Raw genomic sequence first — 72089 nt, forward strand, 5'->3', positions numbered from 1 at the left:
ATTTTGCAAAATGCAAAGCAATTTTTTAAAATAAATGTAAATATTAAAAATGTCATTGTCTTAATAAATGATTTTATTATAATATTATAATGTAGTGGTTACATGAAGAAACAGATGAAACTGAGACAAACTAAATCCAGAAGAACTGTGGCCGTGTCTCTAAGACGTGAGACGCGAGAAACCTTCCTGCAAAGATACAGTACTGTGAAGAGTTCTAGGCACTAGTGTACAAATGCTGTAAAGTGAGGATGCTTTCAAAAATAATGTCATAAATAGATTTTATCAATTAACTTCTATTAACTACATCAAATCAATATTTGGTGTGACCACCCTTTGTGTTTAAAACAGCTTTTGTCCCAGAAACACTTGCACATCATTTTTCAGGTAGCTTAGGAGGAAGGTTTCTTCAAGCGTCTTAGAGACACGGCCACAGTTCTTCCGGATTTAGTTTGTCTCAGTTTCATCCGTTTCTTCATGTAATCACAGACGGATTCGATGATGGTGAGATCAGATCTCCGTGTGGAGCACCGGCTGTTGTCAGACTGCTTGTGTATTCAAAAATCTCACTGGATTATTACAATTAATGACAAAATGAATGTTTAGAAATGTGAACTGATGTTTCCTACTGACACACTACAGCAAAAGATATAAATAACTGGCTTAAAACACTTTAAAATAGTGGGTTAAAATACTGACGACTTTTGCACAGTACTGTATGTCTGCAGTTGGAGCAAAGATGTGAACATGAGTTTCATCATCAACGGCTCCAACAACTGCAGGGAAGCCAGAAATCCTCATAAAAGAGGTTTACTTTTGCCGCACGGTTTGACGGTCATTTAAAGTCAATGAACTGACATACAGTAGTGACCAGAAGTGATGTCCAGCATAGGAAGATTGACATCTTCACAAATAAGATTTTGCTAACACTTCACAATAAGGTTCATTAGTTAACATTAATTAACATGAACTAATAATGAACTGCACTTATACAGCATTTATTAATCTTTGTTAATGTTAATTTCAACATTTACTAATACATTATTAAAATCACGAATTGTATTTGTTAACATAGTTAATGCACTGTGAAGTAACATGAACAAACAGTGAACGACAGTATTTTTATGAACTAACATTAACAAAGAAGAACAAACACAGTAATAAATGTGTTGCTCATTGTTAGTTCATGTCAGTTAATACATTATGTAATGTTAACAAATGAACCTTATTGTAAAGTGTTACCGAGATTTTGCAAGCATATTGCGTAGTTGTGTGTGGAGTCAACTGTTTTATTTGTGAAAACGCAATGAAACATGACAAATTGTGCAACATAATTTTTGGCCAGGCTGTCATACAAAGAAATTAACACATGCAAAAACAAGAGAGAACCAATGAAATATTAATAACTGATAATGCTGTAGTCAATGTTTGCTTTTTTGTTGTTCTAAAACCTGTAGTTTTTGCTAATTTTGTCAGATAAATACCTTCACTAAGTGTAGTGTTTTGTTCTTTCCTCATATTTTAAAATATTTAAAAAATATAAAAATATTTTGCTCATGTTTTGATGATTTAAGCAAACTTGTAGGGTCATTTAAAAACTCATCACTTTTGGTCTTTATGAATCACACTTATTCTCAAGTCTGGGAAATAAGAGTAAAATTACGTAATTTTTTCTACTCTGAGTAGCTTTATACAGAACTTTGAATGAACATTCTAAAAAGAACGTTGATCATAACTTTGAGAATTAACCTTGACAGAACATTATTTCTGAAAACGTTCCATGTTATCTGGGTTGTTACAGCCAACCTTGTTATCTTTCTGAAGGCATTTAATGGTATTTATATAAACACAAACATTTTACTTGTCTGACTGAATTAGTCACATTCAAATGAAAAAGTCACGCCTTGCTCCCCCATATAGAGTCATATGACTAAAATTCCCTCTCTTGTAATGCACATTCATTCTTTACATCAATTAAATGGAACTAGAACATACATGCGTGTAAAATGCACAGGCTGGGACTTCCAGTGTTACGTTTCCACATCTCACCTAACTACCGACTATGGGTGTGGCATAACAGGCGTCGAGCTTTACGTCATCTTTCGAACGTAGCGTAAGCGTACAAGGCCGCTCTCGCCCCCTGGCGGACAAGACGAGAGAACGCTCGCTCATAATGGGTTGTGAAAGTGGAAAGTACCTTATGGAAATCCCCTACTGGCTTTTATGTACTGGTATCAATCGGGCTGTCTAAACTAATAGAGCGTAGACTTCGCCGTGTTTTGGACGCGTTTCATGCGAGCAGTGAAATCCAGTGGATCTCTTAAAGCGCCATGGACGATTAAAGTGGACTGAGTGAAGTAGCAGCAGAGCCAGAGCATCTTATGGGCTTTGTTGGTGGATCCCGACATATTGAACAGGTAAGAGTTGTCCGATTCATCGCTGCCCGTTCCCTCGCCTCTCTAATGTCGCGTCCAGACTCTATCCTAAAGCAAGCGAGGTTGATTTCTCCCATATTGTCTCAAGCTCAAACGGTAAGGCTGTCTTGCACGGACGGACACAGTCTTGAACGCCACGGATTTGACAGCCATTGTTTGCGAAGACGTCAGTTATCAGCGATTAAGAACATTAAACGGAGAAAACGTTCTATTGTTGCCATGGGGACATATCGCTTCCTTTCGAGTGTTACAGTGTTGCATTGTCTAAGGGCTTCTGTCAAGTCAATTACGTAATTCGAGCGTCAGCAACTGATGTTACAATATTTTCGCATCGCTCTCTATTGTCCCCGTTGTGCTTTGTGTTTAATAAAACTGTGGACGCCGCTTTGTCGCTTTTCCCCACGACAACAACGTTGCGAATATTTCGCGAGAGGTATTTAAGGGAGCACTGTCTGAATAAGTTGTCCCTAAAGAACCTCGGCAGCTGAGACAAATAAATAGTGCCCTTGCAGTCAATGGCATTTTAAAGCCGCCAGGTTCCAGTCAGCGTGTCTGAACCCAGCTATTATCGCCTGTTCTGGTAGTTTTGGAAAATTCATTGTGGGGGTGGACTAATAAAGATCTTCGCCTTTCACTCATCTGACCTCAAGAGCCCTTTACCATGAGACTGGAATACACCAGCAGCTTTCAGGGGCCACCATCACTCTTTCAGTTCTTCACCTTTAGGGTGGAGGGAAATGAGGGGAAATTCTTATTTGTAGCACATGGTTGTGGGCTGAGCGCTCCTGACAATGGTGTTTTTGTTTCATGTCTTCTCTCGCAGAGATAGATTGGTTCCCCACTCCAGATCGCCATGTCCCAGGGCCAGAACTTCCTGCCCAAGTTCCTGTTCGTGAGTAACCTCCTGAAGGCCGTGAAAATCAGAGAGAGGGTGCCCAATGATGTGGTCAAGCCTTCGGCCAGCAGCGGCCTGATCCATCACCTGCGTAGCATGCATCGCTACACCCTGGAGATGATCCGCATGAGCCAGTTCCCGCAGGCCTTCCGCGAGGTCATCCAGGCGGCCATCTTGGACCGGGCCATGCAGAGCTCGCTGGAGCAGGAGAAGAGGTTGAACTGGTGCCGTGAGGTCAAGAAGCTGGTGCCACTGAGAACGAACGGTAAATATGCAATGCTTTTATCGGCTAAACATCGCAGCTAACTTTGAGTGCTAGCGGTGTGTCGCGTTTCCTTCAAATTAAACCATTTTAAGCCATTTGTATTGGCTTATATTGACTAGATAAAGTTTGAAGTTGGCTTGAGAAAGCCTGACCAGAAAGTTCGAAGTAGTTTTAAAAGCTTGAATTTTGAAGGTTTTCGGCTGGTAATAGTTTTAAGTAGTTTTAAAAGCAAGCCAGCTAAGACAGATAGAATGGTGTCTTGCGTTTCCTTCAAATGAAACGGCGACATTTTTAAAAGTTTCTTTAAACCATTTTGTATTGGTTTATATTAATTAACTAGATAATAAAGTTTGTCTAAACAAACTTTAAAGTTGGCTTGAGAAAGCCTGATAGATAGATAGATAGATAGATAGTACATAAAATGGCCGCTTAAAATGAGACTAATGGGCTTCTGGCAGTTTAAATTTGAATTTTGACAGTTGGGGTTTGAACTGGATTTTTCCGTGTTTTAATTGTAATTATTTAGGAAACCCTCGACCAGTTGATCAACACGCCCCTTTAATTCTTAAAAATAAAATAAAATAAAATAAATTGCATAAATTATTCTTGAACTGACCAAAGTATTTAAAGGGACAAGGTTACATTAAAAACTTACATTTTAACATTAGACATTAAAGTTTTTATATTAAATACCTTATTGTTTTACATAGAATTGTTCTATAGTCTATACATATTTAATGTAATTACATCAGAAGTAAATGTAATTAAATTACAGAAAAGTTCTGAGTAATCCCTTTACTTTTTCAAGGGAAAAGTAATTAAATTACAGTAATTATTACTTAGTAATGCATGTTATTAGCTAGTAACAGGCTGATCTACAAATAATCATTTACTACTTTGCCATTTTTTTTGGCTGATAATCATGTCTGCTTGGTCAGTTAAAAAAAGTGATACTACTTTTTATTCAGTTCCTCACAGTGTTTTTATGTACATTTTAATTGCTAAAACTTCTAGACATTGCCATAAAAAGCCATATCGTTAGACCACTTGAAAAAAAAAAAAAAACAGTGCTTCACGGCAGACGGGAAAATCCTGCACTGTCTGTCACACTGATGTTTTTCCCCCTTAATTCTACAGCACAATTTGATTAAAGGGGCCGTGCCGTGATGCTGGGCTCACAGCGAGCTCTTTATGACTCTGACGTTGCTCTTGCTAACTCAGGGTCAGGTCGCGCTGCTCTTCTCTTATGAGTAATGTTGCAGGGGAAACTTCTCTGTACTTGCCATTGTTGCTCCATTGTACAGTCACTAGTTACTGTAACTGAAATTAGGTAAATGCAGATTACACACATCTCATTTTCTCTTTACATTTATCTGAAATGGTCAACAATCTACTGTTGCTTGTTTGGTAGTTTCATTATTTTATGCTGTTGTGTTAGTATGTTGTTTTTGTCATGTCTAGTTCCTGGTAGTGGATAGTTTCTTCTCCTTGTATTCTGGTAAATTTCTTGCTTTTTTTGCTGGACAGCACAGATTTTTCCTCATAATGAAATGGGAATTTCCTGTCTTAAATCACACTGAATTATGAAAGCGTTAGACTGGAGCACGTTTAAAACGAGTTGCGCTGATATGACCCGTAACAGAATATAGAGGGGAACTGGAATCAATGTAACGCTCAAATGTAATAACGTAATACACAATGGCCATCTCAGATCCGCTCACAGGGATCGGGTTTCCTTCAAAATTTGTATCTGTCTTAATTTCCTGTCCTGATTTTAAAAAAGGTGTATTTGTATTTTACTGATTTATAAAGTGCCTCTTTAGGATTTCAAGGTTAGTCAAATAGTTTGATCAATAGTCTGATGTCACTATTGAAGCAGAGGATATGTCTAAAGTTGCAGGATGTGTTTTATACATTTACATTTAAAGCTGCACGATTCACGTATACAACTAAACAAAATAACATGTAATTTATTAGAGGTTCTGACAAAATATTAATTGCTGGAAAAGAATGTTTAATTAATTTGAATAAATTATTTAAAGAATGGTTTTGAATGAATTCAATGACTCATTAATAAATACTTGTTTCATTACTGGATGAATCAGTGCTTTTGATCGAAACTTTTGAATGAATGATTCAATGACAAATACATTTTTTTTTTTTTAACAGTCACTTGTCGCCAACTAGTGGCGTAAGATGTAATTGATACAACCGTTATTTGAAGCGCCAAGTTAGTTTGGTCTATTTTGATCGCTATCATAGACATCAGTGTTTATATCCTAACTTTAAACTTTTATTTCAGTACACAGCAAAATCCCCAGAGTTAAATCAACTCTGCTCAGATTACATATGGCCCCTCTCTATATAGTGTTAAAGTAACACTGAAGCAGAGTTAAAGTTAATGAGATAATCAAGTGATTAATTAAGTTATGTTTGAGCGTTAGTGATGAACACCTGCTGTTAACAAGCAGAATCACTGAAGAGAAACACAATAACTACAAATGACTTCCAGCCACAGCCTTAGATGAAATCAACTGAAGACAAAAGACATTAAATCTCTCAAGATCTGATTAAACAATTCCACAAACAGCATTCTCATTAACTTCAGTGCTTCAGTATTATTTTAACTCTATGTAGAGGGGGGCCATATGTTCTCTGAGCAGAGTTGACTTAACTCTGGGGATTTTGCTGTGTACTTCTGTGATAATGTGAATATTTGTAACACAGAAATAACTACTGTGTGGTTTGAAACTTCTCTCTCTGGATCAACACGGCAGCACGAACGCAGATTTGAATGTTCCGGTATGATTTTGTCAAAGGTTTAATGGACACGGGCGAATCGTGAAAAAAATAAGATAGCGTGGGTGTCTGAATCGAGATCGCCATCTTTTTACGATTAATCGTGCAGCTCTATTTACATTTATGCATTTATCGAAAGCAACTTACATTGCATTCAAGGGATTCATTTTTTTTTTAAATAATTGTTGTTGTTATTATTATTATTAGTTTTTGTATTCCCAGGGAATTGAACCCATGACCTTTGCACCATTACTCTACTGTTGAGCTACAGGAATAAATTGTATTAATAATTACCATTAGTGTGTACAACAATATTTAGTGTGTATATATATATATATAATATAAAGCGATACTAAATTTCTCTACCGATAATTCAGAGTGATATCTGCTGATACCAATAGTTTGGGGGTTCTGCCTTTTATACCTTCTTTTAAATTAATGTTAATTTCATTATAATTAATAATTATATTTTAAATTATTATATTTTGAAAGAAATGCAAATAAAAACATTCCATTTCATCAACTTGTTTCAGAGTAAATGGTATCAGTTATAAACTTAAACACAATACTTAAACAATACATAAACACAATTTAAATTAATATTATCACACATCAACTAAATTTTGAAGATTAAATTAATATTTCTTAACTTTCTGAATGTTATTAATTCATATAAGTACTATTAATATTGAACATCAAACTGGTTTCTTAGCATTTTCTTTCCACAAAGCCCAAATGCAGTGCATTTTCCTGCCCTCTTTTGATTGACAGGATATATCGGCCCTGACTATCGGCTGTTTTTAAATTATCGGCCAATAGTGTGAAAATTTGTGTTTATCGGCTGATACCGATTATTGACCGATATATCGGTGCATATATTAGTATTTCTTTATTTTCTATTAAACCCCTTTACATTTATGCAACATATGAGTATTGAATGGACTAATTGACATGAATAATGACTGCTGACAAGGCAAAATTGCAACGCTTTAGGTTAAATAGTTAGTGTGTACAATAATTCCAAAAACAAGGGTTAAATTGTCCATGCTCTCCTTGCTATAGTGCATCTGATTGTATCGTATGACAGTAAAATCAGAGAACTGGACAATGTTATCATATTTACACAATGCTTAATCACTAGGCTAAACTTTTCTGCTGTGACCATTATTGCTGAACGTGTTGAAAAGGATGTGGTTGTATAGCAGGTGTTGTTTGTATCCACGTTTTGTGTGTTCCTTTTCTGTTCTTTATTGTATTGGGGAAGCTGCTTTGAAACTGTAACTTCCCAAGTGACAAGTTTTACATAATTTACAGTGAAGTTTTTAAAAAGTCAGACTAAAAAAGATGGTAATCTACACTGCAAACTATTAACAAAAAGTAGCTAACTACTTTAAGAGTATTATCTTTATAAATATGTAACTCGAATCAAACTTGAACAGAACAAAATGTAATCAAAAACATAGTGATGAGCAGAAACATTAAATTTAATATAAAATAAATGTGCAAGGACAAATTAGTGAATCTTCTATGATATGAAGTCCAAATGAATTGCTTCAGAGAGAACATTGAGCTTGATCTGCAGTAAATTTGCATTCTCAAGCAATGTGACAAAAAAACGCAACTCGTTGGAAATTTGTTACTGGAAAAAATACTTATTTTGAAAAGTGCTTCTGGAAAATGTGGTTAAGTTAGGTATTCTTATAAGTTAGCATCACTACTTTTAGGTAGTTGGAGTTTGCAAGCTCTTTGGACTTGTAATGTTATCAATTCACATTCAGATCCATTTGTTTATGAGAGTATGATTTAGAGGTACAGCCTTTCTTTACCTAGAGTTGACGGTCCTACAGAAACTTACTCTTGTGTAACAAAAAGAAAACCGTCTATTATGCACTGTACAAATAGTTTCCATATACAAACCATAGACCAGTTAAAACCTCCCTCTACTTAGGAACATTTTGTCTTTGTGTTGATAGCAGGTTTAAAGAACAGGAACTAGATCATATGTTCAGACTTCCCTTATCAGCCCTAGAGATGGCATAGGCACGGGCGCAGGCATTCCTGTTCAACTTCGCTCCTCCTCTCTGGAAAGTCCAGATGCTTTATATCATGGCTCTGGTGTCAAGAGGAGTCAAGGGAAAGAAAAAGTTGAAGTGAAGCCCTTACGGCGCTTAATCAGAGAATCACATACTAGGGAAATTCCTCACAGTTGTGCGCAGGCTGTTTCACACAAGCACACATGCAAATGCGTACGAATGCATTTGCGCACACATGTTGCACAACATCAGAAAGAACACAGAATCTAGGCCATGGGTATAGCACTGCAGTGCATGCGCTTTTTACTTACAGGTTGTTTTCCCTTTGAACTGCAATGGTTAGAGTAAAGTTACTGATTTACAAAGGTATTTTGAGATTTGTAAATAATTCCCTATAGGTAGCCTGACATGTCCAAATTGCTGTTGGGGTGTTATGAGGAGTTGATATAAATGCTTTTGCAGAGATATGGTCACATGTCCTGTTTTAAAAATGCACGCATTTGGATGAAACGGATATCTTTAAACAGCTTTAACACCTCTGTGGAAATCCCCTGAATTGCTTTTATCTCATCCTTAATCTTGCTTCTTGACAAATACAGCTGAACTAACCTTTAGGTGTAAAAGATATTGCTGTCAATGTATGCAACAACAAAGCAAAGATTGTATAGTTTTCATTTTCTCAGAATTATTTCTTGTTGCTATGCATGTCAACAGGTTGCTAAGGCTCTCTCTGTTATGACAATGTAGATGATTGCGAAAGTCCAAACAGGAACTGCAAGTTTCGCAGCCTTTTTGTGAATGCATGAATAACTCCTTTATGAACTTATATGACCTGAGGTTTTTTTTTTTCCAAAGTAAAGTCAAATATCAAAGTCTATCTGCAAACGTAATGATGCAAGGTATCCTTCAGGACATCCAATGTATAATGGCAGACCTGCATGCCGCAGATAATAATATAATAATGTATAATAGATAATAATAAATAATGTCCTGAAGGCGCCACAAGTCCCAAGCCCTTGTGACTATCCTGAGGTTTCCTGTGTTTGTGTGTTTTCATTCAGGTGATGGGAACTGCCTGCTTCATGCAGCCTCTCAGTACCTGCTGGGGGTTCAGGACACGGACCTGGTGCTCCGGAAGGCTCTTTATGCAGTGCTGAAAGAAACAGACACTAGTAACTTTAGAACACGCTTTCAAACAGAGCTGCTGCACTCTCAGGAGTTCACCCAGACTGGCCTGCGATACAGCACTTTGGTAAGCACTTCCATCTTCACAGCGAACATGCAAAAATGTCCTTTGTGTGGCATAAACAGCCAGTCAAAAGATCTAAACGTTGTCCTTTTGATATGAGAACTCATGGATATTTGCTATTTGTTTTGTCGCTCAGAACTGGGAGGAGGAATGGGTTAAGATTGTAGAAATGGCTTCTCCAGTGTCCAGCAGTAATGGCCTGCAGTTTGACTCTTTAGAGGATATTCACATCTTTGTGCTTTCAAATATTCTACGGAGGCCAATTATTGTTATTGCAGGTATGTATCCATATACAGCAGCATTTCAGTAGAATTGCACAAACACTTATTCATTGGAGCGATAAAACGCTTCATTCTTTGGACACAAGTGCACCAACATGACCATAATATATAACCGATTTGTTTTATTCCTCAACAGACCAAGTACTTAGAAGTATGAAGTCTGGTTCCTCCTTTTCACCCCTCAATGTGGGGGGCATATACCTGCCTTTGCATTGGCCTCCAGGAGAATGCTACAAATATCCCATAGTGCTTGGCTATGACTCCCAGCACTTTGCACCCCTGATCACAATCAAGGACAGTGGCCCGGGTACGTCACTAGATATTGCACTACTCTTAAATGTGCTCTTACAAGTTGGCACAGTGTATTTGAATATTTGATCTTTGTGACCCATTCAGAGATCCGTGCGGTGCCGTTGATAAACCCGGGACGGGGAGGGTTTGAAGAGCTTCGAGTGCACTTTCTGACAGAGAAGGAGCAGCAACAGAAGGAGAAGTTGCTGAAAGACTACCTAATGCTTATAGAAATCCCTGTCATTGGCCTGGGCTACGATCCCACACAGATTATCACTGCAGCCAGGTATGAACTAAATACACTCTTTGTTGAAGTCTTGCTGGTTAAGTTAGTTAAGAGGCCTGGTTAAAACACCAGAGTCTAAAATACAACAAGTAAGACAAGTAGAATTGGTTGTAATATTTACTTGGGATAAATATGTAGGCATTTCTTCAGTGTAACCTAAAAAGTTGTGGCGGATTGCCGTTTACCTTTTTAAATCTTGAATCCTTTCTTCATCAGACTGGATGAAGGCAACCTACCTGAGGATATGAATCTGATGGAGGACTACCTACAACTGGTCAACCATGAATATAAGCGCTGGCAAGAGGATAAGGAGTCTTTATGGGCACCCCAATCCCAGCGTCCCCCTCCCTTCTCAGTCTCCCAACTCTCCCTTATTGAGATCCGCTGTGCCACACCCCGCTGTACCTTCTACGTCTCAGTGGACACTCAGCCCCACTGTCACGAGTGCTTCGAAAAGCGGCAGGCGGGTCGGAAGCCCGAGGCCATTTCCAGCACAAACCAAACCTCATCCTCGGACCCAGAGAGCCGAGGGAGGCTGGAGCGCTCTGTCCTGCCTAGCCCGCGTTCTGCGCCCCCTACGGCCCCCAGTCTAAGCCTTTACAGTGAGACTCATGCCATGAAGTGCAAGACACCCGGTTGCTTGTTCACACTTAGTGTGGAGCACGACGGGCTGTGTGAACGCTGCTTTACGGCGAGGCAAAACCGGTCCACCGCCAATGGGCCAACGCAAGGCCCCTCTCACGGCTGGCGCCACGGTCAGTGGGTGCCAGGCGGCCGGGAACGAGAGAAGGAGAGGGAACGAGAACGAGAAAGGGACACCGAGAGGTGTGTTATGTGTCGACAGGAGGTCTTTAGGATATTTAATGGCCTTTGCCCACCCTGCATGCAGAGGACTGCTGTTTCCGAGAGGGGGGATGCCCAGCAGCAGGAGCCTAGAACAGAGGCCTCACTGTGGGCACTACATAGGGAGACAGAGCGCACTGGCACCACCGGCCACACCTGGCAGACACCTGCTGCCCGACAATGTAAACGATCCGGCTGCCAATTCTTCGGAACACCAGAGAAGCTGGGATTCTGCACTATATGTTATCTAGACTACCAGACCAATCACCGTAAGTGCAACTATTCTGAATCCACACAAAGTTCTTGTAGTACCTCTCTAATGAACAAGAAATATCTCGCAACTACAACCAATTATACAATTATACAATCTCCACTTCCTGTTCGGTACAGGAAGCAATTCATAGGCATTGTAAAGTCGACCCCTGGAGCAAATATGTGATGTTTTGGCTGTTTTTGTTTGTACAGAGGCCACTCCTGCTATTGTCCAGCCCAGGCACACATCCGAGGCAGGTTTTCAGAACTGTCCGCGGTGCCGGGGTCAGGGCTGCGGTGCCGAGGGAAAGGCCATGCTGGAGGGTTACTGCAACAAGTGCTTTGTGAAGGAACAGAGTGCTAGACTCAACCAAGCTGCTAGCAGGGGCTCTCATTCCCCACCTCTTGTCACGGTAAGTGTCCTTATTTGCTGTCGTTTGTTGTTGCTGTGGGGTTAGGGTTAGTGTTGAAGAACCGATAAGACAACAAGCTCTGTTGTTTCTGTCCAGCGGGCCTCGAAACCACGTCCACCTCCGATGCTCACCCAGGCACAGTGTCGGCGTAGTGGATGTAAGAACCTCTCCCCTGGTTGCACGGACCTCTGCCCGGACTGCCTCAGCCGCGGCCAGCGAGAGGGTCGGCGTGCCCAGGCGCCCAAAGAGAAAAGCAAACAGCGCTGCAAGACGCAGGGCTGCGATCACTACGCCAATCAAGAGAAACAAGGCTACTGTAACGAATGTGACCACTTCAAGCAGATTTACCGAGGCTGATGTTAAGAAGGCCCCAGTTCATCGCGCATGCTGGTGAACGCTCTTACACAAGGACCTTTTTGCCCAGAATCCCCCACCTGTCTTGGGCAGGGCCTAAAGAGCCCGGTGGTGCTGTAGAATTGGTGATTACCTCTCAAATGAAGTTTTGGTCATTTGTATCATGTGTATAGGACTGATGTGAGATGCTAGCATACAGAAACTAATGATACACAATGACGTCTAGTCACACACCTGTGGCGTCTGCTGTTTATATTGAACAGGGTAATTAATTGCAAACTTTCTTGAAAAACTGAGGAGAGCATGTATAAGAATCAATCAGTTTAGCAACAAATTTGACCAAAGTTAATTTACCGAAAGATATGTTGCATCGCCACTGTGGACCGCAGAAAGCCGACAGGCCTTTTGGAAGTACAGGAATAAGACGTACAGGGTATGCAGAGACCACCGAAGGACAGCATTTGATAGATTATTCATAAAATGTAGGTTAAGTGCCAATGAGAGCTCGCTAAGCAGAGCTCGAATTTCATTTCCTGCTGCACCATTTGATGTCTGCGAGCAGTACGGATCTGTTGCCTTTGAGAATGTTTTTGTTTACCATTGATCACTTTTTCGCAAGTCCTTCTTGCTCTTGAAACTATTTCACTTTTGCTTGCCTTGCTAAACTTCATATGACTTGGTCTGTTCTATTGAATGGATATGTTCATTTTTCTGTGGCTGAAAAATTCCTTAAGTGCAATGAAAACCCGATACTTGACACCCCCCCGATGTCTAGAGCAGGTGACAATAGATTAAGCTGAAGGGAATGGCCGTGCCAAAAAAAAAAAAAGAGCTTACAAATTTTTGACGACATGTCTTAAATCCCCGTCCAGATAAAAAGCCAGGCGACAACAAATAAGTCCAAACATAAACACGCCCAGGTAGGAAACGCCCGCTCCTAGATCTGTGAACTCCCTGTCCAGCCACATTCTTTTGGTTGCACTACTCTTCTTTAAACACACAATGCCTCAGTGTATTCTTTGCATATTAGTATGCACAAACTGACATTATCTATTTGAATATTTCCGAAATATCTGCAAAGACGTACAGAGAAAAGATAGTTAGCTCCTGTGGCATCGTTTATAAAGAAATAACTGTCTGTGTTAAACATTCCCATCTTTGAAGTCCAATATTGTGCAAGCACATTTAGCTTTGTCTACTTGAGAATTAGATTCATGTGGGCCTATACAGAAATGTGCTTTGGATAAATGATACACAGAAAAATCTGCAGTCGAATCATAAATTTAAAGAGTGTCTACTCTTCAACTACTGGATCTGTTCAGTCAGTTCAGATCATCACAAACTTGCACAATACTTAATAAGCTGCTCTGGAATTAGGAACGGTACTTCTGACTTACAGTACATAGTGACATTCCAGTTATAGACCTAGAGGAATATAGATGATGAGATAGAAATTTTGTGCAACCTTTCATATAGATTATCGTATGAAAAGCCTTGTTTTTTGGTTTGTTTGGTATTTATTCACAGCAAATATTATCTGTAATGTGTTTCAAGAATTATTTATATGTGGTCCTGGAATAAATTATTTTTAATAGAAAAACATAAACCAGTTTCCTGTGTCTGTTTACATTTTTTTGGAGCTTGAAATACATGTTAAAACAAGAAGCACTAGAAAGTGCTTATAAAACAGTGCATCAGTTAGTGATGCACAAGTATATTACGTATTAATAAAGTAACAATAGTTTTGGTACTGGTAACAAAACAACGTTACCATGCCAATGGCTTCCACTAAACAACTAGTTAGTTAACTGTGGTTGGATGAATTCCTGATGACCGCTAGAGCCGGCACTATGTACAAGTGCATAATCGCAGTGCCAGACGGACAGGTTGTAAGAATACACCAACAAAGTCACATAATGACATGTGTTGAGCTGTGAGGATTACTAACCAAAGAAAAATAACTTTGGCAACTATCCGGAAATCATAGAGCCACGTTACACAACTAGTGTCCTCTTTCATACCTCCACGTTCACCTGAAAAAGTAGTCAAGGCTGCTCCAGAAACACTGCAGAATTGACCTTGTGAAACCAGCCAAAGTGAATCCCAGGTGGCAGCAGTGCAGATATCGGCCAAGAAAACCACTTAGAAGGCAGCCCAAATCACTAAAATGGTCTAATAGAGTGACAATTGAGATCTCTATATAAGGGCTGCTGTTAACATCCAAAGTATAGGATCAACTCCATGGTCCCTACACCACAAAGGGAAGGGTTTCTTAGGCTATGTCTACATTAACCTGGATATATTTGAAAACAGCAAAGTTTCTCATCCACACTGAAACATCAGAAAACGCTAAATCCACCTTATTAAAACCTCATAAAAGCTCACTGAGATGATACAGACGGAACAGACATAATAAAGTTCTCATGCTCTTCTGGCAAGATCATTTTATTTAGCAAAACCTGCACCATTCACAGATGCTTATAGACCATTCACAGGTCACACTCACTCAACATTATATGTTTGGTCTAAAAAAACAACTGCTCTCATGTTTTGCTGCGGCCCAGACAGATGTGGCCCAGATCCAGCCCACATCTGGTCCGTGTGTAATCCACATGTACCAGATATGGGCTGGATCTGGGTCACATCTGTTTGGGCTGCGGCAAAACATGAGAGCAGTTGCATTTTAGACCAAACATATAATGTTGAGTAAGTGCGACCTGGACACTATGTTGCTGTCAGGGAGGACAGCAATTGTGAGTAAATTTTCTGTCACCTTTGCAGGACTGTGATATGAAGAGCATGCAAAGTAACATTTTAGCAACTGTGTGAAAATGAATAGCACATATCTATTGGTTCAATATGCGTCACATGACTAAACATGCGTAATCATTTTCAAATCTCCAAAACGGAGAGAAAAAGATGCATTTTCAAAGGAAAACCTATTAGTGTGGACAAGGCCTAACAGGAGACATAGACTTGCGAAAGTTTGGGAGGAGCACTTTCAAATGATCTATCCAATTATCACGTCATTCCAACCAGCTGACAGTAATCAGTAATTAACATGTCTACCCAATCTGCATAAGTGGAGGACATCATAAATACACAGTCAACTCACCTATGATGCCTCGACAGTTTTCAGCATCCCTCCACCACCCCGTCTCCTCACACTTGCCTGGTTATCTTCCTAACCAGAATATGGGGGGAGTACTCTGGGTTCGGGCCAAATACCGAGCTCGGAGCCTCTCTCCGGACAGCACGCCAAATATGCATGCAATTAAGTAAATTGTATGCGTATTTGGTGTAGAAATCTGACTTATTTGTAAGTGTGAACTTGTGAATTGAACAATATGAACCCAGAGGTACCACTCTCAACAAGTCATGGTTGACATCAGGTAAGAATCCTTCCTGAAGGTCAGAACATAAGTTTCTTTGAGCCAATTTTATGGTTCAGGTGGAAAATCGTCAAGGTGTGACAGACCTAACAAGCTCATGGTAGTCTTCTAGGACTATCAAGACATAGTGTAGCACTGGGTAAACCGCTCATAGCTCCAGTAGATTGATACAAAATGATCTACGGACTGTATCAGTGATGTACCTTAACAGGCTGTTAATTTCATGTTGCTCCCAACCCTGTTCCTGGAGGCACACCAACAGTGCACATTTTAGATGTTTCTATTATCTGACCCACTCATTTCAGGTCTTAGATTCTCTACTAATGAGCTGATAGGTACTTAAAGGACAGGCATATTATGCTTTTTTTTATCTTACCTTACGTGTAATGTAGCTGTTTGTGCATGTATACGATAACGAAAGTTATAAAACACAAAGTCCATGATAAGGGAGTGAATGTGTCCAGCAGAAAACGTTTGCCTGAAATGCCTCATTTGTAGTCCAGCGCAAGAAGTGCAACATTTCTGACATGCACTCTAAGTGGTTGAACAATTAGACTGGGCCAGCTGACCAATCAGAGCAGACTGTTTTTCGGAAAGTTGCGCTTTAAAGAGACAGGAACTAAAACAGATTGTTTCAGGCAGAGTGTGAAGAGTTGCTGCAGCACAGTATGAGAAAACATGTTTTCTGAACGTTGTAGTCATATGTTTACATCACATTTACAAAGAATGATAATTTCTACAAATTTTCCACCAAAAATACGACCTGAAGAGCTTTAGCACTCTCTCCAGTGACAGTCCCAACAGTTATATTTTCAGTCTGAGAAACAGAGGAAAAACTGGAGTTGCTTTATTTTATGAAATATGTGGAGCTAAATATGGATATCAGACAGTCCATTAAAAGACGAGACGTGCTGACAGATAAAATAAATACATGATTGTGATAGCCTACGTATATGATTTGTCTGATTTCTTCAAGCCGTTGTATTTACCATGTTTACTATGGTAATAGCGCGCATAGTCTTGGTGATCAGAATCCACATCGGATCACAAACAGAAGTTATTTCAAACACTTGCTGCTGTCTGAGAGTGAGTTGAGCTAAAATGTTTTAAAAGTCTTTAATGCTGATGTTAGCTGGTAACCTATGTAATCATCCATGGCGCCCCCGTCTCCACACACAGATAAACTCCGCCTTTGTTCGTAACCACTCCCTCAAGCCCGAGCTTGCCCGCTTTGGACCAAGGTATTTGGCGGGCCGAAAAACCCTGGCCGTTGGCCCCGAGGAAGCCCCGAAGAGGCGCGATCAAGCCCCGGAAGTGACAGTGGAAACGCGACTGGCCCTGGCACGCACTAGCACACCCGCTTTAGGCCCGACAGTGGAAACGTGGCTAATGTGTTGATGTAATTCCTGAAACAGGAAGACAGGGCAGGACAGCTCCTCCCCTTTTTTAAAATAGCCAATAGCATTTCATTTATATCACAGTTCGGCCAGAGCCGTTGAGCTTGGTAAAGCCTCAGTTTCCTTTTAATGTCTAACCATTTATCCTCCTAATCTCCTCCATATCACTTTATAGCATTCTGTGTAGAATTCAAATGGGTCCGATAAGTTTTGTGGTCTGCTCCGACTCACGGATATCCGCTCTGTGCTCTCGTGTCTCTGGACCGAAGCAGACTGTGCTCGTACTGCGGCAGTTCACGTGACACTAAAGCAAAACCAGACTTCATTTGCGTCAATGGAAAGCATTTACACTGTCTTAATTGTTCCCTGTCCCCTATATAGTGCACTATGTGCCATTCACCATGTAGACAATAGTAAATGTGTGAACAAGTGACAAACTTCAGCGTCTATTTATAATGTAGGGGGCGGGACTTCAGATTCTAGAGAGCATTTGATTGGATAGAAGATTTGATTGGAAACTGAAGTCTGCGGGGATGTCATGAAAATCCATGATCCATTTTAGCAGAAGTGAGAGACTGTAAGTTTTGAAAGCTTATATCTCCTAAATGCGAATTTTGTCATTGTTTTTGAACAAAGCAGCTTATTCATAACCTCAAGGCTAACATATTCATACTAAAACTAAAAAACTTTGGAATACACCTTTCTCCAGGAACAGGGTTGGGAAACACTGGTACTATTGGATAGAGCCATAAATGTATAAATACTATAACAGGTCTCATCTATAATAAAGCTAAAAAAAAAGTCCACTAGTCCGTAGCGCCGCCTCTTACCATCAAGAGGAATGAAACAGAAACATATGCTGATTTCCAAACCATTCTGATGCCAAGTGAAAGCATGGCTGAAACATTCTGTTGTTTGATAAAATTATTTTCAGTCGCCATTTTGTAGTTACTTCAATCAACATTCCATATTGAGTTTTTAAAAAAAAATCATATTATATATTAATACCTCCACATTAATGTTGTATATTATACACCTCTGACAGACTGTTATCATTTTTGACTGACTCTAAATATAGAGGCTGGTAAAACCTTGCATAAACCCAAGGTGAATTTTGTGCCATTAGTACCAAACTATTCCGTCACAGGAAGTTTTGTGGTTGTGAGTTACAACATCGCTATCTTTGTCTCATTTTTTTTTTTTTTTTGACTGCTTCAAACTTTGTGGCTCTTTCTAATAATGTGATTCTGAAAGTCAACTCGCAGCCATTTCAGTGGCCTACACTCAAATTGCTCGAGAAGTAGGCAACCCCCAAACCCCCTCAAGAGCTCTAGTGACTCACAGCTGGAAGGAAAGAGTGTATCGAAGCCTGTGTCAGAGAGGGAGGGGATATTTGGTGTGGGGAAGAGGTGACATTTCAGTGATGCGGGGGAAGGGACCGCTGCAGTGTGGGCGGAAAGTTAACGCACAACCTGTAGTGTGGCTCTCTGAAAATAGCAATGCTATGCAAAGTGACACGCTCGGCATAAAATGTGCAGCCTACACAACACTGACTCTCTGTCACAACTTGAGCGTTTCTATTATAGTGCAGTTCCAGTGCAACAAATGTTTCGGTCAGAAGAACATAAAATATTGAGCTGCATTCGACAACAGAAGTCAGTAGCTTGTCCTTGTCCTGAAACCAGGGTTGTTATGGATAACTAAAACAAAACTAACACCATAAAAACATTCGTTACTTAACATAAAATGAAAAAAAAGAAAGAAAGTATTTTATTTTAGATAGTTGCCAAGGCAAAGTTTCTCATTTTCATTTCATTTAACATGATGTACTAAAATAACTAAAATAAAATTTTAAAATAGAATATAAATAGAGCTGCACAATTAATCATTAAAAGATCACAATCTGGATTCAAACACCCACGTGACCCACTCATTCCTAAACGAACATTCAGATCTGCGTTGGCACTGCTGAGCCAGAGAGTTGTCATGTATAGGTATGAAACACACAGTATCGTTATTTCTGTGTTAGAAATATACATATGATCACAGAAGTACTGGGATAAAAGTTTATAGTTTGGCTATAAACACTGATGTCTACGGTATAGTGATCAAAATAGAGCAAATCACCTTTTGAAAGTAACATGGCGCTTCAAATAATGATTTGAATGAATTGACTGTTAAAATTTAAAAAAAGATTTGTTCAAAAACACTGATTCATCCCGTTATAAAGTGTTTATGAGTGAGTCATTGAATCATTCATTCAAACTGACATTTTAAAAATAATTAATTTGGATTAATATATTAATCCAAATTAATTATTTTTAAAACTTCAGTTTGAAATGTAGTTGTGCTTGGAGTAATTGTTTTATTTGTGATGAAACATGCCAAATTGTGCAACATTATTTTTGGCCAGACTGCCAAAAAAGAAATTATAAACACTATTATAAAAATTATGAAAACAAGAAAGAACCAACTAAATATTTATAACTGATTATTTTGTAGCTTTTTTTCTGTGAGCTTTTTTTTTCTATGCATTTTTTCATATTAAAATAACGCCTACATCTGTAGTTTGCCTTTTTTGCCAAATAAATTTCTCAGATAAATACCTGAACCCAGTTTAGTGTTTTGTTATCCCCTCATATTTAAAATATTTCAAAAATATAGCATATTTTCCTCACATTTTGATGGTTTAATCAAACTTGTAGGATCATTAAAAACAAACATCCCCTCCAGACATTATTTTTGGCCACTGTACAACAAACATATATTCAATATTAATCATTCCATAACTGTTGAATGATCTCAAGTGTATTTGAGTGAGTGATAAAGAAACTGAACGAAGAAAATGCCAGGAAAGGCAAAAAGGGAAAATAAAACAAAACCAGGATGACGGTGAATCCTACAGTACATATTTTCTTAGCTTCTCAACTAATTAGCAGTTGCTGCTGTTGTCTGGTGGAATAGAGAGGGAATTCCAAGTCTGTTCATTTATAGTGGTGTGTTTGACTAGATCCCATGAGTCATTTTTGTACAACAGGAAAAGTTCCAAGATGATCTGTCATCTCGGGTGCATTCCAGAAAAGTTTCCTGAAGGCCGTAGCTTATGACCAGCAAAATGACAGAAAACCTACAACCGCACCTGTCATTTTGTTATTGTTGTTATGAGCATTTTCAACACGTTATTTTATTACTCCACATTAAACAGTACATTAATAGTAATAATAGTAACTAATATACTAATTGTAACTGATATACACACACACACACGCACATACACACACATATTACACATTACATATGCCTGTGATTAATTGTGATCGCTCATTTTGACAGCACTATTATATAATTCATCTGTCTCTTTCGAGTAAGCATGTCAAAAAGTCTTGTAGTGTGATGTCAAATTCAGGGAACAAAACTGAAAGTTTCTCACGTGTTTAGCAACCAAGAGGCTGATACTGGGAATAGGTGTAATTTGCATGGTCACGTCATGTTGTGAGCTCTTTAATGCCTTAGTTCATGCGCTGACTCATTCTCTACCAGCGATCTATAGGATGGATCCCGTAAATTTCATCATCACGCAGTTGTGATTTCAGCAGCCCCACAGAGCTGGTGTTCAGGGGTTGCCCCCAGCAAAACTACAGGCTTGAGTTGGAGTGAAGTCAGTTAAAGCATTAAGCTGAAGTGGGGGTGTGGACTCAAAGAAGCTATAGGAAACATTCAAGGGGAAATCACTTTTCAGGTGTTTTTTTTTCTCTTTCTTTCTTTTTGTAACTTTTCAGTAAGTTACTGTTTTGACTCATGATTCAAAAACCCACTCACCCCCATCACACTAAAGAGCTAGACAATGTTCAAAAGGCAACAATGGTAAAATGCTTTGATTTCATAACACAGACGTGGATGGAATTACCTGGATGACAAAATTCTAAACATTCTGAACATTTGCAGCTGTTTCATTGCATGGAACTGACAGATATTCTGGCATGTGGCTCACTAGAACCTACTGACCTTCTATAACTCAAAACACAAACCTATTTTACTTGAATCAACATGTTAACTTTCATGTTCTGTTTGGGAGGTCTCAATACCCTTCAGGAGGTCAGAAGATCAAAAACATGTTTTGATATGATGTTTTTATTTTAATGATGCATCATTAGTCGGTAATTAATGCCTACTTGGGGGTTTGATTAGGTCACAGGAGCATATTAAAGTTTGAAAGTAAAACTAGATAAAAAAAAAAAATAAAAATAGTTTGTCTAAATAAACTTTGAAGTTGGCTTGAGAAAGCCTGACCAGAAAGTTTGAAGTAGTTTTAAAAGTTTGAAATTTCAGTTTGTAATAGTTTTAAGTTTTAGTTTAGTAGTTTTAAAAGCTATAGCTAAGATAGATAGACAGACAGACAGACAGATGATAGATAGATAGATAGATAGATAGATAGATAGATAGATAGATAGATAGATAGATAGGAAGCTTAAATGAGTCTCAATGGCTTAGAAATAGTACATAAAATGGCTGCTTAAAATGAGTCTAATGGGCTTTTGGGAGTTTATATTTCAGTTTTGACAGCTGGAGTTTGAACAATCTTGGCTCGTTTGAACATTCCGTCTATGTAAGTCTATGGGATTTTTCCGAGTTTTAATCGTCATTTTTAGGAAAAACATAAGTCGGATCAGTTAGGAAAGATGTAGTACACAAAGTCAAAGGTCTGACCTGAGTTTGGTAGTTCTAGCTTCAAAGCTCTAGGAGGAGTTACACTCTAAAAAATGCTGGGTTAAAAACAACCCAGTGGTTGGGTTAAATGTTTGCCCAACTTGCTGGGCAGTTTTATTTAACTCAACAATTGTTTAAAAATGACTATATGGCTGGATTTAAAATCCAAAAAATTAAAAATCAGATACATAATTACTAGAGGCAACAATAATAATCAAAAGGTGAACATTTATTAATAAGCTATTTAATAAATGTTTATTGTTTAATTATTATTCATTTCATAAACATAAAAACATTGTTAATTTATTAAACATATTAATAAATGTTAATTTCCAACACATTTTGGGTTCATTTTAAGTGAGCAATATAGTCATTTTTAAACAATAGTTGAGTTAAATAAAACTACCCAGCAGGTTGGGCAAACATTTAACCCAATCACTGGGTTTGTCTCTTTTCAACCCAACTTGGGTTAAGCCAGCATTTTTTAGAGTGTAGAGTCAGATGAATAATAACTAAAAGTTTAAATAGCATTTCAATAACTTGACTTTCTCAAGCCAACTTAATGACTTATAAAATTGATTTTTTTACATAAATAAATTATGAATGACATATCTCAAGCTCACTTTATTGATTTAGCCTATCTAAAATCTTTTAAAAATCCTGTTTCTCTGTGTCTCATGGCCGTGGAGAGACAGGATGTGGCGCTGCGACTCATTGCTGAAGGTTTTTTCTTCCTTTATCACAGTGTGAAGACGAGCTGAGATACAGTCCAACCAGAGCGTGACACTGATTTGCACACAATTTGTCATCACATTTGTCACATCTGTGTGTCTGCAAGATAAGTGGTCATTTAATTCATTTTCCATTGATTCTTATCTTTATATTTACTTTAAAAACAAGACTAAAACACATATGCCAATTTAATTTTACTACCAATTTATTGATCATGATAAAGCACTTTTGTGACAGGCACAAAATCACCTCTGAGCTCACAGCAGCAGTTTGCATAAGTAAAGGGAAAATAAAAGTCCTTTCTGCTAGTCAACAGGTATAAAGAGATGGTATGACATCATCCATGGGCAATAAACCAGACACAAAGAGAGACCTGCTGCAGATGTTTGTGCAGGATATGCTGCCATCTATTGGTATGATAATGCTAGTCGAGGCCAGGGCCTGTGTGTATAATACAGCTTAGTAAATGTTTTTAAGTGTCTAAAGATTCTAACACTTCCATTATTTTTCCTTTTATTCTTAGAATTAGGAATAAGTCTCATGCATGAATGTTCATGCATTGTTTCAAGACATGATCTCAGGTCGTAAACGTAGAGAGACCGGAAGACTGATTGTGCTGGAATCAAATGACATTGGAGTTGTTGACATTTCGTAGCTGTTTTCTTCTTCTTCACGTGTGGTACTTTTCATAGCCTCTTTCTGCAGGTGGCATCATTATTCCAGCAGGTGGCGTCGAGTGACTGTTTTTATAAATGAATCAGGATCATTTTCACATGTGGTTATTCTCTCTAATAAAATAAGCTTTTTTGATTATAGCACCCTCACCCGACCCTCTCTCCATATTAATAACACCTGCTAAAATCCTTTTAGTTGCACCATATGAGTAGATCTAGCTTATAAGATTAAAATCTAACACATATAATGAAGGGCATACATTTCATTGTTATTCTATAGGTCTATTATAGACTTTAAGTAGCCCCGCCCCTTTTCAGCGTTGCGCTTGTTGTCTTTTGACTTCCGGTTTGTATTTCCACAGCGATCTTACGTAGGCTATTTATGAATAACTGTTTGTTTTAAAATCTTCCCGGTCTACTGACATTTGTTAAGACATCTGCTTTAAACATTACAATGCTCATGATAACTTTTGTTAACTCTACAATAAGTAAATATCATGGTTTATTCTTCCAAGTCAATAAAGAATCACATTTCTCAAATACAGCATAATCCTCTTGCTCAGCGATGTCTTCTTAGCAACTTATTTGTAGAGATACTATACTTGTGAGCCAATTTATGCTATATCACACACAATTATGAAACGGTCAAAAGCTTTGTGTTCTCCCACCGTTCGTCTGAACTTACAGCACCAGCAGTTTCAGAACCGGAAGTGAGAGGCGGGGCTTAAACAGTCATAGTTGCGCTACCCATACACGAAACTTTTGTTAAATATAAGCTGTTTTCACATGGATTTTGATCGGATTGATGTCTACACTATTTAACAACAATACTTTTAAATAAAGTCACTTTAATGTTCATATATGCATAAGATATCATGATGTACAATGCGGATTTTTAATTACCATGTTAATGAATTAGCCTACAAAAAACTATTTTTTGTTAGTTCATACGGCATGAACTAATTTGTATAAACTGAGAACAAATACTTTTCACCATATAATTTTGAAAATATATTAATAAATGTGTGTGATAATATTATTTCCTTCTGCATTTTCATGTTGTGAACTTATATATACTTATATATAGAACTTTATATATATATATATATATATATATATATATATATATATATATATATGTATGTATGTATGTATGTAGAGCCTTTACTTATATATTTATAGTGTTTATCTGCTAAAAATATTGAATCTGTTCACGTCTTTCACATTTTATCATTAAAGCTTTTTTGCATTTTTCAAAAGATATTATTCATGTTAATATTAAATGAATATTAATTAATAAAACATATTCATTTTTTTTCAGGGATAAAAAGACTGGTCTTTCTACAGAAATGCCATTAAATGGGCTTATAAGTCAACATTTTTGTGTTTTAAGATGATTATTTGTTGTTTGCATGTTTTTATTTTCATTATGAGCCGTTTTAAACCTATTATTTTAGAAATATTTTTTAAATATCCTATTAGTTTTCATACAGAGAAACACGCTTCACTTGTTCAAGGCTTTGTATTAAATGGTTATTTTTATTTGACATTAAATACGTTACATAATCCAAGTATTATTTCTAACAGCATGAACAAGAAGGAAATAATACGATCAAATATACAGTCAAATGGGAAATACTTTGTTACACATTTATTAATAGTATGTTTAAAATAATTTAAAAAAAAAAAAAAAAACTTGTATAGTTGTAGTATCGCTTAAGTAACAATAAACTACAGTGTTTGTATCCATTAACATTAAATCTATAAAACGGTTAGTTCCTGTCCTTGATTCTGACCGCTTCACCCAACGGTTCTGTGTATCACTACACAACACCCTTAGCAACCACTCTTAGCAACGTAAACTGTATGTTCTGAATTGATATTGTTCATTGAAGCTTACTGTATTATGTAGAAGAGTATTGTGAGAAAGAGATCGAGTGAGCGAGTTTATTACCTGCATTCAGATTTAACATTTTCCTTCAGGTCAAGGAGAAACAATCAAACAAAAAAATCTTGATTCTCATTTTATCCAGAATCGTGCAACTCTAACACAAATTAAAATAACACATGCACGTTCATCTTCCCCGCTGCTGCAGCAATTTTTTTAAAATGTTATGTATTTAGCCCTATATGTTTCGTCTGTTTTTATATTGTTTGTCAACACACATTACATATTATGTATCTGCATCCACTAATCTTCCATCCATACTGACTAGTGCTGGCTATTTGACAATTCATAATCATTTATAATTATTTTGAGCAATAGGATTATATAAAATATATAATAAATTAAATTATGTAAGTGGCCTATATAAAATTACAAAATAAACATTCATCAATCAGTACTTTTTTACCTAAGTACATTAAAAATCAAGTACTTTTGTACTTTCAAAAGGAGCAGTAAATACTTTCACTTGAGTAATATTTTATGATACGTATCTGTACTTTTACTCAAGTACTTGATTTGGGTACTTCGTCCACCACTGTCCCATGCAAGTTTTTCTTTGCACAACTGCTGCATTAGAATCTTTGATGGCAATATTACAGGTTCAAGATAGATGGAGCTTGTGACTGACAGGATTCCTCTTCTGGTTACAGGTTTTTCTTTCAAACTAATCTTGAATTTGAACACATCTGAATTGACACACCATAACAGCCCTAATGCTCTCTCTGCAGGAAGTGCATCTTTGCTAAAATCCAAGTCTCTTACATCTGCAATTCTTTCACTTTCCGGAACAGAGTCCAACAATGCATGACTGTTGCTTGCCCATTTTGTAAGATGAAATCCTCCACTCGCACAAAGTTTTGTGAGATCGTTGTGCAAGACAACTGCTTGAGCAGGGCTTGAGTTCTTGAGAACTGTGTTGACCGCTTCAACTTGTTACGATTTTCTTCTGCTGTTTTCCTAAGGGCGAAATTAGCTACAATTGGAGATGACTTTGCTCCAAAGAGATGGACAACCATCTTGTACTCATCCAAGTTCTGATTTACATCTCCATCTGGCCACCATGGAAAGCGGATCGTGTCACTGTCTTTTTCAGGAGCTCTCACCTGGTAGTACATAGCTTCAGTATCTGCAATCATGGCAACTGGCTCTTGTCTGAAGCGAGTGAGGACTCCAATGAGTGAATTTGTCATGTCTGGACCCGGTAGGAGCTCACTATTCAGAGACATTGCTTGGAAACTGGCAGCACAGTCAAACACCACTCTCAGTTTCTTCTTCTGAGGATGGTATACCCCGTGGTGAGGTATATATCAAACTTGACCATCTTGACGACTTAAGTGTGATGTAGGCACCTTGACTGTGGAACCTTTGGTTAGCATGTCAGTCATGAAGTTTGTGTACTCTTCACTGAAGGAGTGATTTTCCTGGAATTTCTTTTTGAGATTTAGTGCTCACTGGACAGCAGCATTTCGATTGTTAGGCATTTGGACAACTGTTTCCTGATAGGAAGGTCAATGTAATAGTGACCATTGTATTGTACATATCTTCTTATCTTGTATTTGTTACGAGTCCCGGGCGTGGACACGTAAACAGATTACAAAACCCCTGAATTATCAGAAGAAGTAAACACAAGAAAAGATCAGTGGCTTTCCTCAAACGCAGCTTGTAGCGTCTCTTTATTAACATCATATCATTTTGACTTTATAATTATCAATGTCACAAAATACACACTATTCACACATCTGTTGTCTTAACTGTTATATTAGTATCTTTTAAAATGAAACTGTTTTACTGTACAAAATGATCACCGTCACTCTCATAACACATATACACTACTCTAAGTCTGAACAAATATACAAATACACACTTCTGAGTCATTTTTATATTGGTAAATTAGCGCATACTGAAATAAAATGTATTATTTACATGTGAATTGACTACAATCACAACAATCAACCGTTTTAACCTGTAACTTTCACATTTAACACAAACAAGTTATTAGTTTTAAACACATAGGAAATGTGAACTGACATGTCTTATAATGGCAATGGCACATATTTTCATTTTTTTTAATGAATATATACCTGAATTATCAGGAGAAGTAAACACAAGAAAAGATCAGGGGCTTTCCTCAAACGCAGCTTGTAGCGTCTGAAGTAAACACAACGCGCATCACCATAGCAACCCACAACGGACTCACTCTAGTGGCAACAGTTGTATTTTCTTTTAAAACTTCAGTCTTAAGTGGTGATAATTAATGACTCGTGTACAATAAACTCTTTGTCAAATAAATAAAGAAAGAAATACATAAATAATTAAATAAATGTATAAATAAATAAATATTAATACCAAAAGACACATTACCTTGTGATTACACATGGGTGTATCACATATTCACCACACGAAGTCCATAGTTTCCTTTATCATGGTTTATTCTTCCAAGTCAATAAAGAATCACATTTCTTTATTAACAAAAACAATTATTGTACCAAATTTAGGCTACATGATAAAAATGTGAAAATATAAATTCTGAAACATGAAATATGGCTCTTACACTTTGACAGCAATGCCATAGAAATATACAGAGCTACCGCAAAAACGGAAGTTCAAAGACAAAATTCTAAAGATGGCTGCGCGCACGTTTCTCATGACAACAGTTCACTTGTTCAAAGCACATTAAATGATATTCAGTGATATTTAATAAATTCATGGTCCTTGTGTTGTTGTCTTGATTTAAACACTTCAACATGATGAAATCTGATTCCACACAGAACTGAAGATTTTCTTCCTGATGTCTGAGTGAAACAGCTTCTCGAACAAGAACAAATGTAAGGCGGGACTTGATTTTGTTCATGGAGAATTGACTGGATGGTTGAATGGCTGTGGTTTGCTATTGGTGGATCTCATGTGAGTGACAGGTTGCCCCGCCCTCACACCAGTAAACACATCATCAAGAGATGTTGCTGCAAGATCTGTAACATCATTCAAGATTACGAGGCACATTAATTTAAACAAATTTAAACAGCATGGGCACCCTGACTGGTCTGTGTCTATGCAGCTCCATACGCAAAAAACTGTGATGCACTGTGTATTCTGACACCTTTCTATCAGAACCAGCATTAACTTCTTGAGCAGTTTGAGCTACAGTAGCTCGTCTGTTGGATCGGACCACACGGGCCAGCCTTCGCTCCCCACGTGCATCAATGAGCCTCGGCCGCCCATGACCCTGTCGCCGGTTCACCACTGTTCCTTCCTTGGAGCACTTTTGGTAGATACTGACCACTGCAGACCGGGAACACCCCACAAGAGCTGCAGTTTTGGAGATGCTCTGACCCAGTCGTCTAGCCATCACAATTTGGTCCTCGTCAAACTCGCTCAAATCCTTACACTTGCCCATTTTTCCTGCTTCTAACACATCAACTTTGAGGACAAAATGTTCACTTGCTGCCTAATATATCCCACCCACTAACAGGTGCCGTGATGAAGAGAGAATCAGTGTTATTCACTTCACCTGTCAGTGCTCAAAATGTTATGACTGATTGGTGTATATCTATATATATCCAAATGAATAGATATTGAATCAACACTGAAACTGAATCGCAAGCTCACAACCCGTTCTCACTCTCGAGGCGTCAAAAACTGAAGCATGGTCAAGCGCCCCAGCGTCACTTGGGATACGCCAAAGGTGCCCCTCGGTGCCCCTCTATGGACGAACTGGGAACTCCATTGCTTTCAATAGGAAACCTTTAGCGTCAAAAACAGACGCGAATTTGAAATCACGCTGAAGAAGTCTAATGCAGAACACATCGTGATATTTGGCATCAGTTCACGTGTGCCAGATGTTGGTCAGTAGTCGTAAATACGCTGTTCTAATGTTTGCTTTCTAAATGAAAGCACCTTACTAAACTAGGTTAAACACTGATTAAACACTGTCACGTGACGTGCTATAGACCTTCAATCAGTTAATCATATTCATATCAGGTTCAAAGTAGTACAAGTGTAGTTTCAAAATGGTATTTGTAGTAGAAGCACGGTAAAAACAACCCTTACCATGCTTTTACCACAGTATTACTAGTTTTAATGTGATATTTGTTGTCAATACAGAGTAACCACAACACTTACCATGCTTTTAATGCCTAATAATGTAAAATCCAAAAATTGCAAGGTCAGTCAGTACTTTTTTCCTATATATAATCCTATATATTATAAATAATGATATTTTCTTTTCTCTTGCTTCAGCTGAAAAGACCAAAAGGGCCTTTCAGAAATAAACGGAGGAGACAGAAAGCTGCAAAAGCAAATAAAAATTAAATTAACTTAAAATTAAATTAAATTAAAATTAAAGTCAATTCCTGTACATATTTATCGTGATATTTGTAAATCAGCTGTGCACCTTCTTGGACAGTCGGATGTCCCACACACTGTCAGAAAGTTTATATTAATTCCATTGAATTCTTTAAAATTATTACAAATTGGGCCCAAAATGTTCCAGTGATACTTGATGTGAGTCGCTGCGAATCTTGCCGTGATCAGCCCTTTCCAGGGAAAGTTTCTAGATATTTAAATCCGTATTTACTCATCAAATGCTCTCCTGAATGGTATGGTAAATTAACTTATTTATAACTGTCTCAATTTGTATGTTTTAAGAACAATAGTAATTGCACATAGAGTAAGTAGCGACTTTCTTGTTTTACTGTGCAGAGAAGGAAGGCCAGTCCTTTTATCAAAGCAAGCTCATCGAAGTCCTTTGTTTAGGGTGAGGCAGGAACATGGCCATCTCGTGCCCAAAGAAGACAGAAGTCCATTGGTATGTCTTGTATTGAGGTAATGCTGTAATATGTAATACAGAATTTGATGCTGATCTCTCAAAGGACTAAGTTCTTAAAAAGTTCTTAAAAACGGCACCTTCTGTTTTTCTTAGATAAAAGCAGACGTGTGCTAAACATTTAGTTAATAAAAACACGTTACATTGTTTTGTAAATGCTGGGGTTCTGGGAAGCTTTGGAAGATGATGAGTTGTGGCATATAATAGGAATGAAATAGTAAATGTTCTTTGAATTATGTGTAATATCTTGTGAGTTCTTATACTGCACAGACCAAAAACATTGTATTTGTGTTTTAAGACGGATAGCAAGAGAAGTCACTAACAGATGATTCTAGAGGGAAAAGACTAATGTGCAGCCACGGAGGAATACAAGAGGCACAAACTATGCATGGCCATGGCTGCTTCATGAGTATGGTAAGTCCTGTGCCTATTCTTAATTCTTGCCATAAAGTTTGTATTGCAGTATTTTAACAATTTTACATTAAACAGGTTATCACTTGGTTTTTGACCAAATTATGCTCTTGAAACAAGTGACAGAAGAGCATGTTGTCTTGTAAGAAATCAAGCATCACTGGCAAAGGCTCAAAAGAGAGCATGTCTTTCTAAAAGATCTTTTAAAACGGGTTGCTGTTGATATGGGTCAAACAGTTTTAGTTCAGTACTTAGCTTACAGTCTGTGCTGCTTTATATATATATAATATATAATACTTCAATGTGTATATTATGTACTGCTGCTTTGTAAATTTAAATCAGGAACAGGCAACTCTAGCTCTTTGGCTGTCTCCTTTTTGAGGTGGAGAGTTTACCTCCTACCTTAATCGAGCACACCTGAAAATTTTAACCAAAGTCTTCAGGTTTACTTATAGACTATTATAGGCAGGAGGGTTTGAGGTTGGAGCTGAATCTGCAGGACAGTGGACGCTGAGGGCCAGAGTAGCCCACCACTGCTTTAAATCATGCAGAACATAAGCTGACCTGGCTGTCCATTAAACTACTTAACTTGAATTGTTTGTGTTTTTTTGTTTTTGTTTTACTTTTAGACCAGGACTGGAGAACGCCTGACAATGGGATGTTAAGACTTCTTCCTCTGGTTGAGAAAAAGTACCCTACAATCAGTTGAGTTGTAGGGTACTGAACAAACTGTTTAGAAGAAGAACATTAAAATGAAAATGAACATGTACAGGGAAGAGCAAGAAACCACTTTAGCTGTGATAATGAATCTTTATTTTAAACACAATATCAAATCTGTTTTCTATATCATAGTTGACTGGATTGGATTATTCTGTGGCGCTCATTTGTGTGGCTTCAGCAACTGTGAATGGATTAATATGACGTTAACGTATTTTTCAAGACAGATTTTTATTTATCTTCAGTCTCATTTGTCTTTATGCTACTTTCACTGTTATGCTGTATCTTCCAATGAAGTGTAATAAAGTATGGTGAATACGGTGTGAACGTAGTGTTTGGTACAGTAAATAAAATTTAGGCTCTTCAAACTACATATAAATAATTACCATGATTTTTTTACTTAGGACATAAATATTTTTGATCTGATTAATGATATTTGGGACAACAATGCACCAAAATTTGCATATACTTTCATGTTGTGACAAGTATGCCAGTTTCCAGAGAAATAAAGGGAAGGAATGTGAATTAGGAGAGGCTGCAGTGGGCTATATCGCTACAAACACTTCAAGCAGAACTGAAGATGATCCATGTTGATCATTCTGGTACTTCTGCTGCATTCAAAATGACAGCATGGACATTACTAATGTCAGCCATGTGAGGAGCAAGAAGAGGGGTGAAGATGAAATTTTGGCACTGTTTCTTTGTTATTTTACTGAATGGTGCATTATACTTGTGTAACAGTAATAGTAAAGTGTACATTTATAAATAGTTTTTTGTTTACTGCCAACACTGGAAATTGGTTAATGGCAAGTTGTTGCGGGTTCATCCATTATATTTATTGGAGTTCATACAAAAAAAAGCAAAGAAATAATCAACTATTATTCAATCAATCAATTATTATTATTATTATTATTATTGTATTACAACATTTCGTTAAATATTTCCATATTTCATCAGGTGGTCTCACAATACCCATCAAAACCTATATAAGCATGATGTTAGAATAGAAAAGGGGGGAAAAGAAAAAAAATACTCCAATATTTAAATGTGATTCAACAAAGTTTGTGATCCATGACAGGGAGAATACGTCTATGTAGATTTTACTGCCCTTCCATCCCCGAGGGGACCAGTAATGGCCCCTGGAAGAGCAAAAAAAATGCACATTTCAAATGGCTGTAACTCAAAGTCTGGTTAGTGTATCAAAGAGAAAATCATCAGGACAACTGCTTATGCTATGTGTTGGGCACAGTTTTCAGACATACATGAAAAGCTGGCATAAAGGTTTTTTAAAAGTGCTCACAGTAAAAAATCAAATTTCAGCCTGTCCCTCATATATGTCATAAATGTTTGCACAATAAACATATTTAGATATTTAGCTGTCCATTAAAGATCTTATTTATTTAACATTTATCATTTCCTTACTAAACGTTTTAAACTACATTACCCATATGTCTCTGTCATTCTATCAATGGAACGGGAAACATGGCGCTGTAGTTCATTGAAATGTGCAGAGATGCTTAGGGTTAGGGTTGGGATCTCGGTAAAGGAGTAATTTCTCACAACATAGAAACACTGTATAGTTAACCTAATGTATGAGTAACGTAATATTCACACTAAAACATACTTTGTAAGATAAAGCGCCGTTTTATATGAGTTAAAGGATAGACCAATCACAGCGAGTTCTGCGATAAAGTCACAGCCAATGACAACCCAGCTGAACAGAGGCGTCACACTTACTTGTCCATTTATGGTAAATGACGACAGCTATCCTCCGGTTCCGGTGTTGTGTAATATTCAGTTCCTGTGAAAGACTGTTCCAGTGGGTGGAGTATATGTGAATATTCATGATAGTTCCCCTGTTGTGGGCGTGGCCTTGAGACAACGCGCAGACGAATGGAACTGAAAATATTACTGCTCAAATCTCAACTCGTTTAATGGATTATTTCGAAACGGTAATGAAGTTTCAATGTTAAGCATTAACTGCAACAGCTGATATTTTCAAAACTATGAATATATTGTGTAATATGATAAATCATCTGTGCTGTTTTGCCTGTTTGACTAGACATTTGGATTTAGGCAGGACACGGCAGAGCAAACAATGAGCGAATAACCTATCCTAATCTGGGATAGTACAGTTTATTACATGTGCCCATTAAAATGTTTATAAGCTAGCCTGTTATGAGTCATCCTTAATTTCTTGTTTATTTCGCCAGTGTTTCTGTTAACTACATAAACTACATACCTGAGGAGAATGTTTTATTAATCTTGCAGTCATCATAAACATTGCAATTTGTACTTTATTATATAATACAGTTCATAAACCTTGATGGCCTCTGATGGCCCAGTCTTTCTTATATAGGCCAGCAGTTACCTCAAGAATATTATTCTATTATTTTTCAGAAGCTTCATTTTGCTTCTCTGATACATATCATCATCATGTAAAGTTACTGTCTGTTTCAGACTGGATGTGAGTGCTCAAGTCCCTGTAGCTCTGGCAGTGTGTGATCTGGACACACACCGAGGCTGTTCTCATTGAGGGCCAAGACCCTGTTTTGATAATCTCAGACATTCTCAGACTTAACTTTGCTTTGTTAGAGTTGATGAAAAGCATAGAACTGTAAAAACAATCCAAATAAAACACTAAAAAAGATGACAAATTTAATTTGTTTACATGCATGTCACCATTAACCAACATCAGAGCACAGTGAACATGAAAGTGTTGTTGTTGAATTATTGAAATATTAACTTTATTAATCTCAAGGGGACTTCAAGTAAATATTTTAGGTCAACAGAGAAAAACGTTTGGGAATCCCTGCCCTACAATGTTGAAGATCAGAAATGGTATAATTGTGATACTTGTAAAATGAGAAGAAATATTTTTGAATAATATTTTCAAATCTTAAACACGATTAACACATCATTATGGATTATTAAGTTTTGGATGATTTCACTTACCATTATAAAACACATGACATGAAAGTAGGTTGTTTTTCAGTGCAACGTATGGTCAAAGAACAGACACAATGTATGCTTTATATAAATATAAGTGTGTGTGTGTAAGAAATTTTTAGTAATATAATATTTATTAGTAGTAGTTAATTCTCTAAACGGTATTTTACTCTTAACTAAAGACAACCTGTTTTTGTTAATGAACATGTGCTCTTTTGAGGGTCCATGTTAAAGGGATCGTTCATTAAAAATAATAATTCTGATGCCCTCATCTTATTTCAAAGTTGTATGACAATTTTTTTTTTTGTGGGACATATTTTAAAAAACGTATCAGTGTATTTTTCATACAATGGAAGTCAATGGGCACCAAAATCAGTTCTACTGGTTCCTAATGTTCTTCAGAATATCTTCTTCACAGGAGAAAATAAAACATACTGGTTTCGAACGGGTGAGTAAATGATGCCAAAATTTTCATTTTTGGATGGACTATACCTTTAATCTATTATAATCGATTAGTACTTGGAGACTAGTGATTCCCAAATAGGTGTGGAATGATTTTGATGTTGCTTCGTTAAAGCTTTAAAAAAAATAATAAAAAAATTGTGACAGATACAAGTAAATGTGCAATTGTGTTACTCTAATTAGGCTACAATTTTACATAATATCCAGTAAAAATGTGCAGTTTGGTGTTGATAAAGGAAGTTTGAGGCTTACTGACATGGCTGTGGAGGCTGGGAAACACTGGCTATAAAATAAATTAAGAATTACACAAATACTTACAGCAGGCTAGCTTATATACATTTTATTAGGGCACAGATATTTATTTCAGGCATTGTTGTTAACACTCTGTCACCGAATTACAAAAAGGTATTGTACAGGCTACTAACCAACATTTTCAAATTAAAACCTCACAAATGAAAAAAAAAAAAGATAAAGACATCAAATAGTAAACTGTATTAGCCTAGACGAGCATGGGTTATTCGCTGATTGTTTGCTCTGCTGTGTCTGTAATCAATCATGCAAAACAGCACAGATGATTTATCATATTATTACACAATATATTCATAGTTTTGAAAATGTCAGCTGTTGCAGTTAATGCTTAACATTGAATCTTCATTACCGTTTCGAAATAATCCATTAAACGAGTTGCAATTTGAGCAGTAATATTTTCAGTTCCATTCGTCTGCGCGTTGTCACAACAGGGAAATATCATGAATATTCACATATACTCCACCCACTGGAACAGTTTTTCACAGGAACCGAATATTACACAACACCATATATAAGTAATCTAATTAAATATAATAAAACTCACATTTTAAAACGAAAGACTCCTTTGTGTAGTTAAACTTATGCATAAATATATTTGAAAGAGATACTTTTTTTTCTAAGCAATGACCTACTTCAGCAGGGGTAGTTTTTCAGTATTTTAACTAAAAAAAAAAAATTGCTTCTACTAAAGTGCTTCTAACATTTACAGCAGATGTATAGTATATTAAAGGTATACATTAAATTACTTATTTATACTATTCTCCACCATTTGAACTCTTGGAAAGAAATAAATGTAACAAAAGCATAATGAATACACACAATTTTGTAATCATATTCCAATATTTAATGTCAAACTGTTAAAAGACAAATGTAGTCCCCAAACTACTGCACAACAGTATAAAAATCAGTTAATTACGAGAAAATCTATCCAGTTACAGAGGCAATCTATTATAGTGAAACATAACTTTAAAAAATCGCTATGATGAAGTATTATTTTTACAAACCAAGAGATGAGATAAAACTTTATGTGAAATATGTTTCTTCCCTTTAAAGAATAGGGGGAAAAAATAACATTTTACGTTCTCAACTTTAATACAATATCTTTGTGATTATTGTTCACTTTTACTATAAATAAATAAAAGGCAAATTAAAATAGTTAATGATTATTATAAATGTTAAGTATTTTCAGGGGAAAAAAATGCTTCTATAAAATACATTCATGGGTATATTACATTTACATTATCCAGGTAGTGATATAATGATACCATAACCATAGATGTAGTTGTGGTGGACATTTACTATAGTGACTATAGTTTAATGAAGCAAAATGCAAGACATTTTTAAGTCCATCTAAATGTAAAGGTAACAAACTCACAGAATAATGTCTAGTATGTCAATGTGTCATTTCTGTAATACTCTATCAGCACCAAACAGAATTACATAAATATTGATTGTTTTCAAAAGGTTTTCCTGAACACTCTCACTAACTTCAATTGTTCAGACAAACACCCGCTATAAACACATGCAGAAATATATATTTGACTATCGCATCATGAAGCTGCTGCATGACTAGAACTAGTGGATGGCAATGAATATGTCCTTTACCAAAACTCCTGATGAGCACTGGTGCTTCTTTGATAAAGGCATTCGGCAGACATCAAGTACAGTTTATGAAGCTGAAAAGAGAAAACAAAATGCTTTAACAATACGGAAAAAGATAAATTACTATTTTCAATATTGGTTCTGCACGTTTCAACGAGATCATAAGGAGGAGTCCACGTGAAGACTTTAAAAAACTCTGACAGAGCGAAGGGTGCACCTCCCGGGACAGATCCTAAGCATGCCCGAACAACAACACCTAAACACAGTTATGAAGTGGACACCACCAGGAGAATGCAGGGGACAGGGAAGACCAAGGAAGACGTGAAGACAGATGTTTCACGAAGACCTGAAGAATGTCGGTGTCCCATGGGACGACGTGGAGAACATGGCCTCATGGATACTTTGGAGGAAACTTGTTGCCAAATGTGCCCAGCACAGGACTTGATGATGATGTTGTCAGTTTATACATAACTGTAGGATTTCCTTCTGTAAAGAGTGTTGCATAATTAAATGTTAAATGCATTTATGTAATAAGTTCACTGATATGTGGGCATTTCCATGATTAAAAGTATGTCTTTAAAAGCAAACTATATTCATATAAATTTGTTTAAAAATAAAGTTTCACATGCAAGCAGGACATTATCAGCATTGTAACTGATCTGATTATGACAAAATAATCAAATATCTGATGTCATGTGACAAGTCAAATGATCATTTCCACTCTTGCAAACAGAGGTAGGTTATGAGGTGCGGAGAGACATCAAGTATCACTGGAACATTTTGGGCCCAATTTGTAATAATTTTAAAGAATTCAATGGAATTAATATACTTATAATATATAATATTATATAATATAATATTATAATATTATATTATATATAATATAATATATAAAATATAATATATAATTACTTTCTGACATCTGACTATCCAAGAAGGTGCACAACTGATTTACAAATATCACGATAAATATGTACAGGAATTAACTTTAATTGACTTTGAGATTATTTAACAAATGCTTGATAAAATGTTTGATAAAGGGTTAAAACCAACACATACATATCATTGTAAATATTTGCTTTTGCAGCTTTCTGTCTCCTCCGTTTATTTCCGAAAGGCCCTTTTGGTCTTTTCAGCTGAAACAAGAGAAAAGAAAATATCATTATTTATAATATATAGGATTATATATAGGAAAAGAGTACTGACTGACCTTGCAATTTTTGGATTTTACATTATTAGGCATTGAAAGCATACCGTGAAAGCACTTACCGTGTTGTGGTTACTCTGTATTGACAACAAATATCACATTAAAACTAGTAATACTGTGGTAAAAGCATGGTAAGGGTTGTTTTTACCGTGCTTCTACTACAAATACCATTTTGAAACTACACTTGTACTACTTTGTACCTGATATGAATATGATTAACTGACTGAAGGTCTATAGCACGTCACGTGACAGTGTTTAATCACCCTAGTTTAGTAAGGTGCTTTCATTTAGAAAGCAATGAAAAGCAAACATTAGAACAGCGTATTTACGACTACTGACCAACATCTGGCACACGTGAACTGATGCCAAATATCGCGATGTGTTCTGAATTAGACTTCTTCAGCGTGATTTCATACCAATAAAATTCGCGTCATTTTTTGGCGCTAAAGGTTTCCTATTGAAAGCAATGGAGTTCCCAGTTCGTCCATAGAGTGACGCCGAGGGGCACCTTTGGCTATTCCAAGTGACGCTGGGGCGCTTTATGGAGCTAGGATTATGACAATACTATTTAAATTTGAATTGTGTAAATTTGAATTATAGACAAGTGTAATTTAATAAAATTGAATATTTTGAATACATAGCATGCTAATCACTTTCACACCAAATATACTTTAAAATAAACAATAGAGAAACTTAGACAAATGTTTCAAGTGCTGAAAAAGCCAACCTAACATTAAATACAGCTCATAAATGTTTAAGCACAGACTCGCCTCAGAAAAACAACTGCAGCTCTGTAATTGGCCGAAATGCTCCGTTCGACTTTTCTGAGAGCCTCTACTCTTCCCTGCGGATGGCCTCTGAACTACTTCCTGTACGATCTGAATTTCTGCGCTTTGAATTTACAATATTGAATTTGATGTTCTGAATTTCTTCTCCATCTTGAAAACTTGAAGCTGTATTTTTAAAAACTGGATATTTGCAGTCTAAAATTTCAGAATGAAAAATTTGCTGTTTGAAAATACATGTCTATAAAATTCTGCCATGAAAACATTTCAGTTGTGTTCAATTTCAAATCTTTAATATTCAAGTTTTAAAAAATCAAATTCAGAACTATGTAAAATGCCACATAATATTCAATTCTCTTAAATTACACTTGTCTATAATTCAAATTTACACAATTCAAATTCAAATAGTATTGTCATAATTTTAGCTCCATAGCGCTTGACCATGCTTCAGTTTTTGATGCCTCGGGAGTGAGAACGGGTTGAAGCTCAAGAATCTAATCATGAAATTTGTGTTAACAAGCCCCCCATTCCCCCCCAAGCTGAACTCAAAAGTTGTCAGACTTGTGTTAGAGTACTTTAAATCCTGTGAGGAATGTGAACAGGAGGCATGCATGATGTCAGTTTTTTTCCTCCTGTCCTCAGTTCACCTGTTCTCAGTTTACTTCAGTACTCAATGTACCAGATGTTGTGACTGTTTAGAGAGATGACAGTGAACATGTGTAACTAACAGAGCAGGTGTGTCTCTAGGCGTGTGTCGCTCATCACCGATGACTCATCTTCAGCAGAAAAACACTCCTCTATTGTGTGCCTGCATCACATACAATTCACTTGTATTTACACTTTGGTTTTGATATACAGTTCAGCTGGAAACTGTGCTTTGTACAAAGGGGAAAAAAATGAAAATAAAGGAAATTAAAATTTCTGTCATTAATTACTCAATTGCATCATTTGTTTTGAATCAGTGGTTCAGAGCACCAAAATCACATGATTTCGGTAAACGAGGCTTTGTTACGTCATAAGTGTTTTAAAACGTCAATAGTTCACGTGACTTTGGCAGTTTGATACATGCTCCAAACCACTGATTTGAAACAAATGATTCGTTAAGCTTTGAAGCTTCATGAAGCAGTGTTTTGAAATCGCCCATCACTAGATATTGTTGATTAAAGTCGTTATTTTGTTTTTTTGGCACACAAAAAGTATTCTTGTCGCTTTATAACATTAAGGTTGAACCACTGTAGTCACATGAACTGTTTTAAATATGTTTTTAGTACCTTTATGGGCATCTGAAAAAGGGAGTGTTTTTGCTGGTGATGCAGGCCTCACTGAACCATCGAATTTTATGAAAAATATTCATTTGTGTTCTGAAGATGAATGAAGGTCTTACGGGTGTGGAACGACATGAGGGTGAGTAATTAATGACAGAAATTTTATTTTTGGGTGAACTAACCCTTTAAAGTTGTGAAAAATGTAAAAGGTACTTCTATTGTCACCTACTATGAGTCAGTTTTTGGCGTCTTGTGAATGTTTTTTTTTTTTTCTCTCTTTTTTCCTCCCTTTATCTTTGTAGCTTCTGTCTTTGTAAAACAATAAATAAATAAACGAATATAGCAACTATGGATTCAATTACACCAAAGGTGTAACCATGACCAGATTTGTCTGCTCATCGTATCCCAGTGGCCCAAATGACCCTATCCCAAATATCAAAACTCAAAGTATGCCTCTCCCATACCTAAAATACATATTTTACACTGTTACCGTTATGCGTTATACACAATTTCAACCTTAAAATCACATATTTTGTCATGTCAGAGCTGCTGTTCAAAGCTAAGAATAGTTGCTAGTACAAGAGCTTGGAACTGAACAGTATCATCAGCCAGTCAACTTGGTCATGATGTAATTTCCCTGTGGATCCAAGTGATTTATTGCTTATCATTTAGTTTCAGATTACTGGCTCAAAACTTCTTGGCAGCAGATCTGACTCATGGCAAGATAAACATGGTGATTTCAATCAAGGAGGTCTAGAATGAGCGGTCTGTTAGCAATCGTCTCAATAGCAGTTGCTTGGCTGGTGAATTCGATGACTCACATAGATCTGTCTAGACCTCCTTGAGTTCATTGGCCAACTAGTTCAAAACGATGCCGAATAATCAGAAATGCCTAAACATTTTCTGTGCTTGGCCCCTTTAGTATTGGCAGAACTAACTTTACTTTCTTTTTCTTCTTCTTCAAAAAACACTACTTCTGATTGGTCTCTTAATAATTAAACTCCCTTTTATTGAAGATTAGTTTACAAATCATATCACAAAGAACCACAAATGACAAAGTGAAAAATTACAATCTAGTAAAACGCTTCAAAAAACCTACAATGTTGCATAGCTTACAAGCAAAGTAAATTTTAATTTCTTTTCTTTTCTACATACACACCAAGCTGACTCATTTGAACTCATCAATTCATGAATGCATCAAGATCTATTAAGATTGCAACGCTAAGGTCAAAGCAAAGAAAAACATCAGGTTACTAGGCCATTTGCTGCATTCATTTTGCATTTTTATCCACTTGCTCACCTATTTTGCTATAAAAATAACAGTAACACTTTACAGTAAGGTTTCATTTGCTAACATTAGTTAATTACTTTAGTTAAACTAAGAATGAACAATACTTATTAATCTTAGTCAATGTTAATTTCAACATTCACTTATACATTAAAATCAAAAGTTGTATTTGTTAACATTAGTTAACGCACTGTAAACTAACATGAACAATAAAAGACTGTATTTTTATTAACATTAACAAAGTTTAATACTGTAACAAATGTGTTGCTCATTGTTAGTTCATGCTAGTTAATACATTAACTAATGTTAACAAATGAGACCTTATTGTAAAGGTTTACCAAAATAACTTTGTGAAACCCTTCGTTCACGTTCACTTTGGCCAAAACACAAAACACAAAACACACAATCTTAGCTGACAGTAAGAGCACTTAAGGGAAGTGTGCAATCAAGTACGCCATTTTGATAAACAAGAACAGGCCGACATGGAATGACACATTAATATACAAGTACAGTTACATCGTAAAAATGTTTACTTAATGTTGCTATGTAGAGATGTTCAGGAAATATACAAATACAAAACTCAGTCACACTTTAAATTGCAGTGTTCATGTTACAGTGTAAATTCATAAGAAAGCAAACTACTTTCAATTATTTTCTGAGCTGTATTAATGTAATTACATGTAATATGTGATGGACAATGTAAGTCTAAAATGTAAAGACAAAAGGTTTGAAGAGTGCTTTGTGGAGTCTGTGATGACTGACATTAAAAAAAAGCATCAAATCCCAATCAGTTTGTGAATGAAAAATGAAATTAAAATAAAAGTAAATCATTAACCACAAAGGTTAGAGAAATGACCACAGTTTGGCTGCACATCACAGCCTCATCAAAGTCAGTACGGTCCTATGGTTGCTTTGGGAAAATGACAATGCTTCTGGAGATCTGTGAGCATAGATCTTTAGTCTTGGGTGGCTTAACTTGGTCCTTTATGAGAGGTGGGATATTTGGGGCTTTCAAGCAGAGGTGTAGATGTATTTGGTCTTGGCCAGCCCGGAAAGCTCATCTTCGTAGCGAGGAAGGCAGCAGAAGAGGATGCCGCAGCCCAGCATCAGGATGGTTGCGCCCCAGCCGAAGCCGTACGCCCACGTGTAGTCGTAATAACCTTCATAGATCAGCTCGTTGAACTTGACCGGGTAGATGATCAGAGCGATTATCTGCACGATTACTGTAACGAGAGAAAGCGAAGTCACTCAGTGGCACAACAGATTCACATTCAGATGAACTGCACAATTTACAACACAATTTTTATTCAGTTCCAGTTACCCTAAAAGTATTTGGACACTTAAGTCACACATGTTTAAATGCCATTATTTTACAAAATAGTAAGGCAGGTGGCATGTATTTGACAGAAAGTACAAGCACACTTTTAGGCTTCAAATGATAAAACAATAGACGCCCAATTCAAAATGAACAAAACATTCAGCCTCAGATGTCACGCCCATGCATAAGACATCCCATCCCATCTGAATTCTCCAGGATTTCCGGGTGTTCTTTGGCAGTCTGCCTTGAAACAAAGCTGTCGTGACGCCAAATCCCCTCACGGAAGAAAAATGCCGTTGTGTTTTTAACTGTGACAATGAGCGCTTATCAAGATCAACTAAACACTGGGTTTTCAAAAGTATGTGAAGTTTGTGGTACCATTGTTGCAATAAACTTGCACAACGTTCTTGAATTAATAATATATTATGCCCTGTTTACACCTGGTATTAAGATGCGTTTTGGTCGATCAGATAACAAGTGGACGACGCTAAATAGAGGTGTAAATGGGGTCTAAAAAGTTTTGAGCTTGTCCACTTTCGACCACATCCAGAGGTAGTTGAAAACGGATTGCTTTCATAGTGTAAATGCTCATGTGGTTGAATGTGTTCGAACAGCCACAAAAGACCTACTCGCCGTCTACTGACCTAATGCGTAAGCATTATGGGAAGAGCGCTAGCCAGATGGGATTTAAACCAAGTTTTGTTTGAAGACGAAAATGTACCAAGCACAATGTTCTCTCACCATTCCGGATTTCTAGTGGACAAAAGAGACCGGTTAAAACACCAGGTGTAAACGGGAATGTGTCTCCCTCATCCATTTGTGATCTGATCAAAACATATCTTAGTACCAGGTGGAAACAGGGCCTTAGACGCACACCGGTCTATAATTGTAGGGACATTTTCATGCCCCTAAACATGACGCGGTACAAAACGAACTGTGATTGGTTGCTTTTTATGTTGGTCAGATGTCCTCTTGGCCAGTCCTTGGCCAATGAAAGCTGTGAGACTAAGGCTGCATCCGAAATCGCATACTTCCCTACTATATAGTAGGCAAAAAATGGTATGTGACAAAAGGACTATGTTCAAATTCACAGTACTCATAAAAGAATAGGCAAAAAGTCCTTGGATGACCTACTACTCATGGCGAGATTCTGAAGTGCACATACGAAGGACACTTTACTATCCCATGAGACCACAGGAGAGGACTTGTGAAAGGCAGTGAAGCAACGTACTGACGCTGGTAGTTCACGTGATAATGACAACATAGCGAATGTAGTACATCTAGATTACATACCATATAGAATGTACATTTTTAGCGATTGTGAAGTAATTTCTTATTCAAAATAAGTACCTACTCAAGAGAGTATGCGATTTTGGACACAACCTAAACATTAACAAAAGACCACAGTTAATTTGATGAACTACACCTGTGGTTCCTCTGTTACGACTTGAGGGAAACTGTTACGACCCCAAATGTAAAATCAAGGGGTATTGGGTGTATATGTGGGGGCTCGTCCGGGATCTTAATACCATATTCCTGATCTGTTGGATTGTGGTTGCTGCATTAATTTGATTTATCAGGTGTGGTAGGTAGTGTGTGTATAAGTTACCTACTGGTAACTTATACATGTGAATTTGTGAAAATGGTGACGTCATGTGCATAGTGTTTCTTTACAAAGTGACATCGCCATCTACTGGAGACTTTTAAGAATCTACATCTGGGGGCAGTCGTGGCCTAATGGATAGAGAGTCGGACTTGTAACCCAAAGGTCATGGGTTCGAGTCTCAGGTCCAGCAGGGATTGTCGGTGAGGGGAGTGAATGTCCCCCCGGTGAGGGGAGTGAATGTCCAGCACTCTCTCAATACCACGTCTGAGGTGAGACCCTTGAGCAAGGCACCGTACCCCCAACTGCTCCCTGGCCGCAGCATTGGCTGCCCACTGCTCTGTGTGTTCACTGCTGTGTGTGTGCACTTGGATGGGTTAAATGCAGAGCACAAATTCCGAGTATAGGTCACCATACTTGGCCACATGTCACTTCACTTCACTTCACTTCACTACTTCACTACTGGCAGCAAAACACAGCGTTTTTGTTTTCGCAGACCCATGTGAACAGGGATCGTTCACATGGGTTCACTTCACTTCACTTCACTTCACTTCACTACTTCACTACTGGCAGCAAAACACAGCGTTTTTGTTTTCGCAGACCCATGTGAACAGGGATCGTTTTTAGTACACAAATCTTGCCTAACTCTACTGTTTGACCTACAGGAAAAAATTTCCAAAGCTTAGAGTGTGAAGTTAGTTCTAGCAGTACAGTTTAATGATTTGCATTTAATGCTATTCTTAAAAGTCTTCAAATACTTATCTTTTATCTGTCATTTCAGTTTTATCACTTCAAACCTAACAAACCTATTTGTGTTAAATGTTGAGCTTGTACATGAAAACAATTTTGCCATGTGCTCTGATATGTTCTTATCTTATGCAATGACATTCACTCATTTTAATGTGGATTACGTTTTTAGGGCAACTACGTACACAAAAGTTCCTGAAAAGTTTGGCTAAACGTTCTAAATGTTCCAACAGGTTCTTGATGAACTGCACCTAATATAAACTTGGCAGCAATCTGTTTCTGTCCACAAAAAATTTTTAATCAGTAGCTTAAACCCATCATGCCCTACGGGAGGGACGGGTGTGACTGAGAGAGTTGCAGAGACATGTGAGTGAAGCCAAGCCCTGTTTGGGTGTGTGAGAACTTTCACACAGGGCTGTGTCTGACGTTTCAAGCAACAATGCTGTACTAATCTAATCTAAAACAGAGTTCACACAGAGGCTGAGTTTTCATTTTCATAATGAAACTGAATGTGAGATGTTAGTTTAGTATCACTGAGATACTATTATACATTTTTATCAGTATTTTGAATTAGCTTTTATTTTTATATTTTCATTTTTGTTAAATTTTTAATAATTTTTTTTGTGGTGTGTTTTTGTCATTTGTATTAGTTTCTGTTTTTTTAATGTCTATATAGTTTTTATTCATTTTATTCTAGTTTTAGTTCTACTACAGTTATACTTAAAGTACTTAGTATTTTAATTCTATTTTTTATACTTAGTTATACTTAAACTACATGAAAATGAGAAATGTTGTCTAGGTAGCTAGCTGAAATAAAAAAAAAAAAGGTAATTTTTTTAAAATTTTATTTTAGTAAACGTTTATTTTATTTAAAAGGTTTTTTTTTTTTTTTATGGTTTTAGTTAACTATAATAACCCTGATTTTTATAACAAAACATTTATGATGAAACATTCTGTTTTTCCAAGTCAACAATAAGCACCTAATTGTAAGACGTCAGAACACAAAACATTAATAAGGGTTGTGACGAATAAGTGACGGAGAGCAAACCTCTCCTTTCCCAAAATCAGCTCTTCACTTTCATCTGAACACGAGTGACGAGGATGGGGGAGGATGAGAGCGAGCTTTGTGATCGCAACACACTGACACTCGATCCCATAGCAACAGCAAAACAAAAGCTGCGCATTAGAGTAGTGGTGTATATCTTTCAACTTCTTTCTTGTCTCAACTTGTTTGGGATGATTTCTGCTCTGAATTGTTTTAAATTCTGTATTAAAAGATCAGTTTACTTCAGAATTAAAATTTCCTGTTAATTTACTCACCCCCATGCCATCCAAGATGTTTATGTCTTTCTTTCTTCAGTGGAAAAGAAATTAAGGTTTTTGAGGAAAACATTCCAGGATTTTTCTCCATATAGTGGACTTCACTGGGGTTCAACGGGTTGAAGGTCCAAATGTCAGTTTCAGTGCAGCTTCAAAGAACTCTTCACGATCCCAGACGAGGAATAAGAGTCTTATCTAGAGAAACGATCGGACATTTTCTAAAAAAAAATAAAAATGTATATACTTTTTAACCACAAATGCTCGTCTTGCACTGCTCTGCGATGTGCCATGCATTACGTAATCATGTTGGAAAGGTCACGCATTGCGTAGGCGGAAGTACCGCAGTAGGGTGAAAAACTCCATCTCATTTTCTCCTCCAACTTCAAAATCATCCGACATCGTTGTTTTACCTTTTTTTGTAAAGGCCATTTGACTTAGTCTTTGCGCGTTCACTTTGTAGACACTGGATCGGTACTTCCACCTACGTCACGTGTGACCTTTCCAACGTGATTACATAATGTGTGGAGCATCGCAGAGAAGTGCAAGATGAGCATTTGTGGTTAAAAAGTATATATATATATTTTTTTTTTAGAAAATAGACTAGACTAATTGTTTTGCTAGATAAGACCCTTATTCCTCGTCTGGGATCGTGTAGAGTCCTTTGAAACTGCACTGAAACTGACATTTGGACCTTTTAACCCATTGAATCCTTTAATGTTTTCCTCAAAAACCTTAATTTCTTTTCAACTGAAGAAAGAAAGACATAAACATCTTGGATGATATGGGGGTAAGTAAATTATTAGGAAATTTTAATTCTGAAGTGAACTAATCCTGAACTAATCCTTTAATGACCTGAAGTAACCTCAGTATAGCAGAATAGCGGTTACACTTTATTTCAGAGGTCCACTTTAGAAATTCTACTAACTATTAGTAACTTTGCAACTACATGTCAACTAACTCTCATTAGTAGACTGTTAGAATTAGTGAAATAAGTTGACATGAACTTGTAAAGTTACTTATAGTCTGTAGAATGTCTGTTAGGAGCATCAAAATAAAGTGTTAGCAGATATTAAGCAGACAGTTTACTAATACTCTAATGACTGCTAGTTGACATGTGGTTGCAAAGTTATTTATAGTCAAGAAAATGTCTAAGTGGACCATCGAAATAAAGTGTTACAGACATGACTGTGGTCCAGGGTTACTATAGTTAACTAAAACTAAAACCATAAAAACATTCTCATTACAACAAAATAAAACAAAATGTTAAAAAGGCTACTTTTCTAATTTTCATTTAGTTAAACTTGATGCACTAAAAAAAACTAAAACAGAAATAAAAATTAATAAAAACTACATAGATGTATTAAAAACTAACAAAAATGACAATTAAATAATTTAAAATGAAAATGGAAAATATTAAAATAAAAACTTCTAAATATTAATAAAAACTATAATGGTACTAAAAAAAAAACACAGCTGCGGTCGCACATTTCATACCGTCACACCGCCCATCCCTACTTCCACGTATTATCTAGAAACCATTAGATTCATTACAGATAAGTGATGGAAATTATCTTACTGTGGAACTTCCACAGAAAGGCTTTGATTCAAAACCGACATGAACTGGAAAAGTAAACTTTTTGGCCAATATAAATGTGTACACTGCCCTTTTTCCTTGATTTGCAACAAACTAAAGAGCAAAGAAGGTCTCTTACCAGCCAAAATAAGCAGGCCTCCAATCAAAGGCAGCATAGGGATGCTGAGGGTACAGCAGAGAGCCACGAATGAGATGATGAAGGCGATGATGAGGATGATGAGGCCTATGATCATCAGAGCAGCGACTGCCTGAGCCCATGCTGGAGGGACAACGAAGAACAAGACTTTTATATCACATGCTGCTTATAGGTTTCATTACGGTCACATTAATGCATTCAAAAACACAATACAAAACCTATAATGACCCCTAGCAGGCTGGGAGCTGCTTTTAACATTTTTGAAAACTACTTATACAAACTAAGGCACAGTTAATGCACCTATCTAAACAACTAAACAAAAGGAGAAACTGCTGTGCATCTCATCACTTTCACTAATTTGAATCAACATGAGGAACTTAGATCAAACACATGAGGCGAATTTCAGTGATAAGGTCTAATATGGATGGTTACACATTAACAGCAATGCTTAACTAGTTTCAGTCAGTCATTAATCAGTTTCACTGCTGCTCTGAGGACTTGTAGAGACAGTGCTTGGCTTCCTAATGCTCAATAGAGGAATGTGTTTTTGCTCCATGAAGTCTGTGAAAACAGTCACACCCAGAGACTGCTGGGGGAGGAGGAAGGGTGTGGACGGGTTTGACAAAACTATGATTGATGCAACTAGTATTATTTGGTGTGATTCACCACTCAGACAAAAGTGATCTTTGGCATTTATGAACAAAACTGATTATGATCAACTTTATGGTCACAATCCTCAGATTACATTAATATATTTTTCATGACACTTCCTTTGTGAAGTGCTAACCTAAGAAGTGGATTAGCACATCACAGCATGTAGAAAATTCTCCATCTATGAATAATTTAGATGCACTGTTGTTCATAAAGAGGGTTGCAGCATGCTATTCCTGCATTAAAATACTCCGTAAACAGTAATGAAAGATCTTTACTGACAGGCCTTAGTTTAGATATGTTCTACTGGCAAAATAAAAAAATCAGCTGAGGTAAAGGTAGACACACAACAAAAATGGCAGGTTTTGCCTGGAGGTTAAAGTGTTTGCAAAGCTGTCAACGTTCTCGTCTGATTTATTCAACTGGTTCAACTAGCTCTGTATGTGGCTCCATTTGCAAACTTAGTGAAACTGACACCAATTATTTCCATTTCCCCAGAGAATAAAAGTGATATAAATGTTATTAAAACTTCTTTTATGGGCTGATGAAAGTGTAACAATTTCTGATCAACTTAATGACTTATAACAAATCTAACACATACACACATATATATATATATATATATATATATATGTGTGTGTGTGTGTGTGTGTGTGTGTTCTAAAAACGTTTTGCATACTTTATCATTAAGTTATGAAAACGTTATTTCTGAATGTTCTCTGAACATTCCAAATGTCCAGTTTTTTTTTTTGCTTTTGCTTTAGTTAAGCGAACGTTAAGGGAACATTCCATTTTATCATTCTGCAATTATGTGAACGTTACTTTTGATTGTTCTCTGAATGTTCTGAAACAAATAGTAACATTTAAAAAAATGTCAGAAGAACGTCCAACTAAAACATTTAAAAAAAAATTGTTCTACGAACGATATATAAATAATGTTTTTGTGCTAACGTTTTGAGAACATAATTAGAGATCAAACATGAACTTTCTAATATTGTTCATAACTTTGAGAGAACCTTGCCAGAACGTTAGCCAAAGTTCCGAGAACGGTCCCTGATAGCTAGAAACAAGTCAAGGGGTTGTTTGTTTGACTCAGTAAGTCATGCAACATTATTATGTAACAGTTACACATATCAGAGTGTAGTCTACTCTACTGTACATAGTCATCATATAGTTGATCTCTATATATTATAATACAATAGGCGTGACAAATAAATGTTTCTCTGTTTTGTGGCATAATAAATTAGTTTAAAGGCATAATAATTGTTAAAAATGAATTCAAGATTGTTTTTCCACCTGATTTTGGTGAACGCTTTCATTTGAGCTGTACTTCAATGTCTAAAACACTGGATTAAACATAGATTCAGGACTTGAACTCAATACTTACGGAACTCCATGAGAGATTTACAGTCCCACTGGTCGTTGCGGCCTCGACACTGTTTCCACATACTGGCGTAGTGCGTTTTGGCGTTCTCGTCCTCGACCCATCCGGACTGCGCCGCGATGGCGATAATGTCGAAAATGATCGCAAACAGCAGAAGGAGAGGCAGGATCCACCTGCATCTTGGATACGCGATTCCGCAACGAAACATTTTGGATAGTTGCGCTGTTTCGTGTCTCCTAACCGAGTGTGAAGAAGCTCTCTGGATAATTTCGTTCCACTCTTTATCTGAAAGTTTCCCGGAGCTCCACCCTACAGTGAAACCTGATCTGGTGAGGCTCGACCTGTTTGAATAGATCCACTCAGGCAGGGCTGGGCCTGACACACACACTTCATCAGCCATGTTGTCTTTTTAACATCGTATAAGTTCACTTTTAATTGACAATAAAGTTTTACAGTACCTTAAAAGTTATGCATTTATTATTAAATGACATCTGTGTAGAGTTTCTGTGAATTCTGTGGAAAGGTTAACTGTATTTATATAAACTGATCATTCTCAGTTCAATTCCCCTTTACTTTGTCTTTTAACTATTTATAACATCAACAAATAATTTGGGCTAAAATAAATCCTAAATAACATCTATTTACACGTGATGCGTCCCTGCATTTTACCACAGGTTGGCCTATTTGTTGCCACAATGTAAAAATTAATTGTTTTATTTGTATTTTTACAGTAATTTGATGTGCTAGACGAAAAATGGCCTAACCTGCATTTATTTTACAGTAAACCTCTTTTAAAAGCAGTATTTTATTCACTCTAAAAATGCTGAGGTTGAAAATGGACAAACCCAGCGATTGGGTTGTTTTAACCCAATTTAACCCAGTTTAGTTTCATTTAACTCAACTATTGTTTAAAAATTACTCTATCGCTTGGTTAAAATTAACCCAAAATATGTTGGAAATGAACATTTATAATAAGTTTAATGAATAATGATTAAACAATAAACATTTATTAAATTGCTTATTAATAAATGTTCACCTTTTAGTTATTAGCTCTAGTAATTATGTGTCTGATTTTTAATTTCCAACCTATTTTGGGTTCATTTTAAGTCAGCCATATAGTAATATTTAAACAATAGTTGGGTTAAATAAAACTACCCAGCAGGTTGGGCAAACATTTAACCCAACCGCTAGGTTTGTCAATTTTCAACCCAACTTGGGTTGTTTTTTAAGAAAGCAATGCTGTGCAGACCTTAAATACTCTTGCATGCAGATTCTTAAGATATTAAGGTGAAGTTTCTTCCCATGCTTTCTGGGATGATTTTCCAGGGTTTTTCCTCACAAACGGTTTCCCATCAGCTCAGGTCTAACATCACTTCACATGTTCTTCTATTGAAAATCAATACTCTGAACAGATATTGTTTTCATTTCATCATGATTTATGCGATCCTTTTGGATATCAGAAAGCCAGGTTTTTCCTAATATCACTCATCATTAGAACAGAACACATTTTACACATAGAGAAAAGGTTGAGATTGGTCCAGAATTCATTCAGACTTTAAAGCTCTTGATTCTTCTTTGTTCTTGTAATGGTGGCATTTGTTAAAGCTGTGAATCACACGATGGCTCCTCATTATCATGCCAATGTATATCGTTTTCTATACTTTTATACAACCTATACAATCAATACTTCCTTTGAAATGTATCAGCCTAGAAACTTTACAATAAAATGTGATGCATTCCTGTAAGGGTGGTCGTGATGAGTAGTTCAAAAAGCCTTCTAATTTATGTCAGTGTCGGTTTTAGATTATTGACGTTCTACGCATTGTACACTGGTAAAATACTATAGAATTTAAATGGGTTGCAAATTTTATCTTTGAGCAAATCTTCTCACACCTTTGGCGTGTGCTGGTGATTCACACGCCACTCATGCAAAATTAAACAGGCTTCAGTCATGCTGCTTTGATAGTTGCGTTTCGGATGAGAATCTAAACGATTATTATTAAATCTCTGAACAAGTGATATGTGTAAAAAAAAATAATTCCACATATGTTTCCATTAAACATGGTGTAAATCAGTGCTGGCAAACCGATAAATCGCAATTAAACACACACACACACACACACACACACACACACACACACACACATACACACACACACACATAAACTTTTATATTAGATGCAATTAATCGTGATTAATCGATTTGACAGCACTAGTATATAAATATGAATTTATGTCCACTTCTCTCTCTGTACAGTTTGCTTTTGTCTCACAAGATATATCTTTGCTGTAAACGTAATAGTTACTTTGAAAATTAATCATTTGCAATATAACTGTGTTTTATCGATTATAAAAGCATCAGTTTCTTTCAAAACGTAATGTTGAAGTGATTCTTAAACAGTACTGTATGTTTGTGTAAACTGCGGTTTGGCCGTTCCTGATGGCAGTGAGATGATGTTGTTGCTGTTAAATCAGCCTCAGGCGATTGATGGTGGAGTCAGGGGTCGTGAGAGAAAGTCATAAATTATGAATGTATACACTGTATACTAGTTATTTTTTGTGGAGGTTACATCGATAAACAAGCATATGCATGTTTTTGTGAGACAGAAAGTGTCCTTCAAAACTATTTTGTCCTTTTAAAATAAGAATTTAATATAAAAGTACTCTGTACTTTAATTATTTTGAGACAGATGCTAACTGCACATTTATTTAAAGTGCTGGACATTTGTGTGACCCCTGTCATTCATGAGTCTGGGGATTTTCACACCTTACATTATTCATCAGTTTATGTCTGCAGTTTGATTCTGAAATAAAGATGTTTAATATTAACCTTTAAAAAACAATGTAATAATATGTTTCACTTACTATGAATAATTAACATAGAAAGACACCAATATGTTTTTTCAACTTCTTAAGATTCTGCAATTAAATTATCAATATTCAGTAAACCTCTTTAAATCTTATACATGACAAATTATAATATAGAGTCTATATTATAATTTGTCATGTATAAGATATAAATTCTGTATTGATATTTGACTGTTTGTATCCTGCACTCCTAAAAATACAGGTTCTTTATTGGCATCGATGGTTCCATGAAGAACCTTTAACAGAATCTTTCCAAAAGTTCTTTAACGTGGCAAAAGATTCTTTAGATTATAAAGATGCTCTTTATACTAAGAAAAAAAAGGTTCATTTAGAAGTACTAAGATGGTTGTATGACATTGCTGTAAAAAAAAAAAAAAAAAACTTTTGGAACCTTTAATTTAACTTTAAAGGGGTTGATTATGATTTCACTTTTTTAACATTAGTTAGTGTGTAATGTTGCTGTTTGAGCATAAACAACATCTGCAAAGTTACGACACTCAAAGTTCAATGCAAAGGGAGATATTTTCTTTTACAGCAATCGCTTTTTAAGGACAACAACAAACGGCTGGTAGTGACTACAACAAGCTTCTTCTTCCATCACAAACCCCAAAATTTACATAAACCCCACCCCTGAGAACATGCAACAAAGGGGGTGAGGCCATGTTGGGCTGCTTTAGAGAAGAGGAAGAGTTGTTGTAGTGGAGTGTTGTTATCATGCTGTCATTTTACGCCAGACTGCTTCACAAACAAGGGTAAATTCAACACTGGATTTGCACAAAAGATTAACATGACGGCACATGCTAGTCGATGAGTTGAATCAACTCCACAGCAACTACATAAATTTATCCACTAACAGTTCAGAAACGTCCAGTTTCATTCTAAAAGTTGTAACTTCTTCCTGAGTCTCTCCATCAGTGTCCGACTCCGGTTTGAACAATGTAAGGCTGAACACCGTTACTGACAATCCTCATTTTGGCTGCGTGAGATTCTCCAGCTTTGTTGTTTTTGAGCAACCGAAGCGTGAGCTGTTAAAGCTCCACCCTCTTCTGGAAAGGGGGGCGGGAGCAGCAGCTCATTTGCATTTAAAGGGACACACAAAAACAGCATGTTTTTGCTCACACCCAAATAGGGGCAAATTTGACAAGCTATAATAAATGATCTGTGGGGTATTTTGAGCTGAAACTTCACAGACACATTCTGGGGACACCAGAGACTCATATTACATCTTGTGAAAGGGGCATTATAGGTCCCATTTAATTTAACAGTTGTATTTATTGCAAGACTGCAGGTCTTTCTAAAGGCCCGTTCACAGCAAGAACGATAACTATAACAATAACTATATTAGCATCCACACCAGCGAACAGTATTGTTTGCCGTCTGCAGCTTTAAATGATCAAACTCTTTAAAGAAGGATGAATTCTGATTGCCTGTCAATGTTTTTTTTTTTTTTTTCATCAGTTGGAAAAAAAACGTTCTGAAAATGATTCTAATGATATCATTCCTGTGTCGTTATTGTTATTTGTGGTGTGGGCTCTCCTATTTTTTTATATTTAGAATGATTTTTAGGACTATATCTTTGTCATTATCATTATAGTAGGCTAGTTAGCGTTCAGCTCTTCCCAAAATATATAGTCTTTGTAAAAACAGGTGCACTGTGAACGAACAAACATGACTACAATCTTGTGCATGCTTTCTATTCTGAGACATCTACTATTGTCAAATAATCTAGTGAATTTTGCAGTCTTTGCATGAATCAAAGGGCGTAATCATTAAGTCCTGAAACTGCATAATCACAATAATTCAAGGGAAATCATGTCCACCCTTTTCATACACCCATGAAGAAACAACAGTGCTGTCTGATTCCCGTGCTCACGATTTCACGTGAATCAGAGATGAGCAGTTAATGAGGCGCATCGGTGGGTGTGTTTTTTGTTAATGCCAGCTGATGAGGCAGGCTCTAGACATAAGCTAATTTACAGACTGAATTTTTGAGTGACTCAAGAAACATTACTATTTCAGCAAGGCAGGTGGAGAACATAGCCTCACACTCCCTGGATGGACAGGTTTTTTAAAACACAGGGTGCCTGCGGGCAGGGCCGACCCAAGCACGGGGCGGGGCGCAGTGAGAGTTAGAGGAAGCGGCCTGCAGGTGTCTGTCACACCCAACGCTGAACTACACTGCAAGTTCACAGGGTGCAATTTGCGAAATATGGTTGTTTTCATCAGTATTTAATGCACGTTTCAGCACAATCATTAGGCAACGACTAACGAATGACATAAAGCCTTCTTTATCTTACAACAAAAAAGAGATCACATTTTCTGCGTGTTGATTTATTCCATGATCATGTGGGATGGTATCTTCGATTATAATTGCTTCTGCTTGTGTTCTCCGTTGTGGTTTTGAATAAATGTGTCTGTTAAGTGTAAGTTCCTCTGAAACATTGGCCCTGTCCCAAATGGCACACTTCTATGCACTTTCGGTCTTGTGGACCTACAATGGCTGCCGCGTGCGCATGTCCGTTAAATCCACGAGACCATAGAGTGTCCCATTTGTCAATTTTAGGCTTCAGAAGGGTGCTCGCGAACGGCCACTTTGCGGCCGATATGCGCCCTCGATGCGCACTTTTGCTCCGCGGCAGACTTCTTCCCGACAGTCAAAGCGACGTTACGTCACGAAAGTGCGGACTCGTAGGAGGGCCGTGAGTGTTTAGCGTGCCAGTTGGGATAGGGCCATTCTCTTGACATGATACCACAACAGTACTGAGCCATGGTGATAAAATATATATATATAAAATGAGGGGAAAAAATATACTATTTCAATGGTTTTTGCATGCTCTCGCAAATATATTTTATTCCCCGAGTAACTTCAAACTCAAAAGTTTTGCGAGCGAACGCAAAGTTTCTCAGGGGAACGAAAAACATTTTTGAGAAAACGCAAAAGCATTGACATTTCCATGCTTACAAAGGAGATCTATTCACTCTGGATAATATAAATAAAGAGTTTATGAATAAAAATCCTTCAAAATTATTTGGATTACGAGTTGTTGTTGTTGTTTTAATGATTGTGATGTTAAATCAAGTTATTATTATGTAGCTACTTATGCAACAGAACAGGCTGGAGTGACTTTCTATGTTTATTACATGTCTCACAAGTTCACATAAATATAATCATTAACCAACAAATGAGCCTAAATAATTACAGATACATTAATTTATTAAATGTAGAAAATTAGAAATAGGCCTATACCAACACCCTTTTGAAAAGTAGGCTACTCCTTTGTGTCTCTAGGGTGCATATTAGTACCTATGGTAGATATTAGTACCTTCTGAAAGGCTACCACCCTGTGACAGCTTTTGTACCTTTCTTTTTGAGAGCGATAAAATTATATAAAATTATATTTAGTTGCAATTTTTAATTTTGTTGTAATACACTGTAGAACCAAACAGTGAAATTAATTAAATGAAATGAGTTCATTTCACTCAAATAATAATGAAAGTTCATTGTACTTAATAGAAAAAAGTTGTGTGAACTCAAAATTTGATTGTAGTAAGCTGTAATTAATATGATTGGGTTGCAGCAGATTTCTAATTCCCACAGCGATTTACAGCGGTTCTGTTATGTTAGTTTTGTAGGGTTGTGGTGAAGAGTAGAGCATGTGGTTAGGCAGAGGATGGGCTACAAAACTTTTAAGACCACATACTGTATGTTTTTTGATTATATACATGCAAGTACATAATGGCAGTCTCTTTGATAGTTATAATAGCATGTGTTAATTGCTGTCTATTAACCAAGATCTGAGTGTGATGTCTATGTAAATGAACTATATGTAATTAACATTATGACGAGTTGGGCGAGGTTGAGAACTGTGGGAGTGAAGGGATGCCGGTGACGTGAATATTAATGAGAGACACCTGTGCACCACACTGGCCTTGCTCCGCTTCCACGGCTCTCGACCTCGCTCCACTTATCACAGATATTTTAAGTTCTACTAACTTCTACTAACAAAAATTTTATTTTACAGTTTTTCGAAGTAATAAGTTTCCTCAAATGTTTTGAGCATTCTGAACAGTGCTCCTGTTCTGTCATCATTGCTTTGTACCAATGTTAGTTTCTGCTTAGTCTTATGTAACTTTATTACTTTGAGTTTGATGAACTTAAACCATTTAAGGCAATCAGATTCCTCAAACCATTTAATGGTGGATTAAGTAAATTTTCAAAAACACTGATTGGAAGTTAGTCGGGCCAACTCGCGTTTTTAGACGCAAAGACATGTTCTGTGTGAATGGCCCCTAAAATGACTGAATTTGCGGCGGCTTTTCTTAAAATTTGCAGCACTATTTACAGCATTTCTTGTTGTTTTGCAGTGAAAATATACAACAGACAAACAAACATTCTTTTAACATTGTTATTACTTTTCTGACCTCAAAAACCATTGCAGGGCATCGCGAGGGTCTCGAGACGCGCTTTTGAGACGTGATGCAATAACGACAATAATGGAAATAATAGAAATAGGCAAACAGCAGAATTGATAGATACGAGTTTTGACATGGAAAAAATGAAAATAAGATAATAATGAGCGCCTTCTCCACCATGTTGCCGTCAAATAAAAAAGCTGTCATGCCAACTTGCTACTGTAAACAGAAGCTCGCAACGCTTGCCCCGCCTCCGAGTTCTTCTGATTGGTCCACTGTTTTGGTCTATTGGTCACTGTTAAAAGTTGAAATTCTTTCAACTTGACACGGCGTCTTAAAAACGCGACGCTCATGTGCGAGGCGCTGCAAAAGACGCGAGACACGACCGTAACGGTCATGCACGTCCATCAAGCGCGTGTTTATAGGAAAACAGTGGAAAAGTAGCGCACTGGAATAGAAAAACGGGTTCTGTGTAACATTTGTTGGCAAGTCCGCGGAATTGGGTTACTTTAACACTGTTGTCGTGGGTTGTTTTTCATGTCCGCGGGTTGAAGTGACCCTAAATAACATGATATTTTGCCCCTGGAAAACAAATTTTAGCAGGGGAACCCCGTCAAAAACGCATATTTTACCCCCCAGAATGCAATTTTTATGGGGGACCCCCACTGAAACACGACTGGGCTAGTTTTGAGTAGCAATTGGGCGGGTTTTGTTGTGAAAACCTGGCAACCCTGGAGGGCAGTACAGGTGCCATAGGTTCTAATGTGGCACCAGCCCCTGATTTGGCAGCGCTGTGAGGGCTGACCGAAAAGCACTGAACTTGAGTTGAGATGCAGATAATATTAACTTTTATTTTATTTTTAATAAATATTAAAAATATATACTAGGGTGTGGAAATGGCTAATAAGTGCTCCTCTGCAGCATCTACTACAGTGGTAATTTATTGTCTTTTTTATTTCTAAATAAGTGTTTGCTTTTCTACATCGTGAAACTTTTAGTTTTACAAATGGGGACAAACTATGAAGGATGAACAAATAATGTTTTGGACATAACATTAAAAATAACATTCAAATTGGGCAATATTTTAAAGCTTTGAAGTGCTGTGAAAAGTTGTGTGAAGCACTTAAAAGCTCTCGAAAACATTAGACCATTTCCGCCACAAGTTATTTCTGTCAGTGTTAGTGGCACAATGTTTCTCATGGGTACAGATTACACAGCGCTGGGAGAAAGCGCTTGATTTCACCGCAGAATTAATAACATCGCTGTGAAATCTTGTGAGAAACATTTGCATTGGTCGCAGAATTCTCTGTTAAACCACAGATATCAGATCAAACAGTTTCCACGTCGGCACTGCTGATCTTATTACATTCAGTCAGTGTATATTTCTGGTAGTGAGGTCGCTCTCCCTCTTTCTGTGAGAGACTGGAGAAATCAAAACAAACGAGTTATTACCGCACACACAAGAACTCACAGAAGAAACATACTGGGGTAAAAAAATTCAAAATGATGCGTTTTTTTTATTTATAACATATGATTTAAATAACATAGGGTTCTGCTGAATATTATCACGATTGCAAATGTTACATAGAATTTATAGTTTAATAAACAAGTAGCCTAGTTCATATTAAGTTAGGCCTACTTACATTTTAAACACAATATTGACTGTTTTTTGTTCTATTTCACCGTTGAAAATAGTTCAAAAAGAGAAAAGCAAAACTCAGCGCGGTGTTTTGTTATTGAATGATTCAGCTTGATTGAACGATTCTGAATGAATCATTTGAATGAATGACTCACTTATTAAGACGGTCACTTGCTGCCACCTATTGGCGGTTTAGTTTCATGTTTAAAAGTATCATTGCATTTTTTTCTTAATTGTATATTCAAATATTTGTTTTAACATCAATCTCATAACAATATTTATTGCAGTTGTGATTTTGCAGTGTAGTTTGTTAATTTGATTGGTATCAACAGCCCTAAAGTGTCTTAATATTAAAACTGAATGTATTGATCAAATGTAAGAATTTGATAATTAGCCCGTCATCAAAAATGTATTATAACGTTATTATAAAAAAATCCTTACGTGTAATTTAAATGTAAATAGTCTAAAAATCAATCATTTTTAACCTTTAATATTATAAAGATGTACCAACTGGGGTTCCTTATAGTTTACAGCATTAGTTGAAAGATATTTTTCCTTTGAGTAAATTTGCTATGTACTGTACCTGATAAGGCCCCAAGTTAATCAATATTGAATCAAATTGTGCAAGTTGTGTCAATGCCCAGGCCCAGTGTCAATACATTTTTTTTTTTACTTGAAGCAAATGTTGTCTTTTCCCTTTATTTTCTTGTCAGAGTGCACCAGAATGCTTCATTTACATGTTAAAATGACAAAATAGTTCTCCTGGGGGAGGATGCCCCCAGACATGAGGGTGAGAGAATGAATGGCAGAATTGTCATTTTTGGGTGAACTAACCCTTTAGCTAATGATAGCTAACCCAGTTCACATCAATGAGTCCAGCCTTGTAACTTTCTCTGTCCCTTTTCACTTGAGCGCAATGAACGACAGAACTTGTTTTACGCATAAATACAGGTTATACACAACTGACTCAAGTTTATGATGTAAACTTTTGGCGTATTACCCAGCACCTGTGAGTAACCGAGGCTAACAGCAGACGGCGATATAAGCTACGGGACTACAAACTCTGTGACGTAATCGCACAGGAAACAAAGAACCTGTCAACTTCCGGTGGCCATATTGCGGTGATACAGCGAGTTTTAGTGAGGGAGCTTCATCATGATTTCTTCTCAAGCTTATGGAGATAATGGAAAGATGAAGGAATATCACTACAGCGGTCCAGTGGAGCATAAATTCTCTCCTTATGCCTTCAACGGAGGGTAAGAAGCAGCGGACGGCGCAGGATTTTCTGTCTTGTCATCATCTTCCTCACGCGCCGAACATGACAGTTCACTTCACCGCAGAAATTCACTGAGAAACTCTTTATAAAGTCTGTTTAGTGATTCCTGCTTCTGTAATTTTCATCGTATAATAAGCTAGGCATTCTAGAGTTAAATTCAGTCGTAATAGTAAAATAATAAGTTGTTTTGACCGGTGTGCTTTTTTTACTTTCACTATCATAACTGCAGCGTTTGACGGACAATAAAAGAGACTGATTTACACTTAATCAAAGTCAAAAATATAAGTCAAAACTGCTGATATCTGCACTATTAATATGTGTATATTTCATGGTGTATTGACGTTGTTGCCTGATTTCTGCAGATTCATTTCATTTGGTAGAATGAAACTTACTATTATGGGCTGTGTGTGTGTATATATATATATATATATGTGTGTGTGTGTTGGATAAGTTACACTAAAAAGTATTTAATTACTAGCTACTAATTATATCTTTAACAGTGTAATTCGATTACTGTTTTAATTACTCTCTGTAAAAAGTATTGCTTTACTTTTTTAGGATAGACATGAAACTGCTCTTTTAACTTCCAAATAAATAATATACAGTTGCATAAATTATTTTTGAACTGACCAAAGTATTTAAAGGGAGACAACATTAAAAACATAAATTTTAACATTAGACGTTAAATGTTGATGTCAAATACATTATTGTTTTATATAGAATTGTTCTGTAGTCTATAAAGTATTAAATTCAATTACATCAGAAGTAACTGTAATAAAATACAGAAAAATTCAGAGTAATCCCTTCACTTTTTCAAGGCAAAAGTAATTAAATTACAGTATATAATTATTTAGTAATGCATTACACCTAACACTATATCTATAATTTTAAGTAAAATGTTGAGATTGTCCTGTCTGTTCTCCTCACTATAAATGTTAAAGGGTTAAATATGTATGTTTTGCTGTGTTTCTCAGGACTGTGCTGGCAGTGGCTGGTGAAGACTTTGCTATCGTGGCTTCAGACACACGTTTAAGTGAGGGATACAGCATCCACAGCAGAGACTCCCCCAAATGCTACAAACTGTGAGTTATCACATGATTCATTCACATAAAATGAAATCTGTATTTTTTTTACTTTTTGATCATATTTCATGTAAATATAGTCTGTCATTTATTATATATACACCATTATTTTTAACCAAACTTTGTTTCACAGTAAAATAAAATAGTTATTTAAATATAATCAAGGCATGACAAATGCCACGTGGATCCATCTGTGAACATCATATATTTGTGTCAGTGTTTTGGATCTATTTTTTCAAATGACTGGAAATGAAGGACTGATTCAGCCAACCAAACAAAAAAAACTTACCAACTCTACTGCAGTTTAGATCAGAGATATTTAATAAACCATCTCTGTCTCAATGTTCTTGTACCTGCAAGTCACAAAACAAGGAATAAATGTTAAACTAGTGACACTGATTGATTACTCTGCCTTTGGGAAGCAAATATATAGTGAATATTCCATATCATCGCTGTCGGGCTGAAATCTCTCATCTCCAAAAACACTACTTTTCAGGAAATGGAATTTTTAAAAATAATTAAACTGTGTTGTCAAAGGTGATATTTTGGTTTTATATGAGGTCAGAGGTTATATGTGACCCTGGACCACAAAACTAATCGTAAGTATATTTGTAGCAATAGCCAACAATACACTGTATGGGTCAAAATTATCGATTTTTCTTTTATGCCAAAAATCATTAGGATATTAAGTAAAGATCATGTTCCATGAAGATATTTTGTAAATTTTCTACCATAAATATATCAAAAATGTATTTTTGTAAGTAATGTGCGTTGCTAAGGGCTCCCGTTTGCGTGTCTCGCTTTAAGAGCCAATAGTAACGGAAACCAAGTAGACTGCACAACAATTCATTTTGCATACAAAATCAGAGATTTTACACATTCAGATCGCGCCTCCAACATGCTTCTGTTGCGTTATTTTCACCCTCTAATGAGTCTGAACAAATTGAGTTTACAACAAAAACGGGGCACAGGCACTAACTGTAAACAAATGTCGATTTCATGTGGCGATTTGCTCATAACTTCATGAAAATTGCACAGATCATAGATCATGGCACATCATCATTTACAGATTAAAATGAGCCCCAAAACAACATACTCCATTGTGGCGATCATGAGATATTACTCACGGAATGATGTAACATATTTGGCTAAAAATGTGTCTCTCGTCTTTCTGGGATGCAATGTGTTATCCAATGATCCTGGAACCATCCGTGCTTATTTTCCAACGCGGAGTAACACAAAATAGGTATCATTTTAAAGCTCAAAAACTCGGCTTTTTAATGCATATAGCCATTTTGATCAACTCTTAGTGCTGTGTAGTCTCTATAAACCGGAGCCCGCCAGCGCCATCTAGCAACGAAAACATTAATAATGTATATTTGTTTGATTTTATCAGCAGTTTCTTAGCATGAGAATGTCCAATTGTAACGTAATTTATATTTTCTAAAATTTAAAAAGTGTTCTATCAAACGATACCTACATTTTGACTCTCCTTGCTATAGTTTTGGAGTTATGAGTCTTTACTTTTGTGTTTGTCACTCAGAAAAAAACTCTAAAAATGCCTTCAGGTCTTTAAAGGTGATTTTCTCAGTATTTTTATTTTTTTGTACCCTCAGATTCCAGATTTTCAAATAGTTGTATAATAAATATAACCAAATATTGTCCTATCCTAATAAACCATACATCAATGGAAAGCTTAGTTATTCAGCTTTCAGGTGATGTATAAATCTCAATTTCAAAAAATTGGCCCTTAAAAAGGTTTTGTGGTCCAGGGTCACATATGGTTATATTTTTTTTGACCAGCCAGGGCTCTACGCTAACATTTTTCTTAAGGAACACTTGTGCTCCTAATGGAAAAAAAATTTAGGAGCACAATCCAAAATTTACGAGCACTTTCTGATCAATAACAGACATTAACTTTCCCATTACAGGGCGATATTTGCCTATTTAAATTATTTCCAGGGGCATTTTTATCATTATAAGAGTCGTATTAAATGTATGCGTCATATTTAGTTAATTTCTTAAATTAAAATTTAAAATTTGTTTTTAAATATTAATATAAACTCTAAAATCAGTTAGAACAATAAGACCCATATTACCAATCAAAACAAATCATCAAAACATCATCTTTGCACTGCAGAAGTGGCACAGAAGCAACATCTGAAGTGGATTTATTTAGACACGTTTACATAGACTGCTTAATGCAGCTCATTGGTAAATGTTGTACGAATGTTTTTAAGTATGATTTTTTTAATTTAGAAATATGTAAAATTCAACTTTAAAGTTTGATATTTTAAATAGAAACAGTCTATGTAAAGTGTAAATATGAAAATAAATCCACCAGTAGGTGGTGTCAAGTCTTGATGTGCGAGTCATTCATTCAATCGTTCAATTCATTTAGGAATCACCTTTGCTTGGAGATGCGCAACAGTTCTGGTGTGGCTTTGTTTGAAACTATTTTCACGAAATAAAGCAAAAACAGACAGTATTGTGGCTAAAATGTTAAGTCGCTTAATATCAACTTGTTTACTGGACTTTTGTACAATCATGCCAATACTCTGAGATACAGGACTCTACTCGTGTGATATTGCATAACTTGGATTACTATTAGGCTTGCTGTGATAGATGGTGTTATTAACGGTGTTCAGCCACAACACCGGTTACATCACTTGCGCACCGCCTCCACCGTCATTCTGATTTTTTTTTTTTTTTTTATCTATTCACGAGAATCAATCGGGTGCACCGGTGCGCCTAAATATTCTTTCACACTCGCACACAGCTATTTTCGGTCGCAGACTGTAGAGCCCTGCCAGCAAATTTCTGATCATTTCAGACATACGCGTTTTGTCCATCATTAGAGCGGCCGCATCTGAGGAAGTAAGTCCATCGCATTATGTTTTCATCAACTTACAGGTTATAGTTTATTGTAGTTATGTGTGCACTCCGTTTTTTCTGTCATTTGGCCAAAATCTCATGCTTTTTAAGACGAAGTGCTACACATGATGACAAAGGTCAGACTAATACATTCTTCTCCGCTCCAAGTATATAAAACATGAGCCTTTATATATATTTTTATATAGAAAACGCTGCACTTATTTAAAGAACCAGTTGTTTATTTACTCTTGCACTGCAAACAAACAGATTCGGGCCAAACTGTGTGTGGCACTTCATTCACGAGAGTTATGAGGTTTGACTGACAGTTTGAGGAGCGAGGTTTAGTCACAAGCTCTATTTAATGCTTTTCATTTGCAAGTCCCACAGAGAGATGTGGAGAAAAAAAAAAAGACAAAATATGGAGATACAAGGTTTCCGCCTGACAGCGATGATATGTGGCTTCCAGTGCTTTCTGTGAGACTTTGATTTAACTGTAACTGTATGGAGAATTTCAAGACAGCTGAAGCTGATCTCTCTGGTTCATTCCCTTACAGGACAGACACTACAGTGATTGGCTGCAGTGGTTTCCATGGGGACTGCTTGACGCTAACCAAAATCATTGAGGCGAGACTGAAGGTGCGTTTGACAACAGAACCTAGAAAGGAAAATGGAAAATGTCATAGTATTTTCTGGTCAGATCATGTTCAGTCAGCACTGACAGTATGACACATAATGTTTCTATCCCTTATAGATGTACAAGCACTCAAACAATAAGAGCATGACCAGCGGAGCCATCGCAGCCATGCTGTCCACCATCCTGTACGGCAGGCGTTTCTTCCCGTACTACGTGTACAACATCATCGGCGGTCTCGATGAGGAGGGTGAGTTTGGGATCGAAGTTTTAAAGATGCTTGTATGGAGTTGTTTTTCACTAGCTCTGAAATGTGTGATCGACTTTTAAAGTAAGACACCTCAGGTGAACAGGGTAAAAAATCCCTACTTCCTCATTTGATTGATTACTTTAAGAATTGCAAACATTTTTTGTATTGCAAGTTTTCTGAAATGTTATGTTTCAATATTCAAATGAGGCATTAAGTAATTACATATGCATACATTTGCATAGATTTACAGAACAGAAATCTGAGCGTTGAATAAAGCCAGGATCAATTTGATTTTGTTTGAGGTCAAAGTTTTTACTCAGCAGATTTTGGATCTTCAGTTTTTATCAGAAAGTACTGTCAGCAGCCAGAAAAGAAATACATTTTCACCATGTTTTTATCAGAATAAAAAGTTCTATAAATCAGGTGAATGATATATGAATGAATCTTCTGAATTTGGTGTGTGTAAGTACACTGACTCAGACTCACTTCCTTTAAAAATGTGTGCTGAAATCAAAATCAACAAATGCAAACAGATAAAGTGCAGTAAAAAAATATATAACTTAAAAGTGTATTTTGGATATTTTCCTTCTAGTAGTCTGAAACAACACATTATGAAAAGCCAAATAGGCCAAAATCATTTCATTCAGTCAACTGTTTTTCAGTAGCCAGTCTGTTTTCTCATTCCAGGTCGAGGTGCCGTTTATAGTTTCGATCCAGTTGGCTCTTACCAGAGAGACTCTTATAAAGCAGGTGGATCAGCCAGTGCAATGCTGCAGCCTCTTCTTGACAACCAGGTAAGGCAGTCCAGGTTAGGGTAGATGAGACTCTGTCCACCTTATTTTTACCGTAAGACCGACGCGGCCATTTGAATGTGTGAGTCTTCCAGTTATTTCAGCTGAACATAACAGCTCATTATGCTGCTTGATATAGCAAAGCAAACTGGTATTTCTTATAATATTTTTATGTTTTGTAATTAAAAACACACTGGTTTGTTTTTTTTACAGTTTACTGCATTTTGTGATTATTTTAGCTCTCTACCTGTAGCTAGTGAATTAGGAAGTGTTGCACATTCATAGAAAATAGCATCTGTGTTTCTAAACAAGGTGGATTTAATAGTCGGGTGATTCTTACAACACCTAAATAGAGAGAGAAATTCTAATTTGCCCCCCTGCAGTAAATAATCTTTGATCAAAATGACATATTTAGATGTTTTTACTTGTGGAAATAATTTATTCATGCCTTAAAACAGCTTGAATGTAACTCAACACCCTTGCTTCATTTAGTATATACATTCCATGAATATGCAAATTAGTCTCCGCCTCCACTCAATCGCAGCAGCTCGGACTGCCTGATCCACTCGCTCAACTGTAGTAAACGCTACACAATTCAGACATACATGTTTGAAGCAGAAATTTAGAAGAGTGAATTATACAGGCTCGTCTACAAGTCGATGTATCAGAATGGTTTTATGTATCGCTCTCTACAACATCAGACACATAACGGTAATTAATATGATTAGCCTTTTGCTTGACTATATTATCAAACAGTTAATAATGTGTTGCTAATGTTACACAAACCATGTTCCTGTTTGCCATCTGAGTCAAACAGTTGCCTTTAAAAATCAGCATCCTTAGAAACGCTTTGAACATCATAGAAAGTCAGTGGAGAAAAGCTCCGCCCACACGCTGATGGGATTGGTCACATGTTTGTGACTGTAGGAAACGGGCGGTTTCAAACTCCATTTTTGAGCATATTAAAAACATCACATAGACACAAACAACATTAAAACTTGATACTCACCACTTTGAAGAAAATGAAGGTTGTTTTTAGGACAATTTTTTTAAATTTATTTTCAACACCCCCCAAATTCTCATTGCTTTTAAAATAGTGAGCTTTTTAATGTTGACGTTGTGTTCATATATTGTGTCGCTATTTGGAAAATGTGCTTATTAGTCTTAATGGTCTGAAAATAGGCTTTATTTTTCATTGAGCAAAATACAGATGCTCCTTTTTAATTATTGGGTGAAATGTATCCTGGACACATTTCACCTTATTAGTATATAAAATGAAAGTAATCCTCAAACTCACGATGTAATCACTGTGTATGACTGGTGTAAAAGGGAGCTAAACGGAAGGAAGTTTTCTTGAACTACTTTCTCTTGTGCTCAGATCGGATTCAAGAACATGGAGAACGTGGAGCAGCTGCCCCTGACCCTGGAGAAGGCCGTGCAGCTGGTGAAGGATGTTTTCATCTCAGCCGCTGAGAGGGACGTCTACACAGGAGATGCTCTCAAGATCTGCATCATCACCAAGGAAGGCATTCGAGAAGAGCTTGTGCCACTCAGGAAAGACTGAGACGTCTTCTCTGCCATGCCAAAATTAGCCTGTTTTTGTTTTTCTCCAGTTGAATCCTTCACTCTGCTGTTCTTTTTATATTCCTTCTCAAGAATAAATACGTTAACAGTATCAGTATTGTCTTTCGTTTGTCTTTTAATTCAGTGTTTTGTCAGTTTGAGAACTACATTTATGGGAAACTGTAAAAAATTTTTTATTGAAACTTCATGTTTGCATATTGATAGTGCAAATGGTAAAGGTCTTGAGTTGACCCACAGTCTTGAACAACTGATTTCCATCTGTTACGGTTTCCTGAGTGCTTGTTTTCTCTGATATTCAGCTGTTACTCACAGTCATTACTTGAGCAAAATCCTCACTATTTTACAGTCCTCAAATGCATCCAGTGCTTTGTCTTTGTATTATTTTTTTCTGCTTTAAGGTCACATAAACAGTGTTTTGTTTAAAACAATAACGAGTATACACTCAAAAATATTTAGGTAAATTTAAGGATTGCATATAATTTTTTTTTTTTTTTTTTTTTTTTGCAGCAAAGCTCTTGTCCATAAACCCCTTGGTAAGTCCTTTAGTCAGGAATGTGAAAAATAGGCGTTCTTCATGTTTAACATCTATTTGCAATAAACACAGACCGCTGGAATACAAAATCACTTGTTTTAGATGGAGCCTGGTTTATGAAAACTTTCACAATCAAATTTGATTGCGTTTCAGTGTTTCTCATTGCTTTTCCCCCCTTTTTTTGTGTAATAATGTCATATGGTGCTGCTCCAATGAATAGCTGTCCAAGCCATTGGGTAAAAGCGCTTCTGGGTTTAAAGAACAGATCTAGCCAGGTCTTACTAGGCTCAAATACACTATCCTGATTTGTGAAAACTTTCACAGTGCATTTTTGGGCAGTTTATCCTTCCTAGAGCCCTTATATTAACTATTGTGATTTGTGAAAGATTTCACAAATCAGAATAGTGATATTAAATGACCTAGGGAAGGGATAACTGACCAAATTTGTACTGTGAAACCTTTCACAAATCACAATAGTGAAGTAAAGGACTCTAGAAATGGTTAAAGGCCCAAAACTGCTCTATAAAGTTTATACAAATTAGAAGAGTGAGGTTAAACACTAAAGGAAGGGTTAACGGCCCAAAACTGCAATGTGAAAGTTTTTACAAATCACAATAGCGAATTTAAAAACTTCAGGAAGGGTTAACTGACCAAAAATGTACTGTAAAAGTTTCCACAAATCAGAATAGCTAAGTCAAAGGGTTAGTTCACCCAAAAATGAAAATTCTGTCATTAATTACTCACCCTCATGTCGTTCCACACCTGTAAGACCTTCGATCATCTTCAGATCACAAATTAAGATATTTTTGATGAAATCCAATGGCTCAGAGAGACCTGCATCGCCAGCAATAACACTCCCTTTTTCAATGCCCAGAAAGCTACTAAAGACATATTTAAAACAGTTCATGTGACTACAGTGGTTCAACCTTAATGTTATATAGCGACAAGAATAGTTTTTGTGCGCCAAAAATAACAAAATGGCGACTTTATAAAACAATGTGATTGCCGATTTCAAAACACCGCTTCATGAAACTTCGAAGCTTTACAAATCTTTTATTTTGATTCAGTGCTTTGGAGCGCGTATCAAACTGCCAAAGTCACGTGAACTATTGAAGTGTCAAAACACTTATGATGTAACAAAGCCTCGTTTACTGAAATCATGATTTTGGCGCTTTGAACCACTGTTTCGAAACAAAAGATTGAAGCAGTGAAGCAGTGTTTTGAAATCGCCCATCACTAGATATTGTGGAATAAAGTCGCTATTTTGTTATTTTTGGTGCACAAAAAGTATTCTCGTCACTTTATAACAAGGTTATATATAAATATCTTATGGGTGTGGAATGACATGAGGGTGAGTAATTAATGACAGAAATTTCATTTTTGGGTGAACTAACCCTTTAAGGACCCAGGAAAGGGCTGACAAATGTGACACTGTGAATCCTTTCACAAATCAGAAGAGTTAAGTTGCACTGTGAAATATTTCACTAATCTCAATAGTCTATTTTAGCCTAGTATGACTTGGCTAGATGACCATTCTTTAAACACATAAGCTGATTTATCTAATGGCTTGGGCCGCTGAACAACACCGTATGACACTATTACACAAAAAAGGGGACAGAGCAATGAGAAACACTGCAGCGCTATAAAGTATGATTGTGAAAGTTTTCACAAACCAGGCTCAATATAAAATAAGTGATTTTGTATTCCAGTGGTCTGTGTTTATTGTAAATAGATGTTGAACATGAAGAACGCCTATTTTTCACATTCCTGACTAGCGGACTTACCAAGGGGTTTATGGACAAGAGCTTTGCTGTGAAAAAATTCACAAATCAAGTGGGTCAAGATTACAATGGTTTCAGTGTCCAACTTTTGGAGCTATACACATTATAAAATTAAGAGTCACTATGAAAAAAAAAACAGTTTTCGAACCGGAGGACCATGTAACCTGAATTCACAAATCATAAAGAATGACACGCAAAATTATTTGCACATCTACGACAGCACACTGTGGGTTTATAGCCAAAAGAAATCTGAACATCAAACCGCAAACTATCGTTACTGTGGGGGGTTTCCGTCGCTCTAAACACCGCTTTTAACCCCGGCTAAAGGTTTCACACTTGTAATTAATGCTGCCTTCACGTGCTTTCGGAAATTTAATAATTCCCACTTCTGAAGTCGTGATTATAAGCTCATCACATTCAAGTTTCAAATTTCGTATATGTGCATTTTTTACTTAAGAAACTCGTATTTACGATAATTCCAAGAGCACGTGAAGGCAGCGTTAGAAGCAGGGTTAGTACCACTTTTTACCCGGGGTTATAAAACCCTGCCCCAGAGCAGGATTAGCACCGCTTTTGCAGTGCCAATCTTGTACAGTGTGAAACGATGTGGTGTTAGAATATGCTTAGCAACAGACCACCTATCGCGTACTCATATTTGCAAGATTTGGACAGTCGCGGAAACACCTTGCATTGTATAAACAGGAAATTCAGCGTTTGGGAGGAAAAAAGTCAAATGCTGACAGAAACTATGACAATTTTAGTGAAGAAGAGACTGTTTTATTCTACTTTATAGTCCAAAATGTTCATTCAGTAAACTTGATAGTACAGTCGGCAATACAAGGATTTTATATAAACTGGTCACGTGCTGCTTTCATCCAATCAATGACAATGACACCACAAATATGCAAATAAGAACATTAACCCAGGGTTTAGGAATATACAGTGTGAAACGTCAGCTTATGAATAACCAGGATTAATTGTTAACCCATGCTAAATTATGAGTGAAAACATAAGGCAAGATAACCCAGGATTGCATTTACCCAGGGTTTAGAATGACCCAGGGTTAACTATTTAAAGTGTAAAAAGCCCCTATAAAGGCTCCAGCATTGCGCATCCTCATAAGGGCTTTTCACATTTAATGTAGTTAACCGTAGGTCATTCTATACCTCGGGTAAACAAAATCCTGGGTTATTTTTCTTCATGTTTCACACTGCTCATAATTTACCCAAGGTTAACAATTAATCCTGGGTATTCATAAACTGATGTTTCACATTGTACATTCCTAAACCCTGAGTTAACATTTTTATTTGCATATATCATTTGTGGTGTCAGTGTCATCGATTGGATAAGGCATGTGACCTGTTTACACAGCTCTGGCATTGAGTATCCTCATATTGCTGACTGTACTATTGAGTTTATACTGAATGGACATTTCCGACTATAAAGGTAGAAACGGTTTCTTCTTCACTCAAACTGTTGTGTTTTCTGTCAGTATTTAACATTTTTCCTACCAAACACTGAATTTACTGTTTATATACAATGTGTTTCTGTGACTGCTAAAGCACATGAATATGAGGCACGCTATTGGTTGTCTGTTGCTAAGCTTCTAGCTGTAACATTCTAACACCGCATTATTTAACACTGTACAAATTTGGCACCACAATGCGAGGTTAACACCGCAAAAGTGATGCTCCGGAGCAGGGTTTCATAACCCCGGGTAAAATGCGGTGCTGACCCTGCTTCTAAATTAAAAGTATGAAACGTTCCTTTACCCGGGGTTAAAAACGGTGTTTAGAATGACGATAACCCTGGGTTAAGTGTAGTGTGAAAAGCCCCAATGGCACAGTGTTAAAGGGTGCACCTTGAGAGCAGCGGGACTTTTATTATGCCACAGTCGCTGCACTGTTTATCATTTTAGATACATCTGACTGTGTTGAAAATGATGTTATAACATTACTCTGTGTGTTCGCTCAGCGGCTACTAGACACTTGTTGCACACTGTAGTAAACTAGATCGATATTAGACATGGTAAAACATGGTACTCGCGGTAAATGGTATAATGTAAGTATACAAGTCAAAATAGAATACTGTTGTAGTGTTTTTTGGATATTTGAATCCAAAAATCTTACATATTGTGCCTTTAACTATTTCAAGTGTGAAAAGCCCTTCTGAGGGTTTATGGGAGTATCATCTGTCACACGCGAATCGTCTGAGTGAACACGCCACAGAGTGAGTTTCGTGTGAGAGACAAAGTCTGCTCCCGGTAATAAGACCACAACGTCTACAGTCTCCAGATCTGCACATGCAGAAATACAGTGTATAGAAAGTCTAGACACAATCTCCAGATCTGTGAATTACACATCATCATGTAGAGAGGCCGTTATGTGGAGAGCTGTTAAGCCTGAGCAGCAGTGGAGCATCGTCGAGTGGAGAACAGAGCAGGGGTTTGTCCAGGTCCGACAGCCTCCAAGAGTTTGTGTCCTCCACTGCCAGGTCAAGATCTGAAAGTCCTGAAGTTGCTGAAATTTTCGCTGACACCCCCATTCATTTTGGTT

At 36.8% G+C, this 72089-nt stretch overlaps 3 protein-coding genes and 1 long non-coding RNA gene across 6 annotated transcripts; 3 read left to right on the forward strand and 1 right to left on the reverse strand.

Annotated features, from left to right (window-relative positions):
• Positions 1-2159: 2159 nt before the first annotated feature.
• Positions 2160-13999, forward strand: tnfaip3 (tumor necrosis factor, alpha-induced protein 3). The gene is made up of 9 exons (XM_051916959.1): positions 2160-2414; positions 3256-3592; positions 9486-9676; positions 9810-9951; positions 10091-10261; positions 10351-10531; positions 10748-11643; positions 11840-12039; positions 12136-13999. The coding sequence occupies exons 2-9, from the start codon at positions 3286-3288 to the stop codon at positions 12394-12396; spliced, it is 2349 nt and encodes a 782-aa protein (XP_051772919.1). The 5' UTR covers positions 2160-2414; positions 3256-3285; the 3' UTR covers positions 12397-13999.
• Positions 14000-20443: 6444 nt separating this feature from the next.
• LOC127525552 (uncharacterized) lies at positions 20444-32420 on the forward strand. Of its 3 annotated transcripts, none has more exons than XR_007933368.1 (5): positions 20444-20921; positions 22635-23034; positions 29942-30064; positions 30364-30479; positions 31106-32420. It is a non-coding gene; the product is annotated as an uncharacterized LOC127525552 (long non-coding RNA). The 3 variants fall into 3 exon arrangements; XR_007933366.1 differs by having other exon boundaries at positions 29942-30047; XR_007933367.1 differs by lacking the exons at positions 20444-20921; positions 22635-23034 and having other exon boundaries at positions 26839-30064.
• An 8340-nt stretch (positions 32421-40760) lies between these two features.
• perp (p53 apoptosis effector related to pmp22) lies at positions 40761-50125 on the reverse strand. Its single transcript, XM_051917439.1, has 3 exons — positions 49817-50125; positions 47761-47901; positions 40761-42283 (listed from the first exon to the last, which is right to left on the reverse strand). Exons 1-3 carry the CDS (start codon positions 50019-50021, stop codon positions 42072-42074), a joined length of 558 nt encoding a protein of 185 aa, XP_051773399.1. The 5' UTR covers positions 50022-50125; the 3' UTR covers positions 40761-42071.
• Positions 50126-59794: 9669 nt separating this feature from the next.
• Positions 59795-67312, forward strand: psmb1 (proteasome 20S subunit beta 1). The gene is made up of 6 exons (XM_051917836.1): positions 59795-59989; positions 60984-61091; positions 64520-64601; positions 64717-64846; positions 65534-65640; positions 67016-67312. Exons 1-6 carry the CDS (start codon positions 59889-59891, stop codon positions 67199-67201), a joined length of 714 nt encoding a protein of 237 aa, XP_051773796.1. The 5' UTR covers positions 59795-59888; the 3' UTR covers positions 67202-67312.
• The last annotated feature ends 4777 nt before the right edge of the window (positions 67313-72089 follow it).

Source organism: Ctenopharyngodon idella, chromosome 13, assembly GCF_019924925.1.
Source record: "Ctenopharyngodon idella isolate HZGC_01 chromosome 13, HZGC01, whole genome shotgun sequence".
Classification (NCBI taxonomy): Eukaryota; Metazoa; Chordata; class Actinopteri; order Cypriniformes; family Xenocyprididae; genus Ctenopharyngodon; species Ctenopharyngodon idella.

Coding starts and splice junctions, on each gene's coding strand:
- psmb1 (XM_051917836.1), top strand. CDS start 59,889: ATGATTTCTTCTCAAGCTTATGGAGATAATGGAAAGATGAAGGAATAT. Junction 61,092..64,519: donor TCCCCCAAATGCTACAAACT/GTGAGTTATCAC, acceptor ATTCCCTTACAG/GACAGACACTACAGTGATTG. Junction 65,641..67,015: donor AGCCTCTTCTTGACAACCAG/GTAAGGCAGTCC, acceptor TCTTGTGCTCAG/ATCGGATTCAAGAACATGGA.
- tnfaip3 (XM_051916959.1), top strand. CDS start 3,286: ATGTCCCAGGGCCAGAACTTCCTGCCCAAGTTCCTGTTCGTGAGTAAC. Junction 9,677..9,809: donor GCCTGCGATACAGCACTTTG/GTAAGCACTTCC, acceptor TTTGTCGCTCAG/AACTGGGAGGAGGAATGGGT. Junction 12,040..12,135: donor ATTCCCCACCTCTTGTCACG/GTAAGTGTCCTT, acceptor GTTTCTGTCCAG/CGGGCCTCGAAACCACGTCC.
- perp (XM_051917439.1), bottom strand. CDS start 50,021: ATGTTTCGTTGCGGAATCGCGTATCCAAGATGCAGGTGGATCCTGCCT. Junction 47,902..49,816: donor TAAATCTCTCATGGAGTTCC/GTAAGTATTGAG, acceptor TTGTCCCTCCAG/CATGGGCTCAGGCAGTCGCT. Junction 42,284..47,760: donor AGGCCTGCTTATTTTGGCTG/GTAAGAGACCTT, acceptor CTCTCGTTACAG/TAATCGTGCAGATAATCGCT.